Below are 72089 nucleotides of genomic sequence, written 5' to 3'. Positions count from 1 at the left end.
TTAGCGTCCCCTTCCACCCACCCGTAGCTCTCTTCCTCCATGTGCAGGCGATGAGTCACAATAACGTGGCTAAAGTATGTTGACCAGACCAGTCCAGTTTCGGTCTAGGACGGACCGAAACGTCGTCGTCCCTTCACCTTCTAGTGTGTCGCCTGGTTCTCTTCCTCCATGCCTGGTCCGACCCTAGAGTTTCCCGTCTCGGCATCCCTATTGTCAGTGTGGATCCCTTTGGGCTCCAAGATGATGATGAAGATTAAGCCACCCAAAAGGTGGCACGGGCATGAATAGCCCGTAAATGGTGACCCTTTTGAGCCATTACCAGTATCAAGAGCTGATACTGGAGATCTGTGGAGGTGCGACTGCACCCTGCGTGACGGGAGATGTCTCCCGTTTTGGGCTCCATCTACACTCAGCTTACCTCCTCCCATCTGTCTCTTTGCTCTCCTTCCACACTGAGTCACAGCAGATGGTCACCTCCACCATCTTCCCAACAAGTGTGTCTCTTGGAAACCATTGACATTATCATCAACTAGAAGCTGAGGCCACAAACTCCCTCCAGTTGTCTTTTTCATAGAACGTGTGGAAATAATACACTCTTTCCTTCTCGCAAATTTAACAATATGGGAGAGAATAGTTGTGGAAATATTTGTTGTCCTATTTTTGTAACCGACTTATTCTGTAGAGCCAATAAAAATATGGGTCCAAAGTGGAAGTGCCGCACTGCAAGAGTTAATTACAATCAATATGTTATCCAGAGTTAAAAATGTATAATAATTCCAAGGTGCATATTAACGTTCAAGGTCACTATAGCTAGACCTAAATCTATTAAAATCACTATCACGGTTTACCAAAAATCCCAACTTTGTAGGTCGCTTTTTGTCCATTCTTACGCACATTTCCACATCAAGCAGCGTAGCAAGAGAATTAACATTGTAACGCGCCAAGCTATTACGACTATATAGCCCTTGAAAGGGGTCAGGATAAGGATTTGCGATGGGACGGGGGAAGGAATGGTCCCCAACCACTTGGACGGTCGGGGATTGAACACCAACCAGCTATGAAGCGAGATCGTCACTCTACCGTCCAGCCCAAGTGGTTGGAGGAAGCAGCGTCAGGCACAACATAGATGCCCATCGAGCAGGAGCTGGCTGGCTACCTCAATCGATCGAATTTTTGTTTTCAGGGATATTCCTGCTCGGGCGCTAAGCCTCTGGCTGGCCCACTCGGGTCGATGACAAACAATGTTTGAATAACGTTTAATCAAGGTTGACTCAGCGTTCATTCGTTGCTACATCAGCGTTATTTGCGCAAATTTCCCGAACGTTGATAGAAGTTATTGGGTTCATGGATGTGTTTTGCTAGCTGGGAATTGCCCAGGATGTTCCCCTCCTCCGCTACGCACACACGCACCAATGTCTTCTCTTGTTGTTGTCATACTTATTTGTTCTTTTTGTTTGCTTTTATTTGTAAATAAATATGTTAAAAATAGGCGATTGTTTTCCTACACGCCTTCTTGGTTATGATTTATATATATTATTTATATTATGAGTCGTAAATCACATTTTTTAAGGAAATGAATCAATGGGGGCGAGAGTTTTGGGGTTAAGAGGACGAACCTACAAATTAAAATGTTGAATTTCAGAATTGAATGGATGCGTTCCCTGTTCATTGTTCCTGTCTCATTCTAAATTAATATTAATAATTTGTGCCCCGCCACCCATACCAAGCAGCACTATATAGCTTTTCAGTTAACTATTCACGTAACTACTTCACCGAGACAGGTGAAATAATTACGTGAGGAGAAATAAGTTCAGCTCGAGTCACGAGAAGTGGGGACGGCACCACTCCTGTGCCAGGTAAGTCCACTACGGGCTCACCATAGCCCGTGCTACTTGCCCCGCTCCTGTGCCAGGTAAGTCCACTACGGGCTCACCATAGCCCGTGCTACTTGCCCCGCTCCTATGCCAGGTAAGTCCACAACGGGCTCACCATAGCCAGTGCTACTTGGAACAAAAAGTTCCAAGTAGCTGAATCTTAAACAACAACAACTAAGGAGGAACATGAACATGTGGTCACGGCGAGGAATGTCTGATAAAAGTGGTCAAGCAAGAGTGGTGATCGTGAGAGGCATGCACACTCTCACGTCATCAGAATAATTACAAACACCTCACAATTTCGAGTCCTCGTGGGAACTGATCATTTAGAATAGAAAACATGATACCTTAAATATTTTCCACAATATAAGTTTATAAATCAAGAAATTATAGCAGTATAGCTGTTATAATTTATCGGTAAAATACACAAAAAATAGTCGATTCGTGCATTTCTGATTTTAGGCCAAATGTGTGTCCATTAAGTTAGGCTAGTTTAAATTAACTTTTATCTTTTTTTTCTTTAACTTTTATCTAACTGTATTCTTTTAGTGCAGTTCGTCTCTTTCTCGACTCACAATCGGGGTTCCCGGATTAGATGCGGTATAGAAATGGTTGGGCAGATTTCCCTTTCGCTTAATGATTCGGTAATGATTCTTTGATTCTGTAATGATTCTGCATTAGTTCGACCATTGGGGGAGACCCCTCTATAGATAGATAATATCTTAATGATATATAATATATGTATATATAAGCTACAGTAATGTCCTGGCATTTACAGCTTCGACGGGTAGGTGGTTCCATGGGTTTATCACACTTGTGCCTGCAGAATCGAGCATTAACTCTTGAACCTGGCCTATGTAGCCGTCGGTTGTTTAAAGCAAGAACTCCTGTCCTATTTCCCCTATCATATCTACTTTTAAAATTATGAATTATGAGTCACATTCAATTTTGTAACTACATCTTCAAGACTAACTTGTATAAATGATTTCTGGGATGGAATCCCTGTGCCAATTATGTGCCTCTGTAATCATTTTCCCTACCGCCTACAGGATGGGTATGGTGTGCATAATAAATGAACTAAACTAAAAACTTAAACAACTTAGCCCTTTTTCCCACTACTCTCACGCTAAATGAAAACTTTCTAACATCTCTTTGACTCATCCGAGTCTCGTGCTTCCACCCAAACCTTCTCGTTCTACTGATATTCAAAGTGAACATTTCCACAATTTCCACTGTCAATCCCCTTAATTAAGTAATATATACGCCTCTTTCATGTCTTCCTACAACTTTTTTTTCTTCTAGCGTTGTGAGGTTCATTTCTATTAGTCGCTCGTCGTACCCAAGCCCTAGCATTTTTGGGACGAGCCTCTTCGCTAGCTAATTAACTTTTTATAGTTTCCGTATGTGTTTCTTTAAGTGGGGGTTTCCATGATGGAGCAGCTTACTCTAAGCTGGTCTTTTGTGTGTGTGTGTGTGTTTAGATTATGAAGTACAGTTCAATAATACAAACCTGGGTTTAGTGAGCATTTAGAAAGCTATATTGAATATTTAATAGGTGCAGTGCGCATTTAAAATACCTAGTGCGCATTTAGAGTATGTAGTTTGCATTTAGAGGGTGTATAGTGCGCATTTGGTAAATCTAGTAATGATATAGTGTATAGTGCGCATTTCTATAGTTTAGTGTAATGTGCATTTAAAGGATATAGTGTAGACGAAGGTGATGTAAAACGATATATATATATAAATAAAGGTATATTTCGCAGTCCAATATTAATGCTCCTATAGGGAAGACAGCAGGCGTAGTGAACATATATGTTACCCAGGGTGTATGGTGCACAGCACAGATAGATATACAGATATAGATAGGGAAATGTGTATATAGAGGGTGCAATGTGTATGAGAGAGTATGAAATGTTATTAGATACATGAAGGAGATCATAATGACAAATTATAATGTGAATAACAGTGGCATGAATAGTACGTTGTATAATTGTAATTCTTGTATTAAACACTATCTAATTTTGTTAAAATATGATGACAAATTACGTGGGAAATAATACTGAGAGTTGAAATAGTTGTAAGATCTTGTAATGACAATTGTTACTAATAATTCATTAATATTATATGAAGGATATTAGATTTGCATATACAAACACACGTTCAGATTTATATAGAGATATACCAGGTATATCCATATCTAAAATATGAATAACATCTTCATTGTGTAAGCCACTGAGATGAATTGGGTCATTTGTGTTAATTATTACGCAATGAGGATTCTGAAGGTGTCTTAGAAAGCAAGTAAATAATATATTTCGATCCGAGCATGGAGCGTTTTGGGGGTGATAGTGCGCATGCGCTGGGCCGGTCCACGTCTCGTCCGATTAACATCCTCAGTTGAAATACCTCTTGAAAATGCTGTCGTACATATAGAAATCCATAGCAAGCCTTTAAAAGAACAGTATTTGACCTTGAGTAGTGTTAGCTAAAGCTATTAGTCATTTTACCAAGAATCCACCGTCAATTATATTTTTTATTTTTGTCATATCAGCAATGGAATCGGACAGTTGCCATCAACGAAACCAATGTGAAGTAGCGACTGAGAGACACCCGACCACAATTTTTGTGAGAATTGCTCATTCGTGAATCTCGGAGGGGACATGTTGGGCCATTAACAAGCCGGAAGGAACGTGGAGAAGGACGTGATATAAGCTGCGTTGCCAAAGATCCGTGAGAGAGTGCTGAGAATGGCCAAGTTGGTTGGTGTTTACGAGGACGAGGCGGGTGTCAGGCTCGGCAGGAGGCAACTTCCCCTCTCCGTCTATGATAGCAAAATAGTGAGTATTGGAGCTGTGGGCCGAGGATGGCAGGTGCGGGGTCCGGGCATGACAAATGGCGGCAGAGGAGATCAGGTGGGGGCCGAGTATGGCAGTCCCCAGGGTGCCACGGCCTCCCAGGGTGCCGCCTTGACCAGCTGGGTGGTGGGGGGGAGGAGCAAGGGAAGAGGGCGTGAAGCAGGGGGCAGGAACCAGGAGGATAAAGACGGAGAAAGGGCAGGGGCGAGGAGTGGGAAGTGGGGCATTGGCGGGGAGTGGGAAGTGGGGCATTGGCAGGGAGTGGGAAGTGGGGCATTGGCGGGGAGAGGGAAGTGGGGCATTGGTGGGGAGAGGGAAGTGGGGCATTGGTGGGGAGAGGGAAGTGGGGCATTGGTGGGGAGAGGGAAGTGGGGCATTGGTGGGGAGAGGGAAGTGGGGCATTGGTGGGGAGAGGGAAGTGGGGCATTGGTGGGGAGAGGGAAGTGGGGCATTGGTGGGGAGAGGGAAGTGGGGCATTGGTGGGGAGAGGGAAGTGGGGCATTGGTGGGGAGAGGGAAGTGGGGCATTGGTGGGGAGAGGGAAGTGGGGCATTGGTGGGGAGAGGGAAGTGGGGCATTGGTGGGGAGAGGGAAGTGGGGCATTGGTGGGGAGAGGGAAGTGGGGCATTGGTGGGGAGAGGGAAGTGGGGCATTGGTGGGGAGAGGGAAGTGGGGCATTGGTGGGGAGAGGGAAGTGGGGCATTGGTGGGGAGTGGGATGTTGGGCAGGGGTAAGGAGCAGGAAGGAAGACAGGCAGGCAGTGAGGCGAGGATTGGGATGCAGGTTAGGGGGAAGTAAGGAGCAGAAAGGCAGGCAGGTGGCAAAAAGCATAGTTTCAGATCAGGAAGATCATATTGTAGACAGATATGTAGGAAGGTAGGTCATATCATTCGTAAGTTATTTATTTATTAAGAGTTCAGCCGTTGGTGTTGTATTTCTGGTAAATGGTTTTAACATTCAATATATATAACAATATATTTCACTTATTATTATGGGTTAGGATGAGCAAAGTAAGTTAAGGGAGGCTAAAGTAAGGTTTGTTAGATTTTAAAATTGGTATATATGTGAACTGTTTTCTGTATGAAGTGATCTATTTACTGTCAACATGGTTCAGCGGTTGTGAGACACATGCATATTCTAAAATCCCTGTTTTAGAATATATTCTAGAATGTTAACAAGCAATTATCGTGGGTTTGTGTCTAGCAAACTTCTTTACTCTCTTTTCAGAGTATGTTATTATCCTAATGCTGTTCTAGGCATTTTTAGAAATTGTCTAATTCCAGAGGAAGTATTTTTTTATATGTTGGCTTAACAGATGAATTATCTAAATAATGAACCCATGCTTATTTGAATTATTTTAAATATACAGTATTGTATATAACCTAGACTTCTGGGGTGCTGCATTAGTGTTTAGGTACTGGTCATAGGGTGTTGTAGAAGTTGAATACAGGTATATAATAAGTTAACCATAATTATGCCTTCAGGTGCAGTGATAACTTATCTTCTAGTGCAGTGCTCTATTGATGACCAAACCACACATCAGAGAATGAAGAAACAATGACGTTTTGGTCTGTCCTGAACCGAAACGTTGTCATTTCTTCATATTTTCAGCCATGTTATTGTGACATCATATGCAGTGCTCTGTTGACCAGTATCCATTGTATCCATTATATTTAGGCCTAAGTTATGTAGGCTAAGGACACATTTGTCAGATTCCATCATTTACTGATGAATAATCTCGGCACATCTTCTGTGTCAGGTGAGTTCGACAGGCTCACCATAGCTTGTGCTGCTTGGCACTTTTTGTTTAGAGTAGCGAATCTAAAACAAATCACTAGCTTACTGGCTGTTCATGACTGTACCACCTCTTAGATGGCTTAATCTTTATCAATCGATCATTGAATAATCTCGGCACATTTTATAATATAGGTTTCAACCACTTTGCAATAATATATAAAATGTTATCGGTCTGTAGCTTGGGTGTGCTTTACTACCACCTTTATGAAGTACATAGGGCTATTTCAGTGGTTTTTAAAGTATTAGGATCTTACAGATATCTAAAATGTCTTTTTAGGATAGTTGAGTCTGAGATAAGGGTTCTTTGCAAGTGAAAATATCACCTTAAGGGTACGGAAACATGTGACAGGATGCTTGTGGGTTGCCTCCATTACCAGACTTGGTAGGTCCCTGCAGTAAGGTGCTGTAGCAGTTTCCAGAACAATAGGATGTAATTTTATCATGTCACACTGCTGATTAAATTATAAATGGTCAATAAAGTTAACTGTTTGCTGACTGGCTGTAAACTGACCACTTGTGTATTTCTAATGTTCCATGTTGGTCACTGTTGTCAGTTAATGCTTTAGTCCATTAATCAGTATATATAAAGTGAGATGTTGTTAATGGCTTATTTGTTGAGTAGTGCTACTTTTGGAACCCGTTCAGTACTCCAGTTAATAAACAAATTGCCTAAATTAAAATTCTGCTGGTTAGTGGCACCACACTTTTTCATGATGGTTTAAAGTGCTCAATACACACTTCTCAGTGATGTTCATTTTAGCATGGAATATCCCAACATCTTGCAGATAATTTTTATTTATTCTACTTATGTTAGTACCACTGCCACACTGCATCATCAATACCCATTTTTTGCAAAAAAACAAAAAAAGTATAATACTTAATTTTGTTTTCATCACCCTGAATTCTGCTGCAACTTCATTTTTATTGAAACTTCTTTCCACCTTCTTATATTCCATTTTCTTTACAATTGGCACCTCATTGTTTTCTCTTGGGCCTACTGGGTGTTGACATGATGCCCAACTGATTTCCTGTACTTGGAGGAAAGGTCCCAAAAGTGATTCAGAATTATCAGTGAATTCAGGGATGTGAAGGGTAATCTTTTGGTGAATGCCTGTACTAACTCAAAGTAATAGATGAGGAGAATGGGATACCCCTGTTTGGGGTGCACATGTGCAGACTGGGTGTGCGCACGTCCCCTTGTGTCACATCTCTAGGTAGTCCACCTGTGGAACTAGGTCTTGGTGTCAGAGAGACTGATGTACAGTATATTTACAAAATTACGATTGAGCTGGAATTCCAACATGTTCATGCATTTTTGCCCACTCTACTATTCTATATTGAATAGAATAACGATTGAATAGAATTGAATAGAATAATAGAATGACTAATCCGCACACCAGAAGATGAGGAGACGACTTCATCTAGGTGTCTCCTCGTCTTCTGGCGCTTGGTATAGTCTTCATATCTTCAGCCACGTTATTGTGTCTCATCGTCTGCATTCTGTATTGTGTATTGGCACTTTTATGTGGGTATAGGATAGTGACAGTTTGTAGTTTTGTTGCCTAATTTGAATCGGATACTGTAGCCTTCTGTACTGTATTGTATTTTAATAACACTGTACCTATTATTTTAGCACTATTTTAAATATTTTATATTTTTTGTCCTGCAGATGACAATGCAACTGGGGGAATCGTGTGATGGCTGTGATGTTACCGGTAGCACTACAAAGCGGCGATGTGACGAATCCTTTACTAGACAGTATAATGCCCTGAGCAAGGATGAAGTCGTGGCTGCACTGATGGTTCCCTCTAAAGTGTTGTTCACGAGACTCGCTCAGACAGTAGCATGTGTTGGCTGTCGGAGAAGGTAAGTGGCTCCATGAGGTTGGATTTTTATAGCTGCTGCTTTTGGTAATGTTCATGTAGGTAATTGTGGGTTTGAAAAATATCCCGAAAGTAATAGTGGCAATAGCAGGAAATGCTTTTATAATGCTTGTTTGAGTAATTAATAACAAATATTTATGTATCGTGGCTGCAACTGTTTCAGTTTTTTTATGTTTTATGTATAGCAATATCCTGTTTTGGAAGGATACATTTTTAGTTAAGAATGCCATCTTTGGGGATACCTCCTGTGCTCCTGTTTGGCCACACGATCCTGTCATCTTGTTTGACTATTCCTGTTGGGAATTGAGTGGAGATTTATGTAATCATCCATCAATCAGTGTACTGTTCTTCAGATATGAATATATAATACTGTAATTATATAGCTTCAAGTTGAGCATGTGTATGCAATCAATTTGATGTGTTGTAAAATACATTGTTGATACAGTAATACTGTTATAGAGAGAGGTATGCATTATATTATTGTATATACTGTGCATTTTTTTGAAAGCTTGTTGAAACAAAATCCAGTCACCAGAAAATTTGAGGCAAGAGAAATCATTTACATTTGTAGTTCCACAAAACCAAGAAATTGTGGAATTTTTATAATAAAATAGGATTTTTCCATGTGATTTCAGTAATATAAATGTACACTAGTAATATGCACTAAAAAAAAAAGCACAAATTTATTTTAAAAAGTTTAAAAATATTGAGAAATGGATCAAACTTTTAAACAAAGGAACAGGAGAAACTGGAGTAAATTGGTGAGCAAGATTCCACTGTGCCAGTATAGTATGTCAGCATTCTGCTTTGAATGTGTGTAGTTATATTGATTACCATTACACAGAAATCACAATTGCGTGATGCATCAAATGAACAATTCCACAAGGGCCGTGACGAGGATTCGAACCTGTGTCCGAGAGCATCCAAGGCAGCGTCTGGGATGCTCTTGGACGCAGGTTCAAATCCTCGTCACGGCCCTTGTGGATTTGTTCATTGATTACCATATAATAATGCTAGTGGAAAGTGATGCCTGCAGTGTAAACATAAATTGGAATCTGGCTACTTGTAAACTTATGTTTAGAATAGGAAAAAAAACATATAGTGGGGCTGCCCAATAAACTCGCCCTTCGGGGCAAAATTTAAAATTTAACATGCAGTACAGTGTGTGTGTGTGTGTATGTATGTATGTATGTATGTATGTATGTATGTATGTATGTATGTATGTATGTATGTATGTATGTATATAATACACACACTGTATATGTATGTATATAATTCACGGTGAATTATTTATGAGAAAATTAAGGATTATTTTTTTTATATGATCTTATCAAACTAAAGCCTCACAATTTGTTAAGTGTTTACAAGTACTGTACAGTACTGGAGAATATAAATTTATATTATTAAATAACTGCCAAGAAATGTTTATAATGTTTGTTTTTCGTTTGTTTATTTTTGTTTATTATTTGCCTCTCGTAGTTGTGAGCTTCCTTGTGTGTTTTGTTCAGGGTTAGTCATTTGTGAGTGGTGGCAGAGTTTAACTTTTGCTGTAAATCTGTTTTGTCATCAAATTTGGTATTTATTTTTATCGTTATATTTTCAGCCTACTTTGTTGATTAATAAATATTAACGTGCATGTTGTTGTACTAATGCAATACATGTAATTGATTGACAGTGTGGAGCGGCTCTTTAACCAGCTGAAGGACTCGGGTCACCCTGCGCTGGAGCCACTAGTAATCACTAGCAATGGGTTTCTCACTGTTCTTCGCAAGTATGCCCTTCAAGCGAGATCATTAGGGGCCTTATTTAGTGATCATGGGTGAGTGCTTTTTGGATGTGTGTAGTCCTCTTGTGCTGTTATTAACCTTACTAAACCATCACTTTTGTCAAACTTTTTATTTTCTGAACCTACTCGTATCAACTTTGAATATTGTAATGTAATATCAGAGCACTTGCGGTATATTAATTACCCATTGACTTTGAGAAAGGGGGCAGGGCTTGAGAAAGCCTTTGAAACCTTTGAAGTTATGGGAGGGTAATTTATTTTAATGCTACTATGGCTAAAGCATGAGTAGATAATTACAATTTCTCAAGATCAGTGAATAATGTCTTCACTGTTCACACTGTTCCCTTTTGAATTCTGGCAACCCCGACCAGCCTATGTCTGTCCCGTACCCCAGACCATTCACGACCTGGAAAGTTGGACAAAGCTAACCCCCAAGTGTCTGGTCCTCTAACCATGGACAGAAACACATACTGTACACTCTCTTATAGATATAGATTGATTGTTTGCATTATTTTCGTGTCTGTGTTTCATTTAAAAAAGTCGGCATAAGATGATCTTCATCTTTTTAAGAACATTGTGTGAGAACAAAGATAGTTCTCCATGATGAGCTTGTGAATTGTTTATTTCATAATTTATTTTGAAATGCTGAATGAGTATTTCAGTAATATGGGTAGAAAAGATGAACTACACACTTGTCTTGAGTTCTAATCTTGAATATCAACATTTAAAGATTTGCGATAAAATTATTGCTGTTTGTAATGAGAATTAAAGTTGTCACTGTGAGTTTGGGGGCATGTGTGGGTTGGTTTGATTTGAATATTTGATTTACGTATATTAAGAAAAGAATATTTGATTTAATCCTCACCGGAACCCGATTGATGTTCCAACTATTTTTCAATTAAGATCTTCTGGAACCGTCTAGATCCTTGAAAAATCCTGCACAAAGTCACGTAGACACATATGGACCCTTATGTAAATTGAATTTGACCAAATGGCCATTGTCATGTAGGATCTAGTTGATGTATTATACAATATAATGAATCCGATATGATTCTGATGTGATTGATGTAAAATATAGATATGATATAGAAATAATGATTCCTTAAATAATAATATAGATATAGTAGGTGGAATTTTCCACATCAGATACACAGCCTTGTCCATGACTAGTGAGGCTTTGAACAATCAATTATGGGCTCTCTGTACCTGAAAGAGTATAAATCCATCCTCATTTAGATCTTTTGTTTTAACCATTGATATACTGTACTGTACTTTGATTACTGTGTAATACAATTTTGTTTTCAATACTGTACTGTACATCTTATTGTTATTTACAGGTTAGCTCTAAGTGTAGTGTTAGATAACATCCCAAAATTGAAGAAGTCTGGACGGTGTGTACTTCATTCCATGGAGGGGGTGAGATGCCGGCCTGGTGGACGTTCGTGGCGAGATGTGTGGGAAGTGATGGATAGCACTTGCCGAGATACTGTAACTCTTGTCTGTGCCGACCATCTTTTGACCACGCTTGATAACTACCTCCGTAAACATCGATTCTGTCAGGAGTGCAAGAACAAGGTAAATGTCTCGAGTCACAATAACTTGGCTGCTACAAATAAGCCGATTCACACAGAAAATAAAATGAAAGTGACGATGTCTTGGTCACAACTTGGTGAGGGTCCAGGGTGAACCCAAACATCATCACAAATTTGCCATAGCCCTGTGTGTGTATTTACTATTTGTGCCTGCAGAAATGAGCAATTAGCTCTTGGACTCCTTTCAAACCAATCTCTTTTCCCCTATTATGACTATTACACATATTTCTCTAAATGTGCATGTGCATACATGTGCGCACTAATCCCCAGGAAGCAACCTGTAGCAGCTGTCTAACTCCCAGGTACCTATTTACTGCTAAGTGAACAAGGCCATTAGGTGAAAGAAACTGCCCATTGGTTTATTTGGCTTGACCATTGCTAATGTCCACAATGACTGCAGTGGCCAACCTTCTCGGTAACACTGAAAACTTGGGTAGAAATTGTCTTTTCTTTGGTTATGCAATAGAGGTAATTTCTTCTTGAATAATTCAGTGTTAACATTACAGCATTCCCCTGAAATGATTGTACTACTTATATTAACTATTTGGTTAAAAGTACCACCAGTAAACCACTTTTATAATCTGGAAAATATAAAGTTAAAAACTAAAATATTCCTAGGCCTAGTATAGCACATATATGTACTATATTAGGCCTAAGATAGCCTGCATTAGGAGAGCTATCTATATTATGCAATGCTATATTAGATAGCATTGCATTACTAACTTAACCTCCTAGGAGAAGTTAAATTAGGTGTTATATTTATGTTGCCATTAAAAATTTTCGTTTGTCTAAATTCAATAATTCAAATGTTAACTTTTTGGTGGTCCATCACTACATATTGGTACTTTCCACCAATTAGTTACTATAAATACTTTCATTTTAGGTGTATGGACTTAAATAACTTGACAGGGATGTGTGAAAATGTTGCTGTTACACCAATGCAAGATGTTGGGATGCCTAGTCTGTGTGTATATTGTCCATGGAAAGAGCAAAGAGCAGTACCCTGCCTATGGAAGCTACTAAGTGACTTTCACAGATATAGGTCTTTCATTTATACCTGACCTTAATAACATTTTGGAACAAATTCCAAAATGGCTGCATAGGATGTTTAACATCTTCACAGATGAGAGTATTTTCCTGCTCTGTGATGGTGGGAACTACGATTACCTTCATGACCGGATGAAAATCACAGTAATGTGATCGTTAAAAAAATTACCTTTTCAGTCTTGCAGCAAGTTTTTACAGATATTTTTGGTGTCTATTCTCAGATTTATTTTCATCTTGCCAGTGAATATTTTTTGTAATTTGATCATTTACATTGTAGGTTCATGGATTAGGAATTCTGCTGGTAATTTTAGTAATGTTTGCATTTTAGGTTCATAGAGCATTTGATATCCTTGTGGGGCACATTACCATAGATCTTGCTAAAGAAAAAGGATACGTTGCCTCGCTGTATGCTGGAATTCGTCGATGTGAAGCCAAGAGACACATTCACGTGCCTGCTGATACCGATTATATTACTCATATCATCACTAGAGCGGAGCCTGAACTTCAAGGCAGGTAAGAGATATCTAACAATTATATATACAGTACACACACTATATGTAGATCTTTCCAAGACTTGCTCAAAGATATCGTTTGTTGTCTTGTCTATTCCCATGACATTGTTGAACAATTAAATATATTGTTAGGGGAAGGGAGGTGGTATATTTGTGATATGAAGTAAGGGGGAAGCACTTTATGTAATGTAAAGGAAGGGAAATTAATGAATATACAGGGGTGAAATTCAAAGAGTGACATACGATGTAATTTACAAAAAATAAATAAAATAACTAAGATTCAATACATAAAATTTGTCACCCATAATTAAAATGAAAATATTAAACATTAAACTAAATAACTTCTGAATTGAAGGTTTTAAACAATCAATTTATATGCATATATTACATGTATTTTTGTTTAACATGTGAGTGAAATTAACATATACCTAAAATACAACAGTTCTGTACAAAGAGAGTAACGTCTGTGCTGCTGTGAGGTTAGCACCTCACAGCAGCTCTCGCCTCATGGTACCTCCTTCTGTCTTCTCGGGGCTTCTTTGAGAATTGGGGTAGTGGGGTGAGATGCCACATGCGACTGCAGGCAGCATCATTATGCTTATATAAACATAACTCCTCGGACAAACTCGCTCACGCTCTCTCTCTCTCTGTCTCTCTCTCTCTCATACACAACTTGTAAGAGTTAGACTACAATACTCGCTGACAATTAAATTAAAATAAAGTCAATTTGAAATTTATGTAAAATGCCAGTCATTACAGTATAGATTGTTTACATCTTGCCAAATATTTTATCATGAGGATTATGCAGTTTCATTTTGGTTTACCTTCATTATTAATTTGTATTTTTTTCTCGGTAGGCTATTGTATTTTTATTATCTCTAACCACCTTTTCATAAAATGCTTCTCTGTCCTTTCTTGGTGATTGGTTTTTTGCTCCTTAAAGCAGAGAAACTATGTACACTGTAATAAAAGCAACAATAGTCTTTGTTGTTAATTGTATTTTGTCTTACAAATTGTTGTGATATTCTTTGTTGTGTGGTGTTGCTGTCTTACCAAGTTTTTATTTTTATTTTATATTTAATACTTGTGCTTAATCTGTTTTAACATCTTTTAGTATATATATATATATATATATATATATATATATATATATATATATATATATAATTTTGTTGGGCACGGGCTACATTGCCATTTGGTACAGTTCCTGCAGTAATTTTTTAAGTTGGCCCATCTTCATTTGGATTGTTGTGTTGGTGAGATTCCTTAGACATTGGTCACTCTTCAAAACCACAAAGTTTTTCCTGAAGCTTTATATTTTGTATGAAAAAGAGCATTATATATATGTTGTTATATTTTTAATTTGCTCAGTTTGTCTTCTGAGAGGACTAAAAAAAGGTCCTGTGCATAGAATACAAGAGCTTTAATAACTTGTAAGTTTACAGCTCTATGCAGAACAGGTTAGTTACTGTACTGGAGAACTACCTCTCCTCGAACCAATTTGTAGGTCATAATATTACATGCACCATTATGTTGTCCATCTGTGTGTGTGTATGTTCATACATTATGTATGTATACTCAAGTCCTGTCTGTTGGTCTGTTTGAGTCTACTTAATATTTGGTCTCTTAAGTAATGAGGTTTTCTTCATCTATTTAACATTTGTGACGGATGCTTAAACTTGAGCAAAGGTTGTGAATGATGCTTAAACTTGAGCATAGGTTGTGACTGATGCTTAAACTTGAGCAAAGGCAAAGTTTGATATTGTTGTCAAGAGGCCAAAGATGATGATGATGCTACCATCTACAGAGCACAGGTTGTGACCATGTAGGCACATTATGCTGGTTGTCACACTCGCCACATTTGTCCTATCTTATTGTAGTAGTTTCTCCTTGGTTTGTTTCGTAATTTTGTTTTGCTTGTAGTTCTTTCTTGTATTAACTTGGAACATTGTTCTCCCATATATCTTGTCAAAGCCATTCACTATCTTTACTCCTCATCTAGAGGTAACTTTAGTTCTGTCTGAGAATTAAACACCAATCCCCTCCCAGGAACTTGATAGGTAATTCTTATTCTAATTGTGTGTTGCCCAGGCAGATGTTGAGCAGTTGCACTATCATAACACAGCCTGGTGTGCATTTTTGCCTCGATTCCAAACCACGTGACCTTAAAGTGGTCACTTGTGATGCCATCTCTCCTAACCAAGGAGTTACAATCACATGCTCTTCCTCATCCTCAACTGGTTTGACTTGTATATAATACTTAGATATAAGCATAGATACAAGTGTGTAATTTTTTAGTATGGAAATTGTGGAGAGATGTTTTAATTGCTAGAAAGTATTTTGCTAAGATACCTTGTCTTACTGAGGATGGCCTGAAGTCCTTGGTAAGCATTTAATACATCAAGAGGTCAATCTCTTTGGGAAAATTTTACATGCTAATTGAGTAGGGGTGTCGGCTGTGAAACATAATGTAGTTTGATGGATACAAACAAAAGTTAAGGAGAGAGAGATGGTAAGTAAAAAAACCTCATCTTAATCTAGGTGTTGTTGGGATGGAAAGTTTTGTGACACTCTTGGTTCATATCTTAAATTATTTACAGTTTCTATTAATATTTAATTTGTTTTATTCTAAACATTAGCATCATCAATAATTACCCTATTTTCTACTTGAGTAATAACATGAAAGGTTGTATTACAAACATTTCTAACATTATTTACATTACATGGATAAATAGACACCACACTCGAGCAACTCTGCACAGCAGAACTCCACTGCTTCATAAAACCAGGTGTACAGTACTCCTCACTAGTTGTCATGCACAACCTGAACAGTCACTCTCCTTAGAAACTATGTCCACCCAATCTAGTCTCGTACTGTATCACACACATTCTTCATACTCAATCACTGCTTCCCGACACATTCATTCGTCATATCTCACAATGTCTGCCAATCTTCTTTCTGACACACTCCTCCACCTACCCTCAAGCTCGCTCAAATACACTTATTATTCAAATTATATCAATCCTACATATATAATTATATCCTCATAATACCCAAACTACTATACACTCCTCGGACTTTTAGTTTGACCTTACACCCCACGTTTTTTTCACATTTTCATTCGTTGCACTATTGTTCACAAATTGCCACACATTATTTGTATAGTATCCATTTCTACTGCTATTTCTTGATTTTTCATATTCATAGTACACCATTGTTAAGAATTCCTACATAAATGAGAAAATTTGTAGGAGCTGTGATGAGGGGTTTGAACCTATGCGGTGGGTGTTCCCACTCTCACACCCTAGTCAACCAGGCCACGACATCACAGCTCCTACAGATTTTCTCATTGATGCAGTCATGTCAGTGTGACTATTCTCTGTGCATTCCTACATAAATATTGGGCTCCTCCACTCATCATATGACCCTCTGTCTTCATGTATTCCTATTCCATCATGTTTTGTTGAATCGGGGTTTCATTGCACTAATCACTTTCTTCCCTTAACTCACTTTACTTTTGAAGTTTTGCTTGCTCACATTCCTCTAGTATCAATCACAAATTTACAAACACTAAGAGAAATAAGCTGTGAGAACTTGCTTAAAGATCCAAGTATATTGACACTAGAAGAGAGATGAATGAGATAATTTAATCACAACATACAAAATACTGAGGGGATAAATTGGATAGTCAAGTCTTTTTCCAGGTGAGGGACAACAGAACGAGGGGGCACAGATGGAAGTTGGAAACACAGATGAGCCAGAGAAATGTAAGGAAATATTGGTATGCAGTGCAGGAGGTAAACAAGTGGAATGAATTTGAGCCAGAGTTGGTGGAAGCAAGCATCATTTATAGCTTCAAGAGCAAGTGTAGTACTGGAACGTTGGGATGTATAAATGCACAAGGTACAATAGTTATGAGGCAGGACTCTAGAGCTAGATCTCGCTCTTGGTAAATATAATTAGGTAAGCTTACTGCCCAGGTATTTAAAGTGATCGACCACCTCTAGCATTTCTCCATTAACATAGATTTAATACAAACTTACTTTATCCATGACCAAAACTATCGTTGTTCAAAGTCACTTTGTGGTCCAATTCATCAATAAGATGCATTATTATTGCATCTTTATGTTGGCTAATCTACATAATCTGCATCATTCTGTACTGAAGTGTATGATCTACATACATCAGATTTGACATACTGTATTGCAGTTATTAAAGCTATACGCTAGATATACATACAACCCTTCTCTTATGCTTTTACCTTGACCTCTCTAATGACACCATCCATATGTACTCTGAACAATCAAATTATCAACACAACTGACATAAAATCTACAGTAACAGAACTCTGTCAACTCTATACATGCTCATCACTCTCCATATTCCTTAATTTTAATGTTCTCATAAAAAGGATAATTTAAAAACCATTTTAATTTATACAGGTTACATTAATTACATTTTTTAATATATTGTTCCCATTGGTAATAATTTTGAATGTATCCTCAGACGTGAAAGACATGCTAAAACGTTAGAAATAGCACAAGAGGAGGTATTGACCTGCTTAGGACTGTTTTTGTATGAGCGACTTCAGCGAATCCATACTCGAATGCGTGAAGAGGAGCAGACATGGGATATTCTCTTTCACGTGGCTTTGGACACTCTCAAAAGAAACTTTGAGGTAAGCATGGGGTAGAAATAAATTGAATAAATGCAATCTTCATTTATTATGTGGTAGCTAGCACTGTGGCTGTATTAATGTATTTGTGCTGATGTAGAGAACTACATTCTGGATGGGTCATGAAACAATAAATTAAATAAATTTGAAAAAGTGTAAAAATGGGCAATATGAAATTAAGCCACATCACATATAGGGAGCTGCTGGATCCTGCACTATTTGTCAGTGGAGTGTTGTATACTTTAGTTTGTTCCATAGTGATGTAACCAATAGAATATCAAATGTTTTTTCAACTTAAGTCTATAGAGCCTTATATGAGGAGTATGAAAGATGAGTTTTTGGATTAAAAATATCCTGAGAACAGATTTTACTGTACACAAAATTCATGGTGGATCAATGAGTTGTTATATACAAGGTGGCAAAAAAACAACAATGTGAATGAGGGATGTCATTTTCAGTATTATCTTGCTTTTATTCTCAAAATGACAAATTTGCAGCCAAACACTGCATTGTATGAAAGTATGCCAAAATGAGTGACTTTGCAATGGGACCCCACTAAAACTGCACCCCTCTGCACTGCAGAGTTGCAGTGCACCCCACTATTCTATGCACCACTATGAGTTGGTATGCTTCCTCTGTTTAGGTTCATTAAATTGTGACGGCCTCAATTTCATGGACAATTGTTCCATTATATTTAGTTCAGTCTGGTTGCAAATTCTTTGCAGCAAATCAAAGTTTCCCTTAAATCAAGGCTTCACTGTATAGTATATGAACTCCATGAACATGTGTGTATATCCAAGATTAGTACGAACATTTTCTCAATTTTGTTTACGTCATTCTTAATCAGCTGTACGTGGAAGACAAACAAGGCTATTCAAAGTTTGAGATGCTTTGTGAGGAACTCCAGAGACAAGAACTCAGAGAAAAGGCCAAAAAGGAAAAGAAAAAGAAGAAAAAGAAGAGCAAGAAAAATGAGGAGGGGAAGGAGAACACTTGCCTTGTGAGTAACAATATTAGTATGAATGTGAGAGTTATGAAGAGACTTTTTGAGTGTTATGGGCAGGAACATTGAGTGCAGGAGTGAGGGGGGGGATGAGTTGCACCTCAGCTGTTCCTTACCCTTGGAGGATGAGTTACACCTCAGCACCTTACCCTTGGCGGATGAGTTGCACCTCAGCTGTTCCTTACCCTTGGCTGATGAGTTGCAGCTCAGCTGTTCCTTATCCTTGGCGGATGAGTTGCACCTCAGCACCTTACCCTTGGCGGATGAGTTGCACCTCAGCTGTTCCTTACCCTCGGCACAGAAACTATTTATTCTTTGGCAATATTTGATATCAATTCATCTGACTCGTTGCTAATAAAAATGCAAGTTAGTAATATTCAAGCTGATACATTTACATAATATAGGCAAGACAATGTAAGAGGCTTGCACTTGCAAGTTGTTTCCATTATGTGTTGTATGAATAATAAAGCTGTAAATATTCCAGTGATGGAAGTTAAGCGCTCCACTTAGTTTTGTTCATTTATTGTTCACCCTATACCCATTCTGTAGCACATAATGGAATTGAACCTCATAATTCATTTTGCTAAGCAAGTTAGTCTTCGAATTTGTATTTAGTATTTTAAAAACCTTGTTTTGTGCTTGAAATTCATTATATATATATTTTGAAAGTGTATTTTACTAAAAAGGTTTCTTGAGAGTGCATTTAGCTTAGCCACACAGGATTTATTCTAATACGTTACATTAGTTTCTGATATTAACCAATGGTAGGTGCATCGTGAAACTTTCTAAATATATTAGAATCGGCTTTTGTGTGTGTGTGTGTAATATAATATAATATAATATAATATAATATAATATAATATAATATAATATACACGTACGAGTCAAGATTTGTGAAAGCGTGAACTTTGCAGTGTGAGGAGGATGAAGGAGGATGCCGAGAGTGCGAACTCAACATGTCATCATCGACATGCTCAAGCCAACGTGCGACCCTCATTAATGCTACCAACAAACAGGTAATCCATTGAATTGATAAACATTTAGTATTTTTTAATTCTTCCCATTGTTCTGGTGATTTTTGACCAACTAGATCCCATGTGAACCCTTGAGTGGCATTGTTCTATTTATCTGTAGGATGCCACTAGTTCCATAATGCATAAATTAAATCCATGCTAAACTTTATAAAACTTGTGTAGTTTTTTTTTCACATACACATCTTGTATCAATGACATGTCTTTGTTGTGTGTTGTTCCACAATATTTATTTTGGTAGCAATTTAAAATTTGATATTTCTATTAGTGCTTACTAGAATAATAGTATTTGGATGACAGTTTGTAATTGGTATTTTTTTTCTAATTGCAACACTTCCCACAGGTTGGCAGTGAAGCCTTCTGTCGAGGAGGTTCTCATTTAGGGCCACCTATAAGTAGCCCTCATTTAGGTACTCTAGGAAATGGTCATATACCTCCTGATCAGACAGGAGTTATTCCAAGGTGCAGAAGTGAGTGTGGAAGTATGGAAGCTAGTGATATAGGTAGTGAACGCGGAAGCAGCGAGGAGAAGGAAAGCTGTGATTCTAGCCCAGACCCTTATCACCACCACCATCACCACCACCACCACCAGCTCGACCACCATCACATCCATCACCATCACCAGCACCGAAACTCTCCACACCCACTAGAGTGCACAGCTTCAACGGACTCTCTTGTGTCTAGATGCTCTCAGGTGGGTGCTGAGGTACAGTACAGTAACTGGATTTTGTGTAATTTTTTGGCCATATGATAATTGTTAAAAATCTGTGTGCTTAACCTTGCACTGTCATCAACTAAATGTTATATTGTATTTAAATATTTTGTTGTATTTACTGTCAGAAAAGTCACTGTACATTTAGAATAGTTTTACTAGAAAGCTAAAACACATTAGGGCATTATTTATGATCCAATAGGCAAAACATCAGGAAAAACAGGAAACGGATAATTCTATGCTGGCAGTATGCTTTGACATGAAAATTCACATATTGTTAAAGCTTTGTTTTGCAAAGTAGATAACCTTGGAATAGATTATAAGGTGCTTACCTATTAGTGTTTTTGGGTCTCGCCTCCTTGCATTTAGACCTGGGAACTGGGAAGTCTTAAGTCTCGCTTAACGACAAAGTTCTATCGTATTTGCCCTTGAAGTTATGGATGGAGGTAGCTTTCACTACTGATGCTTTCAGTGCATTATAGAAGACTTTGAATTTCTTTGAATCATTTTATTTCTTCTTCTATCTTCCAACAGTGTTGTTTTTCTCTATTTTCTCTGTTTAATGAGGCTGTTCTAATTCATCTTGTCTATTTCCTTTAGGTCATTGTTTCTGTTTAGTTTGTGTTAGGATCCATAAGTTTGTTTTGCATATCTAATTTTCTAGTAATGTGCCTAGTAATTTTTCAGTGGTTTCCTAGAGGTCTTTCATTTCATCCTGAAGTGTCTCGCCTCAGCATTATCCTTCCTTGTTTTTGTATGGTCACGTTTCAGTTCTTGTATTTTGTCTCTGCACTCATTGGTGGAACTGTTATGAGAGAGGGGGAACATTGTAAGTTTATTATTTTATTAATACAGTGCCGTGTAGCTGTGGTTCTGTTTCACGTTCTTCATGTGCAGTGCTCTTTCCTGTTCCTTTGCTCCCTATTCATTCTCTTGTCTGACAATCAATCTATTCCTCTATTCCTATGTGCGTTTTTTTTCTCCTTTAATGCTTTCGCTCCGCGAGAGCCAGCGCTCCACCTTTCCTAGTGATTTTGGACGTTCCATGGGAGCGCGCGGTAATACTGAAAAGTGTGTACTCTTTTTTTTTTCAATTTTGTCACCTTAATTCTCGTCCTAGGTTTTTCAATTTTGTATCAATGTGTTTGCAATAGAAAGCTCTACAGGACTAAAAGCATATACACTCCAAAAGCCCGACTTACCACCTGCAGCAAACGGAGAAAGTGAGAGCGAGTTACCCGGGAGCGCACAAGAGCGATAAAAGGTGTTTTCTTTCTTTTTCTTTGCTCTTTTCACTTTACTCACCTCAATTTTTGTCCTAGGTCTTTCATTTTGATATCAATGTGTTCGCAATAGAATTCTCTACGCAATTAAATACATATAAAGTCCGAAAGCCCAGTGTACCATCCACACAAAACAGAGTAAGTGAGAGCGAGTTACCCGGGAGCACTAATGAGCAATGAAATGTACACTCTTTCACTTTGGTCACCTCAATTCTCATACTAGGTCTTTCATTTTGGTATCATTGGGTTCGCAATAGAATTCCCTACAGAAGTGTATGCATATATAAAAGTCCAAAAGACCGGCATACCACCCACAGCAAACAGAGAAAGTGACAGCGCGTTACCCCCATGAGCGCTCATCAAGAGCAATAAAATGTGTTAACTCTTTTCAGCTTTGTTACCTCAATTCTCGTCCTGAGTCTTTCATTTTGGTATCGGTGTATTCTTAATGAAATTCCCTACAGGAGTATAGGCATATCAAAACAGCGGCGCGCCTCTCCTGCATCCAAGACGAAAGCAGGCCAATTTTTTTGTATTTTTGATGCCATACTTCGTCATGAATGGAAATAAAGTACTAAAATTTTGACTCCATACTTCGTCATGCGTGAGTGAAAGTGTTAATAATTTTATTTCCCTCATTTCAGGGATCACGAGATGGGGGTTACTGTTCGGCCCACGGCTCTGGGGGCTCGTCACGGGATTCCTCAGAAGTAGCATGTGGCGAGGGTCTCTGTTCCCACCATCATGATGATCATGTAGACGAAGGTCTCCATCCTCACCACCACAGCCACTCTGATGACCTTCCAGATGAAGACCAAGTGGACCACATGCATCCTCCCCTGTCTCCGTTACTCCCGCGCCTTCAGCCATTTACTCTGTCTCTACAGCAGATGTTGGATGTTAGTGTTAACACTCATCATGGGGTCAACTAGTTGTTCCCATGATTGTTTTTTGTTATATTAACCACTGGGATAATTGCGTGGTTCTGTAATACTTTGTTGTATCATAAATTGTATATATTTTCACTTAAAATTCTCCCTAGCTTTTGGAGAAAGTGAGAATGAGAGAAGAGAGATAATGAGAGAAGAGAAAGAGAATGAGAGAGAGTGAGAGAGAGAATTTGGATCTTTCCAAGTTTAAATGAATTTGCCATATATATATATCTTATTTATATACAGTATTAATAATATATAAATATATAAATAATATATAAATTTTCAGTAAATGTACAAAATACATTTCATTCATGGGGGAGAACATTGCACCATTTTCAGTTGGACTTAATTATTTTATTCAACTGTAGTTTATAAGTTCTGTTTACTTGTTAAACCTAAACATTTTGCTGGGTCTTGTATACTAAGTGGGTGAAGTTTACAATGCTGTATAATAGAGCACTTGTATTACTATACTGTTCATGCTTATTGGTTTATAAAATGTTGGGTTAGTGCCAATATATGACATAAAAAAGGATTAGTAAATGGATAGTTAAAAAAAAAAAAAGTTTAATACATGTAGAACACAGTATTGTAATATTAAGTTACAGTAATTCCTTTGATGATAATTTTTATCTCTGTTTTAGGACTCAAGGTGTGAAGATGAAGAAATTCCAGAGGCAGAAGTTCGTGCATGGCGTGCACGGTTGGGAATTGTGAAACAAAAACGAGCTGAGCTGCGTCAAACCCTGCGGCAGCGCTTTCAGCAGTTCTGTCACCGAGGTTGTGCAGTTGAATCTGGCTCTTCAGTCACTGGGCAAGGTCATCTTTGTCACCATCTTGTGCAATCTCCTCATAGTGGCCTTCCTGTGCAGCATGTTAATGGTACCAAACCTCGTTAAAGTCAGTTGGAACTTGTCTAAGAAAAGGCTGATTTTTATTCGTATTGTTGAAGTGGGTGTTATTTTAAATGATGTGGAAAACTAAATGGCTTTCATGCAAATTTATGAAATTGGTCATTAGGTTTGTCTAAGGCTCAACATCTTTGGTTATGTGTTAATAAAAGAAATTGATGCAAAATCTGAGCGAATAGAAGAATCTAGTAATGATTAAATATTTAATGTTGTGACAGTCATAGTATTGCATATTACGGCTTCATCGCCATTTGTGGTTAAAGACAACCAACCAAAGTTGCCATAAACTTTAACTGATTTTTTAACGAGTTGACATCGGAAATGTTCTTAAGAAATCTGGAATAGTTAATGTGTTTAACAAAATTCAGAGCAAAAGTAGTAAAATACCGCATCTCTTGAGTTGTTTTCTTTAGCATTTTGTGCTAAACAGCAAAATTGTCTTCAGTAATCCCATCATTTAGAGTGGCTTTATTTGCGATCACGTTAGCATTGGAACTGTCAAGCTGACAAAGGCATTACACAAGTCACAATATTTCTACTGCAAGTGTCTTGGGGTTTATTGTGAGATGAACCACAGCACATAAGATTTGTTTGCTCTTGCTAGTTCAGGCCTACATGGAGATATTTTCTATTGTGAAAAATTCAATATTACCTACAGTACGAGTGAGATAATTCAGCATAAAGATGAATTATCCTCAAACATTCCTTCTCTAATATAGCGTATGGCTATAGATACGTGCATGGAATTTTAGTGCATTTTATGGGGTTCATTTGAGAGCTTTTTATGGAAATTTTTTCAGGAACTGTACTAGATAATGTATTAATTCATGTGATAATTGAGAGACTAGAGGTGAAGGAAATTATGTTTATTTGGTTAGACTGAGGTGAAGAGCAGCTAGACTGTTATTTCCATTTCTTCCAGTCTGTTATAATGGCAGTGCCGTTATTATGTATGTAAATGATGATGGCTGCACCTCAATGTTCTGTGCAAGATGGCCTTCTAATTATCCTCTGCACTAAAATCCCTTTTTTATGTCTTCTATATTTTCCTATTGTTCTGTCAGTTTATATCAGAGATAAGATTTTGAGGTATAGTACATAAAAGTTTATGTTCCCTCAAAATGAGAGGCAATATGAAGCAAAACATTCAGTATGATTTCTAAAAAAAAAAATTGTGATCATGAGCTTTAAGAATTTAAAGCTCATTATATATATTATATCACTAAATGCATTAGAGTAACACTACCAGCTATGGTTATACATAGCTGATGATTTATCTGGTGTAGGACAGAAAAGATGGAACAACATTCCTGCCTTGTACTAAATAATGGTTTGAGAGCAAGGAGGTTATCAAGATACCAGATACCCACCCGTTATAAATATTCCATACTTGGGAATAAAATAAACACATGGCTGTGTTGAAGTATGGGATGTCATAACAGACGTGAGAGGTTAGGTGTTGGGACAAAGAAATATGAATATATAAAATAGATATGCTGTTGTTAAAAAGATAGTTTCATTTACCTGTATATACGTGTGTAAAACTTATTATTGAATATTACTGCTAATACTGTTACTTCTTCTATGACCTCCAAAAGAACTACAACGTTGTTCATAACAGGGCTGTGACATTCTTAGCTTGTAAACTTTTTAATAAATGTAAATAAAGCAACTATATGGAAGATTTACATATTTCATAACTGATTCCCTAAGTGCTTGGGGAATCCTTGTCCTGATTTGGATTTTCAAATCTAATTTTGGATACCATTGCTTCTTCCCACTCCGGAATCTGTCGGTCCGCCTGTAGTCCATCCTACTGCTCCCGTGGCTCCAGCGTCCTTGCTAGATTTACCTATGCCCCATAACCCCCAATTTCATTGATCCTGATTCTAATCTATCTTACTATACTGTGTTCTTCTTTGCCTTTGTTTCTCCCTTGTTCTCTGTTTCTGTTCTCTCTAGTTTGACAATGTCTGTTTATCAATAGTATATGCGTGAATTTTATGCCAACTTCCATGAAAAACAACTTCTGATCACACAGTTTTCACCGCTTTGTGTCAGTTTCCAGGAGTCGGTGCTTTGCGCTCGTCCTGGTCATTTCCGCAGTTATTCCTTTTGCTGGGGCTCATAACATTACTGCTCTCTTGATTCGTACTGATATTCTCTTTGTCCCCCTACTTTTTCAGTCTCGCATTGTGTTCTGCGGCCCATATCTTTGTGAGTAAATGGTACACAGTCTTTAACATTTATCTTTCTCCCAGTGTCCCACTTTCTCTTCCCAATCTTAAACACCTGTTGGATTCCTTACTTGGTGCTACATAGCCTTCCTTGCTTGGTACCTTCTTTTTATAATTAGTTGCTTGCTTTTGGATACTATACAGTACTTAAGTTAATTAAAACATGTTTCAGCATAGGCATACTATTAATATTTATATAATAGTGTGTATATAAATACCTATTATGCATAAACAAAATACACATTAATTTGGACTTTGACTTTTTCAACTTTTTTATAGCACAAGCTGGTCTTGATAGTCCACAGCCACAAAAATGCAGTTTTTGTAATGTCTCGTGCTGTCTGTTGAACTAATACAGACATCCTTATTTCATCTCGAACTCCTCGAACTTCATCTAGAACTCCTCGGTGACCAAGTTTTGTAGCATTCTTTGACCTACAAAGTGAATTTGTAGGTCAAACAAACTGTGCTGCCACAAGCCACCAAGTTACAATGCTACATAAATTTTAATTATCAAAAGGAGCCAAGTAGAGAGACTAGATAAATCAATAATATCATCATCCATATCCTTAAGCTTAGGTGTAACTTTTCACTTTCTTTTTCTACAACTGCTCTATTTTTATACTTCTATTTACATAAATTAATGTCAGAATAAAGACAGACAGACGATAATGTGACCATATTTCAAGGTGAATATCTCTTAAATGAAAGCAACGATATGGTTAAATAAATAGCCAATGCCACACCATCGCCGGTGTCCGGACATGAAAAGTACCTATGCATCAATGTTCAGCCAGGTGGGCAATACAGACTTCACTATTCCGATAAATTATGTAATTCAAGAGATGCGTTGATAAACGTTAAAGTTTTATATTTTATTGAAAATACAAATATAAACAATGTTTTCAAACGTTTAATGTAACAATATTTCAAGTATAAGAACCAAGATATATTTAGGATTTAACAATTATCTATAAAGTTGCAATGATAACTTAATTGCAAATAATCATCGTCATAGACAGACAGACAAGTAATTATCAAAAGAAGACACCAAACCGGGAAGGCTATGTAGCACAGACAGACAGAAATTAACTTATAAAGTTGTTGTCACATTAATACACAAAACAGCAGTAAAGATATACGTATGTTAATTATGACGCAGGATAGCTCTTAAGAATTTATAAACCATAACATTATAATTAAATTTAGTTCATTGTGTAGGGGGACAGGAAGCCACAGTGTATTCATACACGCTAGGATTTTATCAAGGTCATCCCTAAGGTGGAATTACTGACCCCGCCCAGGATGCAACCCCACAACAAACTGACTAACTTCTCCGTACCTACTTACTGCTAGGTGAAAGGAAATATACACAACCACTAATGTCCCGCCCAGGATTCGAACCCGGAATTCTTGATTGTTCGTCAAAAGGTCCCAAAGGGGCACTTGGTATACTCGCTACACAATCACAAACACTATATTCAAGTTCAAGTATGTTTATTGAGACAAGAAAAAATACATCTCAAAGGGATAGAGTAGCTTAGGCTATTTCTATCCCCCCCTCTACTTCAAGTCCCTCAAGGGTGCAATTCAGTGAGTACAAATACACAAATCACAGTACAATTAAGAATCCCATTTAACATTGCAGGTTAATACAGTAAGCACCGCATATAAGTGTTACACTCTTGGGGCAAAATTCTTGTAGCTCCTAAGTATTTTGTCTATCATACCATTATCACACAAACACTATAGGTGAGCACATGTGGAGGTGCTCCGCTGGAACCCCCAAAGTCTTACGATATTTAATCCCATAATTTATGTTTACCTATTATAATTGTAATTAGCTTTGTAAATGCATTAGTGTAAATTTAAATAAAGGAACATGTAATTAGTTATTATTTGTAGTGGAATTATTAAATCTGATAGATTTAATAAATTATATTATTACTATTATAATTATTGTGATAATTGTTAATATTATAAAAATGCTATTATTAGTATAATTATTATTTCTATTATTAAAGAAATAAATAAGCCACCCCCAATCCATGCACGCGTTTTCTTCCACACACAGAACAGTTGTGACCAGCCGGCGGTCTTGTGCAGTCGCAGTGTAAGCGCTCGTGGATATTGTGAAATTGTGCTCAACTCTTACAGTTATACAGTGCATTTGCGTGTTGGGGAAATGGCAGAGGCGGTCTGCCTCAGTGATAGACAGTCGTGCACGAGGACGGATGATTTTCAAGAACAAGGTGATAACAGGCCGTACCACGTTGCAAAGGTAACGTACGATTATATTACGTTGTTGAGTAGATTAGATACACAGTATTTAGTGGGTTTTCATATTTATTTAGTAGTCTTGGATAAAGCAGTGTCGTGGACGTTGAGACGGAGCTTGGAGCAGAGCAGAGAGCTGAGTGAGGCCGGATTGATTGATTAATGAAGATTAAACCACCCAAAAGGTGGCACGAGCATGAATAGCCCGTAAGTGGTGGCCCTTTTGAGCCATTACCAGTATCAAGAGCTGATACTGGAGATCTGTGGAGGTGCGACTGCACCCTGCGTGGCGGGAGATGTCTCCCGTGGTTGTCTATTCGATTGATTGATGAAGATTAAGCCACCCAAAAGGTGGCACGGGCATGAATAGCCCGTAAGTGGTGGCCCTTTTGAGCCATCACCAGTATCAAATAGATGATACTGGAGATCTGTGGAGGTGCAACTGCACCCTGCGTGACGGGAGATGTCTCCCATGTTGTCTATTCTCATATCGCTTCCTTATATTTGATGACTGCATCTCACCTTTCTCCACGGTGAAAGGTGAAAGTTCGTCCCATCTTGTTGCAATTGTCGAGGCAGCCACAATGCTGGTTCCTATCTGTGCCGCATGAAGCCTCATCTGAGTGACTCCAGGACGGATCATACAAACTGGCAGTTGCTAGGCTGTGTGGGGAGAAGAGAAAAGAAATTAGGAGCAAGTATTGGCAGGTGTTTGCGAGAAAGTTAGGAGTAACAGAAACTTGAAGGTAATCTGCCAAGACGTAAATAAAGTAAGGGGTAAAATGCATAATTTTGTTGCACATCCAGACCCGCAAGGAATTGCAAATGGTCTGGTAAATAAATGGGCGGAAGCTGCCAAACTTAATTCATTACCCGCTGTAACGAGAGAGTCATTAGATTCTTGGAAATATCTAAGAAAGGATTTTAAACTTACAGCAGGTAACAGTGGTGATGTCACTTGCACAGGTATTACCAGAGGGGGTAGAAATAGCCTAAGCTACTCTATCCCTTTGAGATGTATTTCTTGCTTATCTCAATAAACATACTTGAACTTGAACTTGATATTACCAGAGAAGAACTAATAACGGCGATTAAAGTTGGGAAATCTACCGCTCCTGGGGAGGATGGAGTAACTTATGAAATACTTAATGAACTTGCCATTATGAAGAAAAGCCTACTGTTAGACCTCTTTAATATTAATTATAAAGAGGGCAGTATTCCCAGTAAATGGAAAAAAAGCTATCATTCCTATCCCTAAAGCCAATGGCGAGTACAGACCTGTGTCCTTAACTTCGTGTTTTTTGTAAAATGATGGAGAGGTTCATTTTAAATAGACTTTTATATATAATAGGTGATCAACTGTCTAGTAATTTGTTCGGGTTCCTCAGAGGCAAAAGTACATCTGACTGTATTGTTAAATGTCTAGCTAATGATAATGATTGTTATAAAATATTTATTGATTTACAATGAGCTTTTGATAAAGCCAACAAAGAGGTTATTTTATATGAATTGGCTGGTCTTGGTGTTAAAGGGAGATTATTGCGCTGGATAGGGGATTATCTTTACGAAAGGAAGGCTCAGGTGTGGTATCAAGGTTGTATGTCAGGTGTGAGATCCATTGAACTCTGCACACCTCAGGGAGGAGTGTTGAGTCCCACCCTGTTTAATGTACTAATAAATAAGATAGCATCTGAGAGATACTCAAATGGGGTAACTCCGATCATATATACCGATGATATTTTGTTCCAGGGCAAAGATATTTCAAAGGTTCAAACGGTGTTGGATAATTTCGGTAACTTGTGTCACCATATGGGACTGGTGGTTAATGAAAACAAAACTAAGTTTGAATGTAGAAATCGGAGGCCCATTATATTGAAAATAATCGGTAAAAATATAAAGAGAGTTAATATACATATATATATATATATATATATATATATATATATATATATATATATATATATATATATATATATATATATATATATATATATATATATATATGTATATTATCAGTTGTGTATTTGTGAAGTCTTTGAAAATGTAATAAGTTTTACGAAACGCGCCCGTGTCGCGTCAGACTAGAAATAAAAATGAATTTTGGAGAAGTGATTTTTTATTTACCTCCAACAGTGAAGCGTAATGTACGAAAGATTGAGAAAATTCGTGTTAGAATTATTAATCTTACTTTTTCGGTCATATTTAATAATATATGTCTACAGGAAAGACTGCTACCAAAATATACTAATATATATATATATATATATATATATATATATATATATGTCGTACCTAATAGCCAGAACGCACTTCTCAGCCTACTATTCAAGGCCCGATTTGCCTAATAAGCCAAGTTTTCATGAATTAATGTTTTTTCGTCTACCTAACCTACCTAACCTAACCTAACCTAGCTTTTTTTGGCTACCTAACCTAACCTTACCTATAAATATAGGTTAGGTTAGGTTAGGTAGGGTTGGTTAGGTTCGGTCATATATCTACGTTAATTTTAACTCCAATAAAAAAAAATTGACCTCATACATAATGAAATGGGTTGATTTATCACTTCATAAGAAAAAAATTAGAGAAAATATATTAATTCAGGAAAACTTGGCTTATTAGGCAAATCGGGCCTTGAATAGTAGGCCAAAAAGTGAGTTCTGGCTACTAGGTACGACATATATATATATATATATATATATATATATATATATATATATATATATATATATATATATATATGTGTGTGTCGTACCTAGTAGCCAGAACTCACTTCTCAGCCTACTATGCAAGGTCCGATTTGCCTAATAAGCCAAGTTTTCCTGAATTAACATATTTTCTCTAATTTTTTTCTTATGAAATGATAAAGCTGCCCTTTTCACTATGTATGAGGTCAATTTTTTTTTATTGGAGTTAAAATTAACGTAGATATATGACCGAACCTAACCAGCCCTACCTAACCTAACCTAACCTATCTTTATAGGTAAGGTTAGGTTAGGTAGCCAAAAAAAAACTAGGTTAGGTTAGGTAGACGAAAAAACATTAATTCATGAAAACTTGGCTTATTAGGCAAATCGGGCCTTGCATAGTAGGCTGAGAAGTGAGTTCTGGCTACTAGGTACGACATATATATATATATAAATATTTAGACATATATGTTGCATATACCCATGAGAGTTTGGAAGCTGAGATGAACAGACTGTTGGGTCAATGTCGGAAGAGAATACAACTTCTGAAGGCCTTGGCATGCTGTGGAAAGGGAGTGGGAGTCCCTGTGCTACGAATGATATACTTGATTACTGTAAGATCTCTTATTGATTATGCTGCACCTGTCATTTCTTGTTTTGGTAAAGGTAGGATGGGCAAGTTGGAGAAGGTACAAAATGAAGCCATGAGAATTATCTTAGGATGCCCAAGAAATGCTATGATTGAGATAATGAGGATGGAGTTGAATCAGAAGAGTATTGGGGATAGAATTTTAGAGATAAACGTAGCCTCTGCCATTAGATTAATGAGAGGTGGGGGAGCTAATAAATTAATCCTCTCGGTTCAAAAGGTGGGAAGTAATGAACAATGTATGATAAAGAAGAGAGCATATATGAGTACCTTATGTTCTAATGTTATAAAGTATGATGTTATTACAGAGTGTATTGCTCTGCCTAAGAGACGATTCACACCACCATGGGAGGATTGTAATATAGATGTAGTAATTATTCCCTTGCAAAAGAAAAAATATGTATGAAATAGGAGAGCTGAGGGCAACATATAATTGTATAATTAGAAAATTACCTACAGAAAACACTCTACATTGATATTGTGATGACTCAGTAGCTAAGGATGGGAAGGCAGGATGTGGAGTCTTGATCAGGGAGTATACTGACATCGGCACTTTAGATACTGTTATTGGACGCCGCTTAACTGACAATGTCTCTTCAACGCAGGCTGAACTCCAAGGTGTATTAGCAGGATTACAGGAAGTAGTCAACTGTGGTAAAAATGCCTGCTTCTTTATTGACAGTAGAGGAGCATTAGAGTCTTTAAATAGCAGACACCCAGTTTACCAGAATATTGTGATAGAGTGTAGAGAGAATGTTAAGACATTAGAAAAAACTGGGTATAAAGTAAGATTCATGTGGATCCCTTCACATGTGGGAATACTGTTGAATGAGGTAGTTGATGAGATAGCGAAGAGAGCCATGGAAAAAACTCTTGTTGATGTTGTATGTCAGTTAACCTTGAAACAAATAAGAACAAGAATCAAGATGATCCAAGAGGGTGAAGAAATGATAAAGAGAATGGCAATGGTGGACAGTAGTAACACACTTAAGAATTATTCAATAATAAATACAAACTCGTCCTTCACCTATGGTAGAGGAAAGTCTACTTGGAAGGATTCAATTTACATGAGATTAAGAGTAGGATACAAATATATCTGGCAATACGGTGTTGATGTCAGTGAAAAAAGATAAGGAGTGTAAATTATGTAGTATGCAGCACGCCCACACCTTAGAACATTATGTATTAGAGTGTCAACTTATTGATAACTATAGAAATAAGGAAATAAGTAGTGTACGACATCAAATTGTTTGGATATGTGATAATGGTATGATAGACAGTATACTTAGGAGCTACAAGAATTTTGCCCCAAGAGTGTAACATTTATACGCTGCGCTTACTATATTAACCTGCAATGTTAAATGGGATTCTTGTAATGTTATTTGTGTTTTTTGTACTCACTGAATTGCACCCTTGAGGGACTTGAAGTAGAGGAGGATAGAAATAGCCTAAGCTACTCTATCCCTTTGAGATGTATTTTTTTGCTTGTCTCAATAAACATACTTGAACTTGAACATACACAGAAAATGATATGTTCTATAAATCATTATCATGAGAAAATCGGAAACATACAATATATTTTCTAATATTTGTCTTTAAAGTATTAATTTGGAAACAGAGGTGTATTTTAGTTACCCTAATATAGAGCACGAATATACTCGTCCTGTGAGTGGTAGTTCATCGTTGATGATGACAACTCGTCCTCTGCGCGGTAATTTATTGTGCAACCCCTACTCATCCTGTTTCCTTTAGTTTGTGCAACACATACTCATCATCAAGAAGTGTATGTTACCTAAATGGTAATATAGATTCAGAATAAAGGCTTAACTGGATTACGGACCCATAATCAAAATAAGAGTCATCACTAATTATCACGACAAATGGCCTAGGCCCCTCCCACTTCAGCCATTAACAAGTCTGAGGTGGGTAATTTATTGTACACCTTCGCACCCGCCCCCTCCTGTTAATAGTAATACTAATAATAATAATAATAATAATTAAATAATAATATTATTAATAATAATGAAAAAAAACTTACTGTAGTGCCGTAATGTTTGAATGAAGGAAAAGGACCCAATAAACGGCAAGAGAATGACTTTTAAAGAAGATAAATTTCCGAAACGTGGTAGTTTATTTGTGTTAGTGGTTTTGCAAGAATGTAGATTCATCAATGCTATGTACTTTAATGAACCTAATGTACCTTTTTGTATATATACATATATATATAGATAAATAAATACATAAATTAAGGAGATGGCGTGTCGGAGGTTTGAATTTGGCGGGGTTGAGGTGGTGTGTGTGTGTGTAGCCCCCAGTGGTTCCCTCAGTGTGTCGTCAGACCTGTCAGGTGGCGGCAGTCCTTTGTCGACCTCTGTTGACGCCTCACCCATTGGCGTCCCTCCTTACTGGATATTTTCAAGCTTAAGGTGAGTTAATGGCCACCATCTGGTCACCACTTGGTCCGGGAGACATCTCCCGTCACGCAGGGTGCAGTCGCGCCTCCACAGATCTCCAGTATACTGGTAATGGCTCAAAAAGGGCCACCACTTACGGGTTATTCATGCCCGTGCCACCTCTTGGGTGGCTTAATCTTCATCAATCAATCAATCAATCGAGTTAATGGCATGTTAACTCACTAGGCAATCGCGGAGTGTTTGCCCTGTCGGCGGGGGTTGCTGCGTCGCCGAGGGTCGCTGCGTCGCCGAGGGTCGCTGCGTCGCCGAGGGTCGCTGCGTCGCCGAGGGTCGCTGCGTCGCCGAGGGTCGCTGCGTCGCCGAGGGTCGCTGCGTCGCCGAGGGTCGCTGCGTCGCCGAGGGTCGCTGCGTCGGCGGGGGTCGCTGCGTCGGCGGGGGTCGCTGCGTCGGCGGGGGTCGCTGCGTCGGCGGGGGTCGCTGCGTCGGCGGGGGTCGCTGCGTCGGCGGGGGTCGCTGCGTCGGCGGGGGTCGCTGCGTCGGTGAGGGTCGCTGCGTCGGCGAGGGTTGCTGCGTCGGCGAGGGTTGCTGCGTCGGCGAGGGTTGCTGCGTCGGCGAGGGTTGCTGCGTCGGCGGGGGTTGCTGCGTCGGCGGGGGTTGCTGCGTCGGCGAGGGTTGCTGCGTCGGCGGGGGTTGCTGCGTCGGCGGGGGTTGCTGCGTCGGCGGGGGTTGCTGCGTCGGCGGGGGTCGCTGCGTCGGCGGGGGTCGCTGCGTCGGCGGGGGTCGCTGCGTCGGCGGGGGTCGCTGCGTCGGCGGGGGTAGCTGCGTCGGCGGGGGTTGCTGCGTCGCCGGGGGTTGCTGCGTCGGCGGGGGTCGCTGCGTCGGCGGGGGTCGCTGCGTCGGCGGGGGTCGCTGCGTCGGCGGGGGTCGCTGCGTCGGCGGGGGTCGCTGCGTCGGCGGGGGTCGCTGCGTCGGCGAGGGTCGCTGCGTCGGCGAGGGTTGCTGCGTCGCCGGGGGTTGCTGCGTCGCCGGGGGTTGCTGCGTCACCGGGGGTTGCTGCGTCGCCGGGGGTTGCTGCGTCGCCGGGGGTTGCTGCGTCGCCGAGGGTTGCTGCGTCGCCGAGGGTCGCTGCGTCGCCGAGGGTCGCTGCGTCGCCGAGGGTCGCTGCGTCGCCGAGGGTCGCTGCGTCGCCGAGGGTCGCTGCTTCGCCGAGGGTCGCTGCGTCGCCGGGGGTCGCTGCGTCGCCGGGGGTCGCTGCGTCGCCGGGGGTCGCTGCGTCGCCGAGGGTCGCTGCGTCGCTGCGTCGCCGGGGGTCGCTGCGTCGCCGGGGGTCGCTGTGTCGCCGGGGGTCGCTGCGTCGCCGGGGGTCGCTGCGTCGCCGAGGGTCGCTGCGTCGCCGAGGGTCGCTGCGTCGCCGAGGGTCGCTGCGTCGCCGGGGGTCGCGCGTGTCGCCGGGGGTCCCGGGGGTCGCTGCTTCGCCGAGGGTCGCTGCGTCGCCGGGGGTCGCGCGTGTCGCCGGGGGTCGCTGCTTCGCCGAGGGTCGCTGCGTCGCCGGGGGTCGCTGCGTCGCCGGGGGTCGCTGCTTCGCCGAGGGTCGCTGCATCGCCGGGGGTCGCGCGTGTCGCCGGGGGTCGCTGCTTCGCCGAGGGTCGCTGCGTCGCCGGGGGTTGCTGCGTCGCCGGGGGTTGCTGCGTCGCCGAGGGTTGCTGCGTCGCCGAGGGTTGCTGCGTCGCCGAGGGTCGCTGCGTCGCCGAGGGTCGCTGCGTCGCCGGGGGTCGCTGCGTCGCCGAGGGTTGCTGCGTCGCCGAGGGTCGCTGCGTCGCCGGGGGTTGTCCTGTCCGCGAGGGTCTGCCTTCAAAATCTGTTTCTATTGTTTTAGGACGACTTCGGGGCCCTCCACGCTGCTGTACAAGACACCACTCAGCTCTGCTGCCTTCCCTGCCCCGAGGACGACGACAGGCTGCCCCGAGGACGACACTGGTAAGTAGGCCTTGGTGACGACGGACTGCCGCTCCCTCACCCGCCCCTTATGGCCTCCGATGGGACGGACTCTAGTGATGATGTCTATACCCTGAAGTCGACCTTGGCGAGTCGGCCTCGATGAGGAGGGATCCCCGCTCCCTCACCTGCCCTGGGGATGCCGGTTCCTGTAAGGGCAGACCCCAACGACGCCATCTGCCACGACGCCAACCTGGGGCTTAAAAATATAAAAAGAATTGAATATATGATATGCCTTAGATTTGTTTAAATTACACAGAGAGGGGGGGAGGGGGGGAGATTTATAATCAGTATTTATCATGCTCTTCATAATCGTAATCATCGTTTTCTGCACCATCTTCCTATTTTTATGCCTCATTATCCTCTTTCTTCATCTTCAACATCGTCTTCCTCTCTTATCATATCATAAGGGGACACAAACTATAATAATAATAATAATAATAATAATAATTTTTATTTAGGTAAAGGTACATACATAAAGAGATTTTACAAAGTTTATTGGCTTTCTAGATAGAGCTAGTACATACAATGCCTAAAGCCACTATTACGCAAAGCGTTTCGGGCAGGACTAGTACTGACCTAGTACACTAGTACAGACTAATACAGGACTAGTACAGAACTACTAGTAACAGGATGAGTATGGGTTGCACAATAAACTACAGGGTAGCGGACGAGTATGGGGTTCACGTAAACAAAGACTCGCAGTCCAGATGAATGGAATGTTTATTTACACGGAAGTGTAGATGGCAGTTTATATCATATATACTTAGTGGGGGTCCCAGTAGTACAGTTGTGTACATTCTCGACGCACAATCGAGAATAACAGGTTCGAACCCTGGACGGGATAAATGGTCAAGTACATTTCCTTTCACCTAATGCGACTGTTCACCTAGCAGTGAGTAGGTACTCGGTCAGCTTGTTTTGGAGTTGCATTCTTGGCGGGGTCAGTAATTCGACCTTAGGGATGACCTCTATAAAACCCTAACGTGTATAAGGCCTTGACACTCCCTGAGTTAGTCATCAACTATAAAAAGGCAGCGTCACTTTCACTTCAGTTATATTTATACCAAAGTATTAACATGCAGCTTATATTTCTGCCTGTATCATAACATAGGGAACTTTAATTTAATCTAGATACTGTAGTAAACATTAATCTTCGGAAGGTCGTAGTTCCCATCGATAGGGAAAGGTCCGCCGAGAAACCTCGTTTAAAATGTGAATGTCTTTTCTGTGATGGATTCACAAAAACTTTTATCTCTGCCTTTTTGACAACATATAGAAATAAAAGCTTTATTTGTGAATCTGTATAGATTAAGCAATATATCGGAGCGTGTAAAGTTCGGTGTTCTATGAGTTAGAAGTTGTGTTAGTGGTTAGTGGTGTAGTGGTTAATCGCTCGCCTGGCGTTTAACGAGCGCTTTGTCCTGGGTTCGTATCCTGGCCGGGGAGGATTTGCAAATCCTTAACTGTAGCCTCTGTTTAACTCGACAGTAAAATGGGTACCTGGTTGTTAAACTATTTTTCGCAAAGTCGTATTACATGGAACATAAGGACTTAATCCTATGGATTAAGTAAAGGATTATATCCTTAATCCTTTCGTAGCCCGAAACGCTACGCGTACTAGTGGCTGTACAAGAATGCAAGAACTCTTGTATAAATAAATAAAAAATAAATTAGCGAAAAGGTAGCCCGCTCCTGCACAAGACAGCACATATATGACTTCTTTATAAGCCAAATATTAACTATAAGCAATAAATATATACGAGATATATTTAAGTTATATATTTTCAAGGCGCTAGCTCTTCCTCTGTTTTATTAAACAATAAAGATTTTATACAAAATTAAACAATATCCTGAGTTACTTTACAATTTATTTAAATTGACTATAAGCAAATGAGAGGACAAGAGTCGTTTAAGTAGCGAACGCATACCAACGGATAACGTTAGTATCTATATAACAAAATTATTGTCCTGTGGAGTTGATTTAACTTCCAGACAACTTTTTTTAATAAATATTAATTATTTTGTGGTTATTTATGAAAGATATTATAAACAGGCATTGTACTTGATAATATCGCCAATTAAATTTAAGCCAAGAAGTGAGGCTGACATGCCAGCAAACACGCCTGGCGATCATATATCCTATGGCGTCACCTGTTACATATTTATTTATAATTTTGTTATGAAATTAGATTATTTCATAGTAAAAATAGGTTTGATCATGTTCTGCATTCAGCACTAACATTATAGTGAGGAAATATACCATATTTATTCATTACTTACGTAATGCTAGCAGGATTTGGGCAATTTTATGGACCCCCCTTCTGGAGGTCATCAGGAAAAATAGGGGGACCTTTCACAAGCCAAAATTTGCTTACTGTAAGTAATGCATGCACATGACTATAAAGCTGCCGCCCAGTTGGGTGGGTGTGCAGTAAGACTAGTAACTGTGTGACTCAACACAGATGTAAAGTGCCTTGTATAGTGACTGTTGCGAGTCTCTTGTTGAATCACTTGTGACACAAAAGATTATTGATGTGTGTATTTGTATGGGTGATTAAATATGTATGTGTATGTATACGTATGTACATGTATGCATGAGTATGTGTACATACATGTATATATAACATTAATAATTGTATAACTAGCGTCAAAAGATTGTTATTTGCTTAGCTAAACGAACTAGAGGGCTCAGTTCCTGAACCGATTATGTGCCTCTGTAATCTTTACACCACCGCCCACGGGATGGGTATGGGGTGCATAATAAAGAAAGAAATTGAAATTGAATTTCACAAGCCGCCGGCTTCGTGTCTTCGAGAGTAGTAGAGAGAGAGATGGTGACTCTCGGGGTAATTTCAGATAAAAAGATCAAGATGGAAGTATCCTAAGATAATTTTGAACTTTTACAAAAATGAATGTTAATAGTTTGACATTTTCTATGAAATTACTGCATAATAAACCATAACCTCTGTGATTGCTTTAAAAACTATATTTTTATTAATTAAAGTAAGGAGACAAGCAATGGATAGGGAGGAAGGGAGGGAATTATCAGGGGAAAACACCAGGCCATTACTAAATAGCACTTGGAAGGGGTCAGGGTAAGGATTTGGGATGGGGGGGGGGGGGGGGGGGAGAATGTTGCCCAACCACTTCGACGGTCGGGAATTGAACGCCGACCTGCATTCAGCAAGACCGTCGCTCTACCGTCCAGCCCAAGTGGTTTTCATTTTATTCTTTATGCTCAATTAGTATTAAGCTTTAGTCATTTAAGTTTTTCATGCCCGAAACGCTTTGCGTAATAGTGGCTTTAGGCATTGTATGTACTAGCCCTATCTATAAATTCATCACTCTTTGTAAAATCTCTTGTATGTATGTACCTTACCTAAATAAACATTTGATTTGATTTTGATTTGTTTGGCAGCAAGGGATAGGGAGCCAGAGGCCGTGGTGGGGTCGAGGTGTAAGCGCCGTCCCTGGCGGGAGCAAACAACAACAAGAGCTCCGACCGTCACACCTTTACCACCCAACAACAAAAGTAAGTTTCATCATATTCACTAGTTACTCGATATTTAAACATACATTTAGATTTCCTGCCATTCTTCGTTGTGGATTTGTTAAGTTAAGCCTTATTTTAGTGTTGTAATGTCCAGTCCGTTGTTCTGGGAGTGGAAGGGTAGCATCATTGGGGGTATTTATTTGGTTGTTTATAGGAAAATAATGTTAGAGTTATGTAATTAAAATGTTTATTTTTATTTTCCTAACATAGGATTAGACTTTGTTCATTGTCATGCACCCAGTTATTAACCAGACCAAATGGTACTTGGTCCAAATCCGATGTGATTTGAATTTATATATACTGTACAGCAGTTCTTACATTCTTATAAAGCCACTAACAGGCATAACGTTTCGGGCAGATCCTTAATCCTGATGTTCCCCACAATACGACCCGTCAAATCGTTTGACAACCAGATACCCATTCACTGCTGGGTGAACAAAGGCTACAGTTAAGGTTTGGCGTCCAGTCGATCCTCCCCTGCCAGTATACGAACCCAGGCCAAAGTGCTCGCAAAGCATCAGGTGAGTCTTTTATTACTGCTGAATATATAGTCACTACTGTATGTGATTCACTATATAGTCATAGTGGCATAGCACTTAGGTGTTGATAATTACCCAACACTTTCGTAGGATTTGTACATCATTAGTGACGTCACAGCTAATAGAAAATCTGCTTTTGGGCCGAGGATGAGTGTTCACAGACTTCTGTGTCCACAGACGTGCTTTAGGTTGATCCGGTTTCCCTTCTTCCCTGTTCGCGGGTACAGGTCTCTCAGGTTGTCCGCAGGGTTATTAAGTCTAGCCAACCTGTGACCTATCCCCGTGCCCATGGTGTTCGTAAGTCTGCTCCTCTTGCTGCCGTCTTTGGTAACATGTCCTGGGCTGACATTCGGGCACAGGGTTTTTTGGCGGTCGAAGAGGGTCCTGGCTTCATGCCACCTCGTTAATGTTTCTGGGCCTAGTCGGGCCTGTCCCCCTTTGGGTCAGCGGCTGTAGCCTATCTCGACTTCGAGTTGAGATGTGGAGCACCGACCGCCTCCCAGGTAAGTCCCGTTCTTTTTTTTTTAGTCTTTGGTGAAGTAGCTCTGGGAAGCCGTAGGAGCTCCCCCCAGAAAACCAGCATTGAGAGTAATGAAATGCCATATTCTGGGTGAGTCCCGGAGGCTCCCAGCAACTCTCCCTCTCTCCGGTCAGCGGTTTTCGCATATTTTGATATCCAGCCTCAGAACTGCAGGGTGGATCGCCCACACGGGGGGGGGGGGGGTCTGGGGCTCCCCCTTCCCCATCTTGAGGAGGGTGGAGCTGTGCGGCTCGTGTGATGTCATGCTTGTTTGCCCGTTTGCAAATGGGGAGTTCTGTCCACTCGTTTGTCTATTTTCGTGATTTTAACACGAATATGGGTTTGTTTTGGGGCGCTTACCATTCTGGGTGTCTGTCCCAGTCGATGGCAGATATAGAATGTTCCAACATCACATGTGCATATCTATAGGCCATTGCTCCTTGTGCCTCTCTGAGGGGGTCAGGTTTTGGCTCGTGCTTCCTGGTAGGCCTTGAACTCCACCCACATCGACTGATGCCAAAGTTAGGCATATCCATATCAGCCTGGATAGCTCCCGGGGAGCCTCCGGAACTCGCCCAGAAAATGGCATTTCATTACATTCAATGCTTGTTTTTTAAGACAAATATCCTCAGCATGTAGGCTATACAGTGTCTCAAAACTACCATCTAACATTGCCATGCAATTTAATTGTGTATTATTTTCAGGGCATGTCGATGTTACCAGAACCCCACGAAGATCGAGATCGTCAGAAATGGCAGCAGCCTAAAAACTCCAATAAGTTATTTCCCTCAATCTCAAGAATTGAGCTTGCATTTTACTTTATTTCATTCTGGAGTGGATGTTTTTACAGTCTCTACAGATTTTATCGCACTTCACAAAGTAAGTTTCTTGTTTTATACATTCTGTCTTTGATACTTTTTTGTCTTTTGTCTCTGAAAGTTAATAAGCGATATTAATCTTTGTGTCTACCACATTCTCAGCAATAAGTCAACTCCCACACACACACACTACATTCATGCACTTTACAAACTTTTTAGTTTATATTATGCATTATCGCACATCCCATGCTTTGTATTTTAACACAGGATGGGGCCAGTATTTACCAGTTACTCCAATACCTGACAGTTGGCTTGGGACACGGCAGGACCAGACAGACTTGGAGTGGTTCGTCTGGGTTCCTATAATACTCTCCTATGCTCCCTGGGGATTTGTACATGTTGTTATATCACAGCTGATTAGAAGATTTTGTCCACAGGTAAGAAATGTGTTGTGAAGCACAGTATGTGATCAGAGGCACATCAGTAGATAGCCTGAAATTAGTTCTGTGCGACATGTAAACATTCATACTTAAAAAAAAGCGAGACCATCACTCTACCGTCCAGCCCAAAAGGTTGGGCTGGATAGGTGGGCTTGCTTCAGTATGAACTGAAGCAAGGGATGAAATGTCCTCAACCTATTCTCAAACTTTAAATGGGTGAGATGCCGAGCTTGCTTGAATGCTGAAGCTTCGGCTACTAATCTGAGTATCTAGTGGGCCATTTTTTGAACTTGCTTCAGTAGGAACTGACACAAGAGTGCCTAGGCAAAACCTGGGGCATATAGACGAGATGAAGGAAACTCGTGGAAAAAGATGAATCTGAAAGACCTGCTGTCACCTGAAAATATACCCAGAAGGGTTGGGGGGGTGGGGATGGATGGGCTTGACTGAGGAACTGAACTGAAACTGCAGCAGGAAATGTAAAACCTGCTGTGCTGCACTAAATACCTCTTGAAAAGATACTGGAGACAATGATGGAGATCCATGAACCCTCATCACATAAAGACACCAACAAAATTGTACTGAAGCCCCCAGGGGGAGAACTAGGTTTGCCACCAGATGCTTAGGAAGACAGGCAGGCATCCCCTACACAAAGGAAAGTCCAACCCAACTCTAGTTACAACAACCTCCTTAAAGAATAATGTATCCCTGATGAGAAACTCTGGCTCAATTGTCTCCGCTGCCAACAAGAATGGGGCAACCCCAGAGAAGGCCTTGCACCTCCCGAATTAGGAGCCAAAGCTCTAAAAACTGCAAATGCCTTGGAGCCTGGAGCAAAAAGAGCAATAATGGCTTAGTACACCATATAAACACAGCCCAAAACTGATGTCACAAGAGGAAGAGCCAACCATGAGCAAGTTCCCAGAATCAAATGCTACCACCTCTGGCAAAAAGAGCAGGGGTCACCAACTATAGGGTGTCCATGCCAGACCAAGACTGCAGAAAAAAAAAATGGGACTGTCTTGTACATTGGCCACTGGCTGAAATGCCACACCCCACAAATGATGTGCAGTGAAAAACAAAGGTCAGTGACAACTCAGTCGGACTATTATGAAGCTATTGAAGTATGTACTGTATCTAACAAATTAATAAATCATTTACTGTATATATATACATATATATATTTGTTTTACATGCCATTCACACTTCATTCTCAGCAGTATGGCATAGATATGTTGTTTTAAGTATCACAGAAATCAAAAGATTTGTTTTTTGTTTTTTCAGCATTTGTGTAACTTCTACATTGGTTTTAGCGTCTGTATAACTGTTCCCCTCATTGGGAGAGTGGGCACAGCGCTGTGCTTTGCTGTGCCATCCATCATGTTTGTGGTCCTCTTGACACGCCTCAAGCTCATCATTTGGCTCACATGGTGTCTCATACTCATTCTTTTCAACACGCAGTTCTTCACCAACTATGTGGTAAGGCTTGGATGAAATTTTTTTTTGGCATTGTAGTGATTTTTTTTCTTGACAATGTTATGTTAGAAACTTGATGTTTTGTTCTCATCGTCTGGGATGTTACCATCATCTGCAGCTCTTGAAGCCTTTGAATTATCTTTGCCTTATCTAGAAACTCTTTCAATTAGTTATTTTTGTAATTTGATAGATTAAGAGTAAAATTTATTTTGAAGCCTAATGATGATAAAGTTGCAGGGTAAATTTATATTAGGATACTTTCACCTTCTACCTGCTAAAAATACCAGGTGGGGTAAAGGTCAGGTTAGAATAATAATCTTGTTGCCTCTGAGAGTGGTAGGGGAATGTGTAGTCTAAACTTCATACTATAAGAAGGAATTTGTCTATTAGGATTATTTTTTTATAATAGGAATTCTGGGTAGAAGACATCCCAGAAGGTGTATACAAAGTGTCGGTGATGGTAGCGTGGATTATCCTACGCAGCCTGAGCTTCAGCCTGGAAATCTGCGATACTGACCCAGAGAGTAAGCTGCGACCCGTTCCACTGCTGACTATGCTGTTTGGATACTGCCTCTACCTTCCATTCCTGTGCACTGGGCCATACATGCCTTTTACCGACTTCAAGGCTGGGGTATGTCGTCCTTTTGAAAGCTACAGTTGTTAAAGTATTACTGATAATGTTCTCAATAAAATTCTTCTTGTTTTTGTTGTCACTCCACAGAATTAGCAGCCTTATGGCATTATTCTCATGGTCATTCCTTGCTATAATTAGCTAACACTATACTTACATACAATACTTGTGTACTTAATTTACTTTTTCAGCTTGCAGAACCATACCGAATTTGGACACTAAGAAGATTCATTGGGGTTGGCCTTCAAATTATGAGATTTTTATGGTGGATGGGATTCACTCAGTTTCTCTTATACCAGTTTTTTGCACAGTAAGTTTTTAGCAGATGATTTACATATGAATTTTTTTTATAAGAAACTGGAGTTAATATGAGAATTTATAATGTAAGAGAGATGACTATTACTTTTATATGTCATTTGAATACACTTTGTGCTTGATCTGCCTCATTTGTTTTTGGCAAGAAGGTCTAGACACAATTACTCGCCTAGTTGTGCTTAATGTTGAGCATTAGTTAATATTTGCCATTGTTCTTCTTCAGAGGCTCTTTAATGAGCTTACCTTGAGAATCTCTCTTTATAGCCTTTATATTTGCAAACTTGTTTGCAAACATTACACTAAAGAAGTGTTTCCTGACATCCCACTGGCTCAGCTGCATCTGTAAACAGGTGCTGCCTCATATGAGCCAATAGGTCTTCTGCAGTTTCCTTTATTTTTACGTTCTTATGGTCTATAGCTTCCACTTGTGAAATGATTGTGGTGAGGGTCAGGCAATCAGTTCTAGGTGGACAGGAAGGTGTGCTTCAGGGGGAGTTAACATCAGTGGGTGAGTTAGAAGGGGAGGTATGCTTGGGAGGTTGTTCATTATATTATGAGACTGTATGAGATTGTAGTTGGTCCTATTCACTGCAGGGAGAGAGATGGTACAAGGCCAAGGGAGTTTTCTTGGATTTGTGAAAGTAGCAAAGTGATAAATGAAACAAATTCATTGTAGTGCTCTTATAAATGAAATAGGAACATCAAAGACAGAGAACAATGAATATATTTCAATATCTAAAGGTAAAATAGGTAAAACTTTGCTAATTTTGTAAAGCATGTTTGAGATTGAGAACAGATTGATTTAAAGGAGAATACTGTAACAGAGGTGATGGCAAGAGCTTCTTTTTCTATGATGTAACACATTGTCATCAATATCCTATTAAATTATTTGATGCTAATATATATTAAAATTCTTGTTTGATTAAAATGTGTAAAGTGTAAAGCTGGTAATGTTTTTGGTGTTTCCAACAGTGTTTAAGGGTGGCAAGCCCTAAGTGTGAAGGGCTAATTAGATTAGCTCAGGCTCTTGACATCATTAACTGGATTTGTTAAGACTGTAAGTTTAGAATCCATACCTTTATGACAAATTATACCAATGAATTATATTCCATTTTTTTCCCACTAGGCTTGACTCTTGAGTGTTGATGTATTTTACAGCTCGCTGCACTTCACTCCAGAGCTTGTGAAGAAAATGTCTTCCTGGTCGATGGCTGGCTTTGTTTATTTTCTCACTGCCTTCCTCCAGTTGAAATATGTTGGTAAGTTTAGCATCTTGACACACACTATACATAAGGTTGCAAATGCAGTGATAATTCTTAAGTGAAATAATACATCATGTGTGCCAAACTACTAGCCAATTACAGTAATTTAAAATCTATTGTTGCAAAATTGCTGAAATGAATAATGGCATAAGCCATTCATTTACATCTTGAAAGACACAGATTAATAAAGAATATAGAAATTGGGTTTACTAAGAGATGCTCATGCTAAGATGCTAAGGCTAGTCAAGCAAAAAAATTAATGGGGGGCCAAAGACCTTGGACTGTGCTCAACATACTTGAGGAAAAAAAAAATCCTCAATGACTCAAATTTCTATGAGTTAGATGAGGCAGGTTGCAAGAATAAATGTGGTCTACCAAAAGGTAAGTATAAAATTAAATTTTTGATGTACAGTACTTGAAAACATATTGTTTTTTATTTGAGTGTGTAGGTATGCAAACATGTATTCTTTCATCTTCGGTAAGACAATGCACACCAAAATTGCAGAAAACTTATAAAAATATAAAATTGCCTGAAATTTAACAATTAAAAAAAATGGAAGTACTTTAATCTGGAATGATAAAAGTACTGTAGTCCAGATAATCTAATGGTATTATGATGTTTTAGATAATAGAAATTCAGTACAATATTAGCTGTTGTCTGCTGGAAATAATGTTGCTATAATCTGTATTTGCCTAATGTTTATGAGCTGTGATAAAAGTAATCTCTCCGTAGTGCTGTATGGGTTGCCATCAGTGTTAGCTCGAGTAGAAGGCTACGACCCCCCGAGACATCCTCGCTGCACCCTCATGACCTACAGATTTTCTGATATTTGGCGGTACTTTGATCATGGGCTGTATCGCTTTATGCTCAAGTGAGTGTTATCAATTAATCATTTGTATGTGAATATTTTGCTTGAAATATAGCCCCTCTTTCCTTTCATAAAATATAATACAGTAGTATGGAGAAATTAGTTTAATTTTTGTGTAAACAAATAATCTGTTCTGATGACAAACAAGTCTTCAGAAATCTGAATGAATATTTCACACTTGACCAGAATTGAATCCATGAGAATCAGGATGGGGGGAAGGGAGGAGGTTGAATAATTAATAATAATTCTTAAATCATTTAATTTAGGCGTACCTTAACCAGCCTATGTTCGTCCCGTACCCCAGACCATTTCCTCTACGAATTTAGGTAAGGCTAGCCCCAAGCATGTGGTCCCCAACTTTGGACAGACAACGTGTGTGTGTGTAATTACCTATGTGTAATTATCTAAGTGTAGTCACAGGATGAAAGCTACGCTCGTGGTGTCCCATCTACCCAGCACTCTTTGTCATATAACACTTTGAAACTACTAACGGTTTTCGCCTCCCACCACCATCTCGCCTAACTTGTTCCAACCGTCTACCACTCTATTTGAGAAAGTGTATTTTCTTATATTTCTTCGGCATCTTTGTTTAGTTAGTTTAAATCTATGACCTCTTGTTCTTGAAGTTCCAGGTCTCGGGAAATCTTCCCTATCAATTTTATCAATTCCTGTTACTATTTTGTACGTAGTAATCATATCACCTCTTTTTCTTCTGTCTTCTAATTTTGGCATGTTTAATACCACTAACCTCTACTCGTAGCTCTTGCCCTTCAGTTCTGGGAGCCACTTAGTAGCATGTCTTTGCACCTTTTCCAGTTTATTGATGTGCCTTTTAAGATATGGGCGAACTAATGTGTTAACTTAAGATACTTAACTTAAGACACACACATACATACTGTACATAAAACTATATATACATACATAAAATAACTGAATAATAGAGAAAGTTTGTTTGTCCAAGGTTGGAAGCCAGACACTTGGGGCTAGCCTTGCCAAACTTTGCAGGGTGACTGGCAGGTGTTGGGATTCTGTCATAGGGGGAATTGGCCCTTTGATACCATATTCCAACCTTGTTAACTACCAGACTCCATTCACACTAAGCTTCATCCAGCATGATTTCCTGGAGCCGCTACTGCTCAGATGGGGTGCCAGGGTAGTGAAGATGGTACTGTGATGCAGATATAGCAATTCTCAAATTGGTAATGTTTGGGTTTCATCGTGTGGTTACATAATAATATCCTCCAGATGTGAATATTTCGCTTTGGTGTAGCAGATACTTTTTGTTTAGACTTTCACTACAAGTTATATGTATATTTTAGTCTTGTGTGTTTAAACCTAATATCAATGTTCATGTCATATTTAGTATGTTAGTCAGTCTATCATGTAGGGTTCTCCACCAAGTGTTTCATGTGTTGCTTTAGAGAATCACTTTAAGGATCAGAGATGGTCAGTTGCAATATATTTAGAATGATTGTGGCCATTGTTTGTATTTTAGAGGAAGTAATCAAAGGTATTGATAAGTGTTATCAATACCATTTAACAATTGTGATTATTAAAAGCATATTTGTTTATCTTTTCTTTTGTTCAAAGCTTTTTTCTGTTAAGACAGAAGAAGTAAATATACATTTTGCCTCTCCTTGCAGACACATTTACATCCCTTGGGTTGGATTTGAACCAAGTTTAGTAAGACAACTACAAGGAACAGCACTTGTCTTTACATTCGTATATGTTTGGCATGGTGTGTCTACTCAGGTGTTCTGGTGGGCAACAATTAACTTCTTTGGAGTTGTTGCTGAGAAATTAGGAGACTCCATTTCTCGGATGCCTACTTATGAAGCATGGGAGGTAAGCAGCCTGTTGTTTACTTGTACTCAGAAAATATGTTAACTGCTAGGATTTGGATAAGATAGTAACTAGGTCTGTGGCAAGCATCATCTTCACATGATTGTGACTAGGTCTGTGACCTAGTCCTATCAAGCATCATCTTGACATGATAGTGGGTGGAGTCTTTGTTGCCTTAACCTTTAATTTCCTACATCATGGTGTGCATGGAAAAAATTATTCAACTTCCATGAGAATCTCTCATTTTGCAATTCGAACTCAGAACGTAATTGCAGACAGTAATTGGATCTATTTAAGGGTTAATCAAAGGGCTTTACTCATGTATCTCAGTCACAGAATGTCCATCCAGTCCATTCTGGACATGGGGATGACTTTGCACATCAGTGAATACCTTCTGAGGTCATACAGGGATGAACTGAGCATTTTCCAGTGTCTCTCTTCCTTCTTTAATTACCAGGCAAGTGCTGTTTGAAAAGAACCCCCACTGCATCAAGAATAATGAGTCATTGACTGACTGGATTCTGCTGAGCCCTGGGACACTGGGACTTTTGTCTAAGGAAGTGACTTAGTAATTTAAGCTCAGATGTCAAATGTAATACTGATTTTTAAGAAAGAAACAGGTGGGAAGCCCAAACATACAGACTGGTATGTCTGGGCTTCTTGCATGTTACTAACATGCATTCCATGATTTATGGAGTATCTGATGGTGATAAATTTTGTGACAGACACACAGTATGGATTTAGAGGGGGGAAAAGTTGTGTTTTGCTACCTTGATAGAGTTCTATGACAAGGTTACAATGATACACCAAGAGAGAGATAAGGTTGGGTATATTACATTTTCCTAGACTGCCAGAAAGCATTTGATACAGTTCCTCACAAAAGGCTAGTGCATAAAATTGAGAGGCAGGCTGGGATAACTGGGACACTAAACTATGTAAGAGTACCTAACAAACAGGAAATGGTCATAGAGTAAACAATCCCTGTAGAGCTGTGGTATTGCATTCTATGCCTCACGAGCATTTTCAGTCTGATTAAAGCCCTGGGCAGGGAAGAATACTTGGAAACCGATCATAACTGTTCTTTCTTACTGAAGCAACAGTAATTAGGTGGGTTATATTCCAGGGTAAAAAATAGGTTAAATCTGTGGAAAGGGCAAGTTCTGAGATTGCTAACAAGAGTTAAGTCATCATCTGTCACCACTTGTGTTAATTTAAAACAAAAAATCAGGTGTTGAATTTAATGAAACTGCCATTTCTGGCAAGTCACTCTGTAGCTCCCTATAACTTTAACTGGGTTCTCGCCAACAACAACAAAAGCCGTCCAAACAGAAACTGGTTGGATTTTTCTCTTGATCCTCAAGGTCTCCTCACTTCATAGCATGTGTTATATACTAGTCCGAGCTTCCTGTAAGCTCAAGCAGGTCTCGGAGCCTAGTGTCACTACCTTTTGCTTGGCAGCCCTAGTGCTATAGCTAGAGAAAGCAGCCGAGTGGCTAATCAGAAAAGGGTGGTCCATTATATTCGGTGTTTGAATTAATATGAATTTTCAGTAATAGGCAAAAGCTGAAATATTTTAGTGGTTTGGTCCCATCTGTGAAGGACAGGACATTATTTGTTGTTGTCAGGGATAGGAAGGCTATTAACCTAATCAAGGTTGCCTTAGGCCACTGCTGAAGTTTCTATGATGCAACCTGCAACAGTTTTCCAACTTGCAGGGACCTATTTACTGCAGGGGAACAGAAGCATCAGGTGAAAGGAAACCTGCCTAAACGTCTTTGGTTTGCCATGGGAATCAAACCCAGACATTATATTTGTGAATTAACAATGCTGATCATTGCTGCAGTCATACTGACAAGAAAGTATTTACTTTCTCTTTGCTGTGTGGTAATCAATTATTATTACATAATACAGTATATTATAAAATTTGTATTCTTTCTGTATCTACAGAGTCGATGGTTTCCTGGTTCGTGGCAGCGAAGGATTCTGGGACTACTGGCTGTGTGCCTTTATGTGCCGTCTCTCACCGCTCTCGTCATATTCCTCTCCAATCTTGATAATGCCTTAGTCATAGGAAATAGAATATTTATCTCAGGTTTGTTTATTTGTACTTTACAATATTTACAAAGCCATAAAGAATTTAAATCACATATTAACTCTAATTATTTACAAGAGTGTCTTAATTTGTTCTTTCAGTACTTCACTATACATTTATATCTTTAGGTTCTTGTTTAAATCTTTCTTGCTCATCTTCCTGTAATGATAGAGAGATGAGGGCTGTACTCCAAGGAAGAATGTCCAATTGCAGAGAAATTACAAATGAGATCCCAAGGGTTGGTGTGGTCCCAAATCATGTTCATAGTTTATGTGGATGACTTTCCAGACGGCACTAAGCTTAAGAGTTGGATGCTTAATGGTTGGACCAGGGTATAATGGGTGTTGCCAGTTCATCGTACCGTTGTGCTAGCTAGTGCTGCCATGTGGTGGCTATTGGTGTAGCAAAATGATAGCTTATTGATCCAAAGTAATATAATTTATCATTGGGATCCCAATGATTGTATGAAAGGGGTATTGAGTGCTTCTATTTTGTTTTTTTGCAGTATGATAAGCAGCATGTTTTTGGTGGATTAAAGTTTACTCCACTGTTTTCCTGTCCAGAAACTTTTATGGGAAGGCAATTGGTGCTTAAAGTCAACTAGAGCCTGGCATGTGGGCAGTGTCCTGGTTGGACCTATGACCCTGACTAGTAAAGTTCTCAACTTAAAGCTAATTTAGAAATGTAAATAAATAGGAAGTAAAGAAGGCAGCACTACAGTATACTGAAATTGATAGGCAACTTAGAAAAGTTGCATAGGGATAAGTTTCTGGTGGCATTTTACAAGGATTGTTATTGCCCCAGTATTCCGGGTGTATATAAAAAAATTGTCAGAGGCTGTGAGTAGTATAAAAAAAAAATATTTTGACAGGATTAATGAGGAATTTCTGTCTCATTTATCCCACCTCGCTCTCAGCACCCAGTCATAATCTGCCTCTCAAAGTTCCCCCATCCCTCCCACCTCTCATCAACCAACTACCACCACCACAACCAAAACTATCCTATCCCTACAAACACAAACACATAACTACAATAATTAGTACAACCACAGCCACAATCACAATTACATCATAACAAACACATCAGCAACCATCATACAGCTACAAAACCACTTCAACTACAGATACAACTGCTTACAACCACAACTACAGATACAACTGCTTACAACCACAACTACAGATACAACTGCTTCAGATTCAAGACAGAGGCTTTATTTGTAAATGTATATAGAGTATAGTTAGAAAATGAAATAACTAAAGCTAACTTTGATTATTTCAAATTGACTTTATATTTTTTAATTTTAATGTAAGGATACAACATAAATAGTTGCCAAAATAAAGGAAAGGGCTAAATAGTTAGAAAGGGCTAAATAGTTAGCTAAATAGTATTATACTGGAGACAACAGTTGAAGCTCGTAAGTGACTTGACTAATGTGTTCTCCATACATCTCTGCCTCTGGGAAGCAAGACTGTGTGCTCGTCTAGTTGTGCTAACGGGGGTTGAGCTTTGACTCCTTGGTCCCTCCACCTGTGAGGTGGTGTAATGTGTTGGGAATGTGCATATACAATGCTGTTCAGTTAAAATTAAAAATTTTAGTGTTCATTTTTATTATATGCATGTATCCAAAACATAAAATACATAGTATATGCACCCATTCTTTTGAATAAATACTGTACACATTTACTTTCTGTATAAATGCGCTATTTGCACAACTGGCGATTAGCACCGAGACGTCTCGGCAACACATTACCTTAAAAGGAATAAGATGGTGCAATATGTACATTTATCAAATAGAACGTGTTTGTCCAAGGTTGGAGGCCAGGTGGTTTGGGCTAACCTCGGTAAACTTTGCGAGGTGACTGGTGACTTCTTCGAAGTGTCATAGGGTGGTCAGGGTTGGCCCTCACGCTACCTTCCCCTCCCTCCTTAAAGGGGTAGTCAGCCCCTGTGCATACCTTCTTGAAGTCATTGGATAGGAAATGTTTTGTCCTGAGTCTGTAGACTTTAGCATTCATTTAGTTATTGACATGTAAAATATATGTTGAGATGACAGATTTGCATTCTGGGTGCAACCTTTTTGGTAACATTTATAGACTGTGTGTAGGAAAAAAGTTAGTGATTGGAGAGAAAGGGAAGGTGTTTGTGTTGTAGGAGGGCTTATATGGGGGAAATGGGGAGGGTGTGTGTGTAGGGGGAGATGGGAAGGATGTGTGGGGAAGGAAATAGGGAGGGAATTACCAAGAATTATCATTATTATCAGAAATAGGGCTGGGAGGGTTGGTATTGGGGAATTTATGAGTGTGCTGGGGAGATGGGGGAGGGTGTTGGAAGGGAGGGAAAATGGAGATGTGTATGAAGAAGTTTTACAGTAATAACAACAGTGTGTATTGAAGGTATTTACAGTGATGGGGGGCAGGCAGGGAAGCTATATATGGGGAGGGGAGATAGAGAGGGTAAATGTGTTGGGGGAGATGGAGAGGGTGTGAAGATGGTTACAGTAATAAGGATAGTGTGCATTGAAGAGTGTTACAGGGATGTTGTGATGGTGTGTGTGGGGGGAAGATGGGAGTGTATGTGTAGGTGGCCTGGGCACTACATCTAGTTTATATATGGCATAAACTCTTCAGTTATTAATAGTGGCTGTGTAAGGACTAATTAATAATTATACTACATGGTCTTCTTTAATAATAAACGAGCATGTTTTAAGTTTCAGCCATAATTAATCTGTAATGTTTCAGTTGTAACAATGTACATTTGCTAGAAAGAAATTGCCTTGATTTTTCAAGGTTACTTTTCTCTTATTCCAGGATTTCCTCAGTGTACTCTGAGCACCTTCTTCTTCATGTTCTGCCTGGGTCAGTGTAGTATGGAGCTGCAGAATTGGAAGATACGACAAAAATTGGAGTTAAAACAGTCGTAACATATATAAAACTATGCATTTAGTCAGAATAATTGTTAGTGTTACTGAGTATCAGGACTTTTATAGATTGATTTTACAGTATTGTCAGGCTTTTCTGATGGTGTGCTTAGTAAATGGCAGTATTTATTTCTTGGACGGCACTTCTTTTTGTGCACTTATCTTAATTTTGTTTTAATTTGTCACGCATAACTAGACCATAATTATCATACCTGTATACCATTTCTTAAGATGAGTTAGGGTGTATAGGAAAACAATTCGTGTTGAATCATCAAGGGTGAAATACCAAATTGAGAGTAGATTTTACTGGAGATAATGTTTTACCTGTAGAGGTATAATTTGATCTAACAGACACATGGTTAGTGGCATAATGGGAAAAGGTGGTGGGATGAGGTTAGAGAGGAAAATTATCAAGGGTGAGGTGAAGGTGGGGTGAGGTCTGGAAAGTTCAGGTATAGTGAGGAAAGTGAAGAATTATTTTAGCCACAATATATATCTGAAATATTCCTGTAACATGGGGTTGCATTGCCGTATTAAATGAAAATATCACCCCCCCCCCCCCTGACCTCACCCCATTTCACCTTCATGGTGTTGCCTATACAGGTATTCACTTTTGACCTCACTCTATCTCCCTGACTCGCCTTACCTTCTCTTGCCTAACTTCGCCCCATTTCCACCTTCACTTCCTTAACCTCCCTGATCTCGCCCTTAAGTATACAATTAATATCGCTTTTCTCTTTAAAAAAAACATACATGTATATTATTATAAGAACATGAGAAATCCTGTCTACAATTAACTCATTAAAATCTTCATGCAGCATCATCTTGATAAACCAGTGTAATATCACTGTAAAAAGTTGAGTATAATCATAATCACAATGAGAGTCAGTTGAATACTAGTACTCAAGTCTCAAAAGCAGTCTATACATCATACTCGGCTTTTTATTTTACAATTAGATGTATAACATGAAAACTCCTCCAGATTCCTAGGACATGCATCATAGGACATTCTGCTAAGAAGTAAGATCACAAACTACATGGAATCACAACTTCTACATAACCCCGGACAATATGGTTTCAGGACAGGGGGCTCTTGCCTGTCATACCCCCTCCCCTTCCGGCCCGTTGGCGTCGTGAGGGGGCTTGGTGGACGGCTGCCGGAGTGTGATGCTCCGTTGGGCAGTCCTCTGTCCTTTTCTGGCCTTGCACTCCTGCTGCTGTCTTCTCCAATTGTGCCGGATCGCTTTTCCTTTTCCTTATGTTTCGTTTTTCTCCCCCCTCTTCTCCTATCTGCTTGTCGTTTCCTGCCGACCTTTTGCTTGTTTTGGATTATTTCTTTGGACTTCTTCTATTTTGACGCCCGGGTGCTTGAGGAGGCATACTCTTGCACCCGTAGAACTGTAGTACCCGACGTCTCGAGCGAGGGGAACCTTTTATTGTCAATCCCCCTTTCGTCGCTGAACCCGATCTCGACGGACTGACGGTTCTTAAGGTGGCGTTTGTGGGGCGTATACTCACGACGCACCCCTAGGGGGCCCCGGCATGATCAGCGATAGCTTCCTGTTGGGTGTCCTGCCTCTAATTGTGGCTCCATGGTGGGTATGGGGGCACATTCGTGGATGAATTTGTCACTTTTCGTCTCTATGTCGTTGAATGTTTCCGTTGTACCCTCTCAGGCTCGTGGGGTGGGCGACCAAGCCCCCGAGTCGGCCTGTATTGGAAGACCAGGCTCTGTAGCTCCCGCTGCGTTGGGCCCCGACCTTGCTCCTCCTTTGGCCGTCCTGACTTCTTCCCCCAGCTCCCCTCCCTCCTCTGAGGTTGGGTCGAGCCTCCAGCCCCCGGTGGTGACCACTTCGTCCCCTGGTGTGGCTAAGTCTTTCGTTGTGACTACTGCGCCTTTTGACCCCTCTCTCTCTAGGGGTTCTCAACGCCGTTCGCGCCCCAACCGCACTCGCTCGATTCCTTCCCGTGCTGATGCGTATCAGGCCTTGTTTGGTCCTGCTTCATGGGCCAAATACTTTGATCTCCTCCCTCTTGATTCTGCGCCTCCTGACGATTTCTCCCTCCATCGGCATCTTGTAGATTCCGTGGATGCGTGTGTTACTTTCAACCCCACTCGTCTCGGTACACGTGTCGTTGCTGCTCCTTCTCAGGATGCGGCTTCCCGCTTGGCTGCCTTATCTTGCCTTGGCGAGATCCCTGTTCGGGTCTCCAAGAACGTTCAGATGAATTCCAGTGTTGGCACTATTCTCCTCCCACCCCATGTTGCAACCGGTGTTCGGAATCTGCAGGATTGCCACGATGATATTCGGCATATCCTTGATGCCCAAGGCCATTCTGTCCTCCAGGTTGACTCGTTTACTCGTCCCCCTCGTGGTCGTCGCCGTCAACCCCTTCGCGTTGTGAAGATCACCTTTGATGGTAGGACCCTTCCATCCTCTGTCATTCTTGCTGGTGCTAGGTGCTCTGTCCAGGAGTATATTCCTTCTCCTCGACTTTGTAATAAGTGCTGGAGGTTTGGGCATGGTGCCCTCCGCTGCTCTGGGACTGTCTCTCTCTGTCCTTTGTGTGGGAGTGAAGGTCACTCTAAGTCGGAGTGCACTTCTCCCCAAGCTCGCTGCCTCAACTGCGGTGAGGCCCATCCTACGTTCTCCCGTGCCTGTGTCCATTACAAGCTTGAGGCGGCCGTCCTTAACCTGAAGCACCGGGAGCGTTTGTCTTTTCCTGAGGCGAGGCGCCAGGTTCGCCGGCTCCCGCCTTATACTAACATCTCTTATGCTCGCGTGTTGCGCTCTTCCTCTCCTCGTCCTTCCCCCCTTCCTCAGACTCTCAACCGTTTCCGGGCCTTGGACCCTGATACGCCCACTGCCCCCTCCTCTGTTCCTTTGAGTTCTTTCCCGAGGGGTCCCCCTCCTGGTCCTCTGTCTGAGGTTCCCCTTCTTTCAACCCGGTCTGTCATGTCTCCTGTGTCTTCTTCCTCGTCCCCCTCCGATCCTCCTTCCCATCCTCTTCCTCCATCTATCGGCTCTCCCCGCCGCCTGTCGGTGCAGGCGGATGTCCATCGCTCTCCTAACGGCCGTCGTGTGTGCTCTCGTTCGGCTTCTCCTGTTGAGACTCTGGAATCCGTTGCCCGGTACGTAGTTGCTGGGACACCTGTCTCTTTAAGTCAGAAGCGTAAGCCTGGCTCCTCTCCTTCCTCTTCCCCGGCGGGTAAGAAGGCTTCGCTTTCTTCCTTAGCTCCTACTTCTGGCTCTGTTGCTCCTTCCCCTCCCGTTTCAGTGGTTGCGCCCCCTGTTCCTGCTATGGAGGTTTCTTTGGCCCCTGCTTCCCTTTCGGTTGCTGCTCTTGCTGGGGTGCGCTCCCCTCTTTCTACTCCCCCTCTTCCTACTCCCCCTCTTCCTACTGCTGTCCTTGACTGCTCCTCTCCGTTGTCTCCTCCTCTTCCTCCTCCTCCTCCGGACCCCGCCCGCCCACCTCTGATCTGTTCTCCCGTTTCCTTCCCTCCATCTTTGCTCAGTTTACCCATGCCCCCTAACCCTGACTTTGCTGACCCTGATCCCGACCCTGATATTCTTTAACGTGCTCTGTTGCTCTTTCGTCTTTGTTTCTTCCTTGTTCTCTGTTTTTGTCCTTTCTCTTCCCGTCGTTGTCCATTCTTCAATGGAACGTTCGAGGTTATTACGCCAATTTCCTCGAACTCCAACTTCTGATTTCGCGGTTTTCGCCCCTTTGTGTCTGTCTCCAGGAGCCAATGCTTGGTGCTCGTCCTGGTCGTTTTCGTGGCTATTCCTTTCTCTCCCCCCCCCCAGCCATTGCTGGGGCTTCTAATTCTTCTGCTCTCTTGATTCGTGCAGATGTTCCCTTTGTTCCTTTACTTTTTCCTTCGCCTCTCCATTGTTCTGCTGCTCGTATCTTTGTGGGGAAATGGTACACAGTTTGTTCCATTTATCTCCCCCCGAGTGTCCCGCTCTCTCTTCCTGATTTGAAACACCTCCTAGACTCCTTGCCGGAGCCTGTGCTCCTGCTGGGTGACTTCAATTGTCGTCATTCTCTTTGGGGTGACGTTCTGACGAATACCCGGGGTCGCCTCCTTGAGCCGTTTCTCCTATCTTCTTCCCTGTCTCTTCTGAATTCTGGTGAGCCCACTCATTTGGACTCTCGGACTCGCGCCCTTTCTTGTCTTGATCTTTCTCTCTGCTCTTCTTCTCTTTACTTGGATTTCACGTGGCAGGTTCTTGATGACCTCCATGGAAGTGATCATTTCCCCATCCTTGTTTCCTTTTTCTCTTTTCGCCCTTCCCTCTCTTTCCCTAGGTGGCAGTTTGCTAAGGCAGACTGGACCCTATTTACCCTCAGTGCTGCTCTCTCTGACCTCTCCCTTCTGCCTCTCTCTCGCGCTCTCCTCCTTTTTCATGACACTGTCTTCAACGCTGCCCTCCGCTCTATTCCTCGCTCTTCCTCTCGGGGTCCACGGAAGTGCGTTCCCTGGGGGAATGCGGACTGTGCTCGGGCTGTCCGCTGTAAGCGTGCAGCCTGGAAGAGGCACCGCCGTAGGCAGACGACCGATTCTTTTCTTTTCTTTCGGAAAGCGAGTGCGGTGGCCCGTAGGGCCATCCGTACGGCTAAACGTGAATGTTGGGCATCTTATGTCTCAACAATTACGTCAGAAACCCCTCTGGCCCAGATCTGGAAGCGTATCCGCAAGATAGCGGGTAAGTTCGTTCCCGATGTTTCACCGGTCCTTCACCTCCATGATACTCTTGTGGCGGACCCGTTGCAGGTCGCTTCCGAACTGGGTTCCCACTTTTCTTCTGTTAGTTCTGGTCTTCATCTTCCCCAATCTTTCCTTCTTCGTAAACCTGTCCTTGAGTCTCGTCCTTTAGATTTCTGCACTCATCTTCGGCTTCCCTATAATGATCCCTTCTCTCTCTCTGAACTTCGTTCTGCTCTGGCCCTCTGCGGTTCTACGGCGGCGGGCTCCGATGGTATTCATTATGAGATGCTTCGCCATCTCCCTCCGAGCACGTCTCAGTATTTACTGAGTCTGTATAATCGGATCTGGGAGTCGTCGTCAGTCCCTGAGGACTGGCTCAATGCCGTTGTCCTCCCTGTTCGCAAACCGGGGTCTCTGGGTACTTCCCCTAAGGACTTTCGCCCTATTGCTCTCACAAGTTGTGTCTGCAAACTTTTTGAACGTATGGTTAACGTTCGTCTGATGTGGTTCCTGGAACACCATCACCTCCTCTCCCCTTCTCAATTTGGTTTCCGCAAGTGCCGCAGCACGACAGATGTCCTGGTGAACTTGGAGGTCTATATTCGTACTGCTTTTGCTGCGAAGACCTCCGTTGTTGCCGTCCTTTTTGACCTGGAAAAGGCTTACGACACCACTTGGCGTTATCATATCCTATCTCAACTTCATTCTTTTGGCCTTCGTGGTCATCTCCCTCTCTTTCTCCGCAGCTTCCTCTCTCGTCGTTCCTTTCGGGTGCGCCTTGGTACCGCTCTCTCTCCCTCTTTTCAGCAATATGAAGGTGTGCCCCAGGGTAGTGTTCTGAGCACTACTCTTTTTCTGGTTGCCCTCAATGGTCTTCTTTCCTCTCTTCCTTCTGGTGTCTTCTCCGCTCTCTATGTCGATGATCTTACCCTTTGTTGTCAGGGTGATGATTCGCCTCTCCTTCAACGCCGGCTTCAACTTGCAATTGATGCCGTGTCGTCTTGGGCCACTGATCATGGCTTCAAGTTCTCTACTTCTAAGACTTGTGCCATGACATTTACGCGGAAACGGGTTGTTCTTCGTCCCTCTTTGTCACTTTATGGTCATCCCCTTGAATACAAAGATTCCGCGAAGCTTTTGGGGTTATTCCTTGACACTCGTTTGTCTTGGTCTCCCCATATCTCTTACCTCCGTGTTGAGTGCTCTAAGGCCCTTACCCTCCTTCGGGTCTTATCCCATACTTCTTGGGGGGCAGATAGGCGCACTCTCCTTGCTTTACATTCTTCTCTCGTCCTGTCTAAGCTCGATTATGGTTGCCCTGCTTACTCGTCTGCTTCTCCTTCTACTCTTCGCCGTCTTGATGCTTTGCACCATACTGGGTTGCGCCTCAGTTCTGGTGCCTTTCGTTCGACTCCCGTCCTTAGCTTGTATGTTGACACTGGCTTCCTGTCTCTCCAGGACCGCCGTGATCGCTACTGTCTTCGCTATCTTGCGCGGTCCTTGCAACATCCTTCCTCTCGCCTCTGTCGTGCTTTAACTTTTACCCCTCCTGCGGTTCCTGTTCCTCTTCACCACCTCCCTCTTTCTGTCCGGTTATCTCGCCTGCAGGATTCTCTTTCCGTTCGTATTTCTGATGTTTCTCCTCGTGTTGTTCCTTCTTTGCCCCCGTGGAGGGTCCCTCTTCCGCGGTTTTGTACTTCCTTGACCCGTATCACTAAAGCTTTTACCCCTCCTACGGTTCTAAAACGCCTTTTCCTCGAGCACTTTTCTTCTCACTCCCGCTCCGTTTCTGTCTTCACCGATGGGTCTAAGTCAGCGGACGGTGTTGGCTACTCTGTTGTTTTTCCTGATCGCACTTATATGTGTCGCTTGCCTCCGGAGACTAGCATCTTTACAGCGGAACTTTATGCTATTCTCTATGCTCTTCGTCTCCTACTTTCTCGTTGTCAGTCTTCCTTTGTAGTTGTTGATGACTCTCGTAGTGCCCTCATGGCTCTCGGGTCCTTTAATCCAGTTCATCCAGTGGTTGTCGAGATCCAGCATTGGCTGTTTCTCGTTCATAGTAAATTTAAGTCGGTTGAGTTTTGTTGGGTTCCCAGCCATATTGGTGTGTCTTTAAATGAGCGTGCGGATGCTGCCGCCAAGGAAGCTGTCCGCTCTTGTCCCATCTCTCGTAAGGGCATTCCGTATTCCGACTTTTACCCGGTTATCCATTCTTCAGTCCTTACCCGTTGGCAGGCTTCTTGGTTGTCTGTTACTGGTAACAAGCTACGTACTCTTAAATGTTGTGTTTCCTCGTGGCAGTCCTCCTTCCACCGTAACCGGCGGTGGGAAACAGCTCTGGCGAGGTTGCGTATTGGCCATACTCGCTTAACCCATGGTCACTTGATGGAGCGCCGCCCTGCTCCTTATTGTCCTAGTTGCATTGTCCCTCTTACGGTCGTGCATGTCCTTCTTGAATGTCCTGACTTCCAGGACGAGCGTATGTCTTGCTTTCCGACCGCCCCTCGCGGTCACCTGTCCCTCGATAGAATTCTTGGTGACTCGGATACTTTTGATATCGTTCGCCTTATGCGTTTTTGTTCTCGTATTGGCATCCTTGGTGATATTTAGCGCCCTCTGATTATTTTGCGTATTTGATGGTGCTACATAGCCTTCCCGGTTTGGTGCCTTCTTTTGATAATTACTTACTTACTTGCCTGTCATAGTTGCTGGACCACTATGACATGGTATTAGATGCCATGGAAGACAAACAAAACGCTGATGTAATTTACACAGATTTCGCAAAAGCCTTCGACAAATGTGACCATGGTGTTATTGCACATAAAATGCGTTCAAAAGGAATTACCGGAAAAATAGGCAGATGGATCTATAATTTCCTGACTAATAGAACCCAATGTGTAATAGTCAACAAAATAAAATCCGGTCCATCAACCATGAAGAGCTCAGTCCCCCAGGGTACTGTGCTTGCTCCAGTACTTTTTCTCATCCTCATATCGGACATAGACAAGGACACAATCTATAGCACTGTATCATCCTTTACAGATGACACTAGGATTTTTATGAGTAAACAACATAGAGGACACGGCAAACTTTCAATCAGATGTAAATCAGGTCTTTCTATGGGCTACAGAAAATAATATGGTGTTTAACGAAGATAAGTTCCAGTTCATGCACTGGAAAAAATGAAAATATAAAAACGGAAACCACGTACAAAAACTCGGTCAAACCATAACATAGAACGAAAAGGCAATGTGAAGGATATGGGTGTACTTATGTCGGAAGACCTTACCTTTAAAGAACATAATAAAGTAGCCGTCACAACTGCAAGAAAAATGACAGGTTGGATAACGAGAACTTTTCAAACTAGAGATGCTATACTGATGATACTCTTCAAGATGCTAGTGCTCTCTAGAGTGGGGTACTGCTGCACAATGACAGCCCCTTTCAAAGCTGGAGAAATTGCTGACCTGGAAAGCGAACAGAGATCCTTTACTGCTAGAATCCACTCAGTAAAACATCTAAACTACTGGGACCGATTAAAGAGCCTAAATCTGTATTCCCTTGAGCGCAGGCAGGAGAGATACATAATAGTTTACACATGGAAAATAGTAGAGGGGCTGGTCCCAAACCTGAACACAGAAATAACATCACATGAGACCAGAAGGCATGGCAGGATATGCAGAATACCCCCGTTGAAAAGCAGAGGTGCAACAGGTACTCTGAGAATTCTATCAACATCAGAGGCCCGAGACTGTTCAACACGCTTCCACTACACATAAGGGGCATAACTGGCCGACCCCTCACAGTGTTCAAGAGAGAACTGGATAAGCACTTCCAAAGGATACCTGATCAACCAGGCTGTGATTCGTACGTTAGGCTGAGAGCAGCCACATCCAACAACCTGGTTGACCAGTCCAGCAACGAGGAGGCCTGGTTGACGACTCGGCTGCAGGGACGCTAAGCCCCGGAAGCACCTCGAGGTATGCATTGCCAGCCGGGAGTCCATACTTAGTTAAACACAAAACAAAGTTAGAGAAGATTTAGAGGTATGCCACCAGACTAGTCCCAGAACTGAGAGGTATGACCTATGAGGAAAGGCTATGGGAGCTGAACCTTACGTTCCTGTTAGACAGAAGCGTAAGGGGAGACATAATAACCAACAAAATTCTCGGGGGAATTGACCGAGTGGACAAAGACAAACTATTTAGCATGGGTGGAACACGAACAAGGGAACACAGGTGGAAATTTAATACCCAAGTGAGCCACAGAGACATTAGAAAGAATTTGTTCAGTGTCAGAGTACAGTAGTTAACAGATGGAATGCATTAGGCAGTGATGTGGTGAAGGCTGACTCCATACACAGTTTCAAATATAGATTTGTACACCAGCTCTCAACTGTACACCATTTGAGAGACAGGACCAAAGCTCAACCCCACACGCACAACTAGGTGAGTACACAAAGACTTCTTCTTCAAAACACACTTAAGTGGATGTCTTGAAAAGGTGGCCCTAATTGTCTCATCCCTATGATGGTTAGTGTCTCCCAAGATAATGTGTTTCATATCACCAACCACTTCCACCCTCGTTATACATTGGTGGGTACCACAACATATTGAATGATTGATAAAAGGCATCAAGTTACAAAACTTTTAAGTTTCTTTGGAACTACTGATTTACCCTGCAAACTGCTTTAAGTCAAGGCTAATAACAGTAATGATGCCAAAGTTTTATGCAACATGTAGCTCCATTCTTTGAACCTTAAAGACATTCTTAAATTCTGATGCCATCTCTCACTAAACTTTCCTCTACCTTTCCTCACAATTCCCCTTGATGATAATCATAACTCAAACATTATACTGTACTGTATACAATAGTTATTTCATTATCTAAAATGACAATATAAGAATGATGAGATGGATTTACCTTTCTGGGCTTGGGGGAGCAATTTATACAGTAAAATCTTCTGTTACATCACCAGCAAATTGGAGACTTGGAAACTTTGCAAGTGCTTTAAATAGTCTTATTAAATATATTTTAGTAAATTGTTATAATTTAAGGTTATAATTAATCTATATTCAAAGGTTAGAAATTTTGTGTTTTCCAGCATCTGAAAGAAAATTGGGAAACATAAAAATATGGAACAAATTTTGCACATTTGTCAGTTCAGGTTTTCACTACCATACTCATCAGTTACTAGAAATTACAGCCTTTGTACAACCCCAAAATAAATCCTTGATGCTCACACTGCCTTAGCAATAAGTGCTGAAATTTGTTCAGTTTTATACATTTCTTTTTAAATATTACTTTTAATTCAATTGTTGAATAATTTTCTGGAATATAAGATTACTTAATAAAATATTACTAATTATGCAACATAATTTTTTTTTTACATATTGCAAGTCAAGTAACTTGGTCCCAGTTTTCTGGATTCTTGAACTTATCCTTGCATATACTGTACTAGGGTGGTACTCATCGTTGCCCAGGTCTGTCCGTCTCCCATCTATCCATTTAGCCATCTGTCTATCTATACATACATCCAGCAATCTATCCATCCATCCATTTATTCCACCCCCTCGTCTTTGAAAACATACCCTGTATTAAGTATCCTTAGAAAATATACCCTGTATTTTTTAGTATACCCCTGTATACTAAAACAACTGTATTTATATTACAACATCATTAGCATTTATATTTCATATGTTCATTAGCTGGTCACTTTTCTTGGTAAGGAATTGAGGCAGGGTAAGAAATTCAGTTATGGTAAAGTTAATCTCTATCTGTCTCATTGTTTACTCTGATCTGAAATGCAGTGTTCAAGAGAGAACTCAATAAACACCTCTAAAGGATACCTGATCAACCAGGCTGTGATTCATACGTCAGGCTGCGAGCAGCCACGTTCCAACAGCCTGGTTGATCAGTCTTAGCAACGAGGAGGCCTGGTCGAGGACCGGGCTGCCAGGGACGTTGAGCCACAAAATCATTGCAAGGTAACCAAGGTAGCTGACTGCAGGTTCCGGAAATCTCAGTACAGGTACCTGTTATCCTGATGCCAGCCTCACATATTGATAACTTGTAAATTATTTGTACTTGCCCCAATATTTTCTTGTCATGATTAATTTTTAAAGTTAAATATATATATATACTGTATATAAAGAAATACTTGAATTAAAAAGTTTTAGTGCATTATTTATTTATTTACAAAGGCAAAGCAATTCCTGTACATGGGAGGCAGTGATAGTCATTTTTTATTAATTTTTTTCTGATACATTAACCCTTTAAAAGTGGCTATCACCAAAATTTAACACCTCATCTGTTCACTCACACACACACGTCAGCAATTTCAAAGCGTTATGACAGAGTGCTGGGAAGACAGGACACCACGAGCATAGCTCTTATCCTGTAACTACACTTAGTATGATTACCTAAGGTAATTACACACACACACACACACATGCATACACACAGTGCTGGTGGATGAGTGGACAGCACGCTGGATATGTAGTTTTGTGGTCCGAGGTTCGATTCCCGGTGCTGGCGGAAACTGATGGACAGTTTCTTTAACCCTGATGCGCCTGTTACCTAGCAGTAAATAGGTACCTGGGAGTTAGACAGCTGTTACGGGCTGCTTCCTGCAGGTATGTGTGTGTGATGAAAAAAAAAGGTAGTAGTAGTAATAGTTGATTGATTGACAGTTGACAGGTGGACTGTGACCACTGGACAAGAGGTCTGGGAAAGGAGAGTTGACTATAGGAAACAAATATTACAGAAGGATAAAAGAATATCTTGGAGATGTACTGTTTTTCCTCTAAGTTTGTTATCCCACTGTATAAGAAATGATGGACTTAGTCAAATGTAAATGCAAGGTATGAAGATAATTTCATGCCAACAGTAAGTATAAAAAAAAAAAAAAAAAAAAAAGTTGGAGGCAATATAATAGCTCATGGTTTACTAGTGTGTCAGGAAGCAAAAATGAAAAGCAAGAGGGAGTGGGGGAAGGACAGAGGAAAACAGGAATAGATGCAACAGAGCTAGGAACGAATACATAAATATAAGGAGAGTATTGAAAAGAAAATATGATAATGATATTGCCATCAAAGCAAAAAAGCAACCCAAATTACTAAATAATCATATACAAAATCTCCATGGGAACTTTTGTTAGCATATATTAGCAGTCCCAGTGGCGCTGTGGTAAAACGCACCCAGTGCTTCTCGAATGCTTTAACTGGGGTTTGTAACCTGGCCGGGGAGGATTGGCGCCCAGCCAATCCTTAATTGTAGCCTCTGTTCACCCAGCAGTGAATGGGTACCGGGTTGTTAAACAATTTGGCGAGTTGTATTCCGGGGAAAAATTTGGATTACTTGCTTATGGGGGTTCTGGGAGTTGTTCTATTCCTCACTATTAAGGATCTGCCTGAAATGCTATGCGTGCTAGTGGCTTTACAAGAATGTAAGAACTCTTGTATATATAAATAAAATAAAATATATAAAAAGAAGGAAAAATGACAGTGAACGACCAAGTGACAAGACTACAGAAAACGGGAGGTGACGAGGAAATCTGTGAGGTACTGAATGCCAGTTTCCATGGAATGTTCATAACCAAGGCTAAGCAGCTCCCATTGTTAAGAGTTGATGACCCTATATGAAAGACTGTCAAATATAAAGGTGACAGCAGAGGAGGTAATGAAACAACATTGGATGCAACTAAAGCAGTTGGACCAGACAATGTATCACGGTGGATACTAAAACAGGCAGCGCAGGCCCTCGGCGTGCCTTTAGCTAGGATCTTTAATTAATCACCTATGTAGGGAGAGTTGTCCAGTTGCTGGGAGAAGGCAAATGTGATACCAATTTTCAGGAAAGGAGGTAGAGAAGATGCACCTAACTACAGACCAGTAACACTGACAAGCATTCCCTGCAAAGACCTTGAAAATAACCAGGTTAAGACTAGTTACATACCTAAGAGAATTAGGTATGTAAACACACCAACATGGGTTCAGGGAAGGGAAATCATGCCTAACAAACATTATGAATTCCATGATAAAGTAACAAGAATAAGGCAGAACAGGGAAGGATGGGCAGATTGCACATTTCTGGACTGCCAAAAAACCTTTGGTACAATACCATACAGGAGATAACTATACAAACTTGAGAGGCAGGCAGGAGTAAGCAGAAATGCCCTAACATGAATAAGGAATTACCTAACAGGCAGGAGCCAGTGTAACAGTCAGGGGGCAAGATGTCAGACTGGCAAACAATGACGCTTGGAGTACCTCAAGGATCGATGTTGGGACCAATTGAACAAATCCACAAGGCCGTGGTTCATTTGATGCATCACGTTATTGTGATTTCTGTGTGTACTGGGACCAATTCTATTTCTATTCTAATATACGTAAATACAGGTCCACAGGAGTTGTCTCATATGTCAATGTTTGTTGATGACACGAAAATTAATGAACCGAGTTGTGATGCATGAGGATTGTAGGATCCTCCAAGAGGATTTTAATAAATTGAAGAGATGGTTGAAGAAATGGCTACTGTAGTTCAACATAAGCAAGTGTAAAGTGATGGAAATGTGAACAGGTGACTGTAGACCAAAGGAACAGTACACAACGAAGGGAAATGCCTACCTGTGACGACTCTAGGAAGAGCCCTAGGAGTGGATGTAACACCAAATCTAAATCCAGATGCACGCATAAAATAGGATAACATCAGCAGCGCATACTCTACACTAGCAAAAAGTCAGAACATCATTCAGGAACCTAAGTAAGGGGGCATTTAGAGCACTTTACACTGTCTATGTGAGACCAGTCTTGCAGTATGCCATCACATCATGGAGAAACCTGAAGCCCCCACCTGAAGAAACATGTAAGGAAACTGGAAAAAGTTTCCTTGTGTGTTTCTATACAAGATTTCTGACAAAGTTCACATATAGCATTTAATTTTGAATTAATATCTATGTAAAATATTTATCTCTACCATAGTACAAGAACTTGAACAAAATTTATTGTGTGTGTGAGAGAAAAGGAGGGGGAAGGAAGACAGACAATAAAACAGACAAGAATGAGGACATGGGTAACTGTTCCATGTAAACTGAATATGTTAACTTCATAACATGGCAAGTGTAAAAATGAACACAGGGATATCTGGCATGACACTTATGGCAATGAGAAACAATGATTGTACTGTTCTAGATGTAAACTGGAAACACCACTCACATGACATACACAGTACAATGTGAAATACACATTTAGGAGGAGAGTTCTACATGTATAATAATTGTACAAAATGCACATAAATAATTAAAATATACTTCTGTATGATACTTAAGATATAATTATTCTGTCACTAGGATTTCCTTTACTTATTACATATATGCATTGAGCAAAACAAGAAAATACATATGGGTCTGGTAAGATGCTCCAGAATGTTGTGATTACTATACCGAGAACCTTTTCTTACATATTATTCTTTACCAATAATCATTTACAAATTGATAAAATTTTACAACGTAACAATTAGAAAAAAATGAGTAATTAAATTTAAGAATTGGAAACGTAAAATGTGATTACCTAAGTTACCAGAACCAAGCATATTTTAGTGTTTAGTCTCATTTGTGGACCAATGAGGAACATTTATCAGTCATGTTCAGCCTTTCTGTGTTTTTTGAGAGACGAACTCTTCCAGAACTGTGAACCACAATCTGGACATTCTCTAGGTTTTCTGTCCATGTGGCATTTTTTGTGAGCCCGTAAGTATGACCGAACTCGGAATGCTGCACCACACTTTTCGCATTTGAAAGGCTTTTCACCTGTATGTTTTCTCTCATGTACAATAAGAGCCTGTTTCTGTGTAAATGTATCATCACAATATTCACACTTTAATAGGCTTTTACCGACGTGCACTTTTTGATGGCTATCAAATTGGAATTTATAAGTGAAATTTTTTTCACAATGTTGGCACTGAAATGGCCTTTCCCCAATGTGAATACGTTGATGGACAATTAACTGATTGTTACTCTGAAACTTCTTATCACAAAACTGACACTGAACACTCTTCAGACAAAAGTGACGCTGTATATGGCTTCTGAGCAATGTTTTACTTCTAAATGTAGCCTTGCACACTGTACAGGGGTATGATTTTCCTACCACAATTGTGTGTGTTAATTTATGAATCATCAAGGCGTTCTTATTCATAAATTGCATATGGCAAACTTCACATTTACTTGGCATATTGTTCATTTGATCCTTCATTAAATCCTCTGTGTCCTTCTCTTTTATTGATACTCTTTCATTTTCTGTACAACTATAAAGTTTGTCTTTGCCTTTTTCACCATAAACTGGAACTACCAGATTATTATGATTATCATGTTTGTTTTTAACATAGTTTCTTCTTATTTTCTTTTCTGGGTTGAAAATTTTAACAAATGGTCCATCTTTACAAGTACGTTTGTAAACATCAACATCACGATAACGAAAAAGTTCAGATATGAAAGGAATCTGATACAATATCGGCATCGCTGGATTTTGAATCATTTTCTTATCACCCTTTTCTTGTCCATTTTTATAACTTGGGTGGGTGCCATTCGTCTCCAAGTGACAGTCAGGCTCCAAAATCATGTCACATTCAACACTGAGAAATTCCACAGCATCAGGCATTTCTTCTTTATATGTTTGTGTATCACTGTCAGGAATTGTCTGTGGCTCACTCTCCTCAGGGCCTTCACTCATTTCATCATCTTCCTTGGCCACATCACTTGATTCCTCCTCGATGACTTCGACTTCAGAATCGCTGTCCTCAGAGGACTGGTCTTCCGTCTCATGGTGTAAATCTGTTGCATTAGCCTCTAGAGAGCTGTGTGTTTCACTGTGTAGCCCATAACTTTTAATGTGATAGTTCATTGTGATAGAAGGTTTGCTTGTTGTTCTGCTAACTAATATCCCAAGTAGTACCACCAACACCAACCTACACAAACAAGAAAAAAGACTATAATTAAATTTAAAACTGTTATCATGCAACACTAGTATAATATACAGTATATACTAGAATCAGGCATTTAGAAAGAAACTCAACCCATTTCAGCTATAAATTATAGCTATACCAAATATCTTTTTTTGCCATCCTAATGTAGTTTGATAGCCTAGTATAAACAACCAAGTGTGTGAGTGTACAAGTCAACTCCCTCACTTGCAACACAAAACAATTTTGTTATAAAAAATCTTTTATTCCCCTTACTTTAATGCATATTGGTGGTGCATATGCTGCATCCTTGCAAATATTCTCAATTATGGTGAAGCTGAACAAAGCTAAACACCAAGTTGAATTTCTTAGCTTCCTGAATACTCCCTCTGTGATATTTGTGTTTCTTTTAGGTTCATTAAAAACATTCATTCTTCTCTCAAGACTTAACAGTCTATGCTTTCATCTGATTTATTATCTGAAAAAAATCTTTTAATTGCCTTTATACAATAATTTTCTAATATAATTAAGAAAAATGCTACTACAATTCTGTCTAGCCAAAAAATGGCCTAACACTGAACTGTATCCAGTCAAGTATTAAAATGAAACATAAATGTACACCAGCCTCATTCAAGCAATTTTCTTGCAGGTGGCATGTGCAGTTTGCAAAATATCACTTGCATACAACTAGCCACTCTATAAACACAACACAACAGGCAAAATACCCTGAGAATAGAGGTACAGTATCTGTAAAAGGTCTAATACAGTAATACCATTATATTTCTTAGTGCTAGTACAGTACTTCTAGATATAAATCCCTATATCACACTGATTTTTTTGTTTTATGTTTTTTACTAAACATGAATAACAGATCTGTTTGTACTCATATTTGACAATTTTACAATTATTCAGCTGATATCTGATAAATCTATTATACTTTCCCAGGCTCAAAACTGTATTTGTCAGGATCAATCTGCATTTGCCAATATTTCATTCATTGTTAAAGTCTATCTTAATCATTCTGTAATGATCCTTGATAAAGTATTTCTCACTATTTCAGTGTTGTTAGAAAACTTGTTAATGTTGTTGTTCCATCCTGTATCTAGGCCATTAACATATGATAAGCAACAGATCTCAAGACAGTTACCATCAGCCCATTGTATCTGATCAAACAGGTTGTAATTCATGTCAGGCTGCAAGCAGCCATGTACAACAGCCTGGTTGACCAGTGCAGCAACGAGGAGGCTTGGTCGAGAACCGGGCTGCGGGGATGTTGAGTCCCGAAATCATCGCAAGGTAACCTCAAGGTAACCAGCCCCACAGACATTAAAGATTGCAACCCAGCCTCAGGACAAACTAGGCAAAACTGTGGCCATTCCAAAAAAAACTCATTTTACCAAATATAACAAGGTACAGCTGGCAGTTAATAAATGTGAATCATGTAAAATGCATTTGATCTACTTGTAGAATCTACTTGACAAATGGAATTTAATGTGAATAAATGCTATGTTATAGAAAGCTGCCGGAGAAATATAAGAAAATTCACTTTTATAAACAGAGTGGTGGACGGCTGGAACAAGTTAGGTGAGAGGGTGGTGGAGGCCAAAACCATCAGTAACTTCAAAGCGTTATATGACAAAGAGTGCTGGGAAGACGGGACACCACGAGCGTAGCTCTCATTCTGTAACTACACTCAGGTAATTACAACAAGTCACAGTGTTCAGGACAGGAACAATGCTTTGTGCCACCTCTACCAGATGGCAGCAGATGCTGGGCTGCACTTTTCAAGGCCGTGATACTACTTTTTAATGTAAAAGTACTGTATAAGGTATGCTGTATAGACCTAGATAAGTATTTTCAATGAAGGTCGACTAAAAGCCATAAATCACAGTGAATGAGAATTTTGTTGTTGATGAATTCCATAGCCAGAATGTTGGAAGAGGTCTGATAGGCTAGTTGGATGCAGAACATTTCGTACTCAAGATATTGTAGTTTGCCAGCTGATTATTTGCTATATTAAAACATAACAGCACAACCTAACAATATATATATACATTTTAATTATTAGAAAATGAGCTATGTGTGAAAACACCTGTACACAATTTGACCATACCCTGGCTAGGCTAGATTGTCACATTAAGCTGGGTTGACTCTAAAACTGTGTGCCTTGTAGCATAGGGCATGACCATCATCCACCAGTTGTCAATGACAGTGACTGATGCATAGCCTAGATAATGAACAGCATCCACCAGGTGTTGTTGACACTGGAGCCAGCATCAACCAGGTGTTGTTGACACTGGAGCCAGCATCAACCAGTGTTGTTGACACTGGAGCCAGCATCAACCAGGTGTTGACACTGGGTCCAGCATCAACCAGGTGTTGACACTGGGTCCAGCATCAACCAGGTGTTGACACTGGGTCCAGCATCAACCAGGTGTTGACACTGGGTCCAGCATCAACCAGGTGTTGACACTGGGTCCAGTATCAACCAGGTGTTGACACTGGGTCCAGCATCAACCAGGTGTTGACACTGGGTCCAGCATCAACCAGGTGTTGACACTGGGTCCAGCATCAACCAGGTGTTGACACTGGGTCCAGCATCAACCAGGTGTTGACACTGGGTCCAGCATCAACCAGGTGTTGACACTGGGTCCAGCATCCACCAGGTGTTGTTGACACCGGGTCCAGCATCCACCAGGTGTTGTTGACACTGGGGCCAGCATCCACCAGGTGTTGACACTGGGTCCAACATCCACCAGGTGTTGACACTGGGTCCAGCATCCACCAGGTGTTGATACTGGGTCCAGCATCCACCAGGTGTTGATACTGGGGCCAGCATCCACCAGGTGTTGACACTGGGGCCAGCATCCACCAGGTGTTGACACCGGGTCCAGCATCAACCAGGTGTTGACACCGGGTCCAGCATCCACCAGGTGTCATTGGCAGCAGCTGTCACGGGGGTCTAGGAAGTGACTAACTTTTCCAAA

The 72089-nt window shown here is 40.6% G+C and overlaps 3 protein-coding genes and 1 long non-coding RNA gene across 10 annotated transcripts in view; 3 read left to right on the top strand and 1 right to left on the bottom strand.

Moving 5' to 3' along the window:
- The first annotated feature begins 4435 nt into the window (after positions 1-4435).
- LOC123746837 (gametogenetin-binding protein 2) lies at positions 4436-25405 on the top strand. 2 transcript variants are annotated; one of them, XM_045728632.2, is made up of 11 exons: positions 4436-4711; positions 8195-8391; positions 10084-10227; positions 11532-11769; positions 13162-13346; positions 17853-18024; positions 18869-19021; positions 19939-20040; positions 20399-20761; positions 22695-22949; positions 23630-25405. In XM_045728632.2, exons 1-11 carry the CDS (start codon positions 4622-4624, stop codon positions 23882-23884), a joined length of 2154 nt encoding a protein of 717 aa, XP_045584588.1. In that variant the 5' UTR covers positions 4436-4621; the 3' UTR covers positions 23885-25405. The 2 variants fall into 2 exon arrangements, with proteins under 2 accessions (XP_045584588.1, XP_045584589.1); XM_045728633.2 differs by having other exon boundaries at positions 4440-4711; positions 20399-20749.
- A 2843-nt stretch (positions 25406-28248) lies between these two features.
- rasp (protein-cysteine N-palmitoyltransferase Rasp) lies at positions 28249-54467 on the top strand. Of its 6 annotated transcripts, XM_069319624.1 has the most exons (14): positions 34051-34169; positions 36034-36134; positions 39574-39687; positions 40067-40229; positions 41472-41646; positions 41853-42022; positions 43310-43504; positions 43911-44132; positions 44324-44442; positions 45606-45706; positions 46443-46581; positions 48222-48423; positions 50368-50512; positions 53320-54467. In XM_069319624.1, the coding sequence occupies exons 5-14, from the start codon at positions 41475-41477 to the stop codon at positions 53430-53432; spliced, it is 1578 nt and encodes a 525-aa protein (XP_069175725.1). In that variant the 5' UTR covers positions 34051-34169; positions 36034-36134; positions 39574-39687; positions 40067-40229; positions 41472-41474; the 3' UTR covers positions 53433-54467. The 6 variants fall into 6 exon arrangements, with proteins under 6 accessions (XP_069175724.1, XP_045584584.1, XP_069175725.1 ...); XM_045728628.2 differs by lacking the exons at positions 34051-34169; positions 40067-40229 and adding an exon at positions 28294-28414; XM_045728627.2 differs by lacking the exon at positions 40067-40229.
- Positions 54468-64311: 9844 nt separating this feature from the next.
- Positions 64312-72089, bottom strand: part of LOC123746833 (gastrula zinc finger protein XlCGF57.1) — an 8012-nt gene continuing 234 nt past the window's right edge. Inside the window, exon 2 of the mRNA XM_045728626.2 lies at positions 64312-69108. Within this exon, the coding sequence (XP_045584582.1) occupies positions 67782-69044 (1263 nt within the window). The 5' untranslated portion in view covers positions 69045-69108 and the 3' untranslated portion in view covers positions 64312-67781. The remainder of the gene's footprint in view (positions 69109-72089) is intronic.
- LOC123746834 (uncharacterized) overlaps positions 69116-72089 on the top strand; it is a 12242-nt gene continuing 9268 nt past the window's right edge. The window contains exons 1-2 of the long non-coding RNA XR_006771567.2: positions 69116-69840; positions 70661-70799. This is a non-coding gene — a long non-coding RNA (uncharacterized lncRNA). The remainder of the gene's footprint in view (positions 69841-70660; positions 70800-72089) is intronic.

This window comes from Procambarus clarkii, chromosome 93, assembly GCF_040958095.1.
Source record: "Procambarus clarkii isolate CNS0578487 chromosome 93, FALCON_Pclarkii_2.0, whole genome shotgun sequence".
Taxonomy (NCBI): domain Eukaryota; kingdom Metazoa; phylum Arthropoda; class Malacostraca; order Decapoda; family Cambaridae; genus Procambarus; species Procambarus clarkii.
Note: the sequence above shows the minus strand (reverse complement) of the source record. Positions and strands in the feature narration are given on the sequence as shown.

Bases quoted from the DNA above. Each gene is read 5' to 3' on its own strand.
- LOC123746837 (XM_045728632.2), top strand. From the start codon at position 4,622: ATGGCCAAGTTGGTTGGTGTTTACGAGGACGAGGCGGGTGTCAGGCTC. The intron at 18,025-18,868 runs GTAAGCATGGGG...ATTCTTAATCAG, and splicing joins CTCTCAAAAGAAACTTTGAG to CTGTACGTGGAAGACAAACA. The intron at 19,022-19,938 runs GTGAGTAACAAT...TGAACTTTGCAG, and splicing joins GGAAGGAGAACACTTGCCTT to TGTGAGGAGGATGAAGGAGG.
- rasp (XM_069319623.1), top strand. From the start codon at position 28,319: ATGGCAGAGGCGGTCTGCCTCAGTGATAGACAGTCGTGCACGAGGACG. The intron at 42,023-43,309 runs GTAAGAAATGTG...TTGTTTTTTCAG, and splicing joins TTAGAAGATTTTGTCCACAG to CATTTGTGTAACTTCTACAT. The intron at 44,133-44,323 runs GTATGTCGTCCT...TTACTTTTTCAG, and splicing joins TTACCGACTTCAAGGCTGGG to CTTGCAGAACCATACCGAAT.